General features: G+C 53.7%; 4 protein-coding genes across 6 annotated transcripts in view; 3 read left to right on the top strand and 1 right to left on the bottom strand.

The window, feature by feature from the left end:
* The first annotated feature begins 3,447 nt into the window (after positions 1-3,447).
* On the top strand, positions 3,448-19,612 carry MAT1A (methionine adenosyltransferase 1A). The gene is made up of 9 exons (XM_055325276.1): positions 3,448-3,759; positions 7,234-7,311; positions 8,089-8,211; positions 10,555-10,667; positions 10,929-11,072; positions 15,226-15,444; positions 16,446-16,628; positions 16,901-17,034; positions 17,756-19,612. The coding sequence occupies exons 1-9, from the start codon at positions 3,666-3,668 to the stop codon at positions 17,856-17,858; spliced, it is 1,191 nt and encodes a 396-aa protein (XP_055181251.1). The 5' UTR covers positions 3,448-3,665; the 3' UTR covers positions 17,859-19,612.
* Positions 19,613-37,522: 17,910 nt separating this feature from the next.
* LOC129509944 (pulmonary surfactant-associated protein A) lies at positions 37,523-39,923 on the top strand. The gene is made up of 4 exons (XM_055325861.1): positions 37,523-37,694; positions 37,975-38,094; positions 39,030-39,107; positions 39,547-39,923. The coding sequence occupies exons 1-4, from the start codon at positions 37,523-37,525 to the stop codon at positions 39,921-39,923; spliced, it is 747 nt and encodes a 248-aa protein (XP_055181836.1).
* A 6,645-nt stretch (positions 39,924-46,568) lies between these two features.
* On the top strand, positions 46,569-51,569 carry MBL2 (mannose binding lectin 2). 3 transcript variants are annotated; one of them, XM_055325499.1, is made up of 5 exons: positions 46,569-46,701; positions 48,107-48,282; positions 48,643-48,759; positions 49,544-49,618; positions 50,262-51,561. In XM_055325499.1, the coding sequence occupies exons 2-5, from the start codon at positions 48,117-48,119 to the stop codon at positions 50,633-50,635; spliced, it is 732 nt and encodes a 243-aa protein (XP_055181474.1). In that variant the 5' UTR covers positions 46,569-46,701; positions 48,107-48,116; the 3' UTR covers positions 50,636-51,561. The 3 variants fall into 3 exon arrangements, with proteins under 3 accessions (XP_055181474.1, XP_055181475.1, XP_055181473.1); XM_055325500.1 differs by having other exon boundaries at positions 46,660-46,813; positions 50,262-51,567; XM_055325498.1 differs by lacking the exon at positions 46,569-46,701 and adding an exon at positions 47,209-47,328 and having other exon boundaries at positions 50,262-51,569.
* Positions 51,570-63,358: 11,789 nt separating this feature from the next.
* SFTPD (surfactant protein D) overlaps positions 63,359-68,583 on the bottom strand; it is a 10,646-nt gene continuing 5,421 nt past the window's right edge. The window contains exons 2-7 of the mRNA XM_055325825.1: positions 67,956-68,072; positions 67,566-67,682; positions 67,145-67,261; positions 66,636-66,752; positions 66,026-66,109; positions 63,359-63,920 (exon numbers count right to left, since the gene is read on the bottom strand). Of these exons, the coding sequence (XP_055181800.1) occupies positions 63,544-63,920; positions 66,026-66,109; positions 66,636-66,752; positions 67,145-67,261; positions 67,566-67,682; positions 67,956-68,072 (929 nt within the window). The 3' untranslated portion in view covers positions 63,359-63,543. The remainder of the gene's footprint in view (positions 63,921-66,025; positions 66,110-66,635; positions 66,753-67,144; positions 67,262-67,565; positions 67,683-67,955; positions 68,073-68,583) is intronic.

Consider the following 68,583-nt stretch of genomic DNA (forward strand, 5'->3'; position numbering starts at 1 on the left):
CCCATGGCCTTACCATCTCCTGCTGCCTTTAAAATGCTGGAATTCCTCTGGGGTCCAGCTCAGGTTCTGCTTTCTCCTGTGAAATCTTTCCGCATCCCTTTCTTCCTTTCCAGAACAGCTGTCATATCTGGAGAGCTTATTGGGATTTTGTACTCAACCAAAGTCACATATTGTTGAAATGACCTAAAATCTTTAAAAAATGTATAACCTGAATCTATTTATCTTTCTTCCATAAATAAACTATTCATATTCTAGGATAATATCTGAGGGAAGAGTTTGTGCTTAAATTATTGAGGGCAAAAGCAGTAATCCTGTTGAAAATACTCCATGTGGTTACTCTGCCATTTAAGTTAAGGGAGTTAAGGTTTAGAAATGTTTGCACTTAAACAGCATTTATGAAGTGAATGTGCACTCGACTTCTGTATCCAGAGTTTGGGGTCGTCAAAACTGCCTCCTCTCTGTTGCCTGAGGCATAGCTGTCCGGCAGGGCAGTTGCAGGAGCTGGCCAAGGGCACTATCCAGCCAGGTGCTCACCACTAGGTCTCTGGGGTCAGGTGCCCTCAAAGCCCCTTCATGAAACTGGTCACTGTGGCTTACACATGCTGCTCATTGGAAACATAGCCTTTTGCTTGGTATTTTGCATTCATCTGGCATTTTAAACCAAAGCCAAGTTTCTTCAGAGGCTTGTCAGCAAAGCTTTAGAGTTGAATGTTGCTGCATGGCAGTGAAATCAACTGTGGGCCTTGGACACATCGAATTGGACTTAGGTAATCAGTGGGGCTGGGGGGACATTAGGACAATTCATGCGTAAAGCACAGTGTGTGCGTAAGGCAGAGTTTGTTTGTTTGTTTTTTCTTAAATTTTATTTATTTGAGAGAGAGAGATAGAGAATGAGCAGTGGGGAGGGGCAAAGAGAGAGAGACATGCAGATGCCCCGCTGAGCAGGAAGCCTGATGTGGGGCTCCATCCCAGGACACTGAGATCACGACCTGAGCCGAAGGCCGACACCCAACAGACTGAGCCACCCAGGCACCCCATAAGGCAGGTTTTAGTTTGAGTTTATGAAGGCAAATTAGAGATACAAAGTCCCTGTTGGTTCAGTTTTCTGAGTAATTACATCTTTGCCAAAGTCAGCCAGTCCTCTCCGAAGGGGGTACATGGAAGCCACTGTTTTAGCTCTCGGTGCAAATGCAGTTTCTTTTATCTAACTGGTTAACATTCGCTACCTGAGGGGAATCTTTTGACTCATTCAGCATTCCTACGGCCTTGCATTTTGTCTTTTTACATAAGAAAATTGTCTCTTATGTACACGGAAGGTGCTTAGGTAAAATTTTATTAAAGCCTTATTGTGCACCCCCGATGCTCCATCCTCATCCCACCTGAATGATCATGTCTGTTGCTCACAGTGATGCTGTGGGGTGGGCAATTGTTTAGCCTGCTTTACAGATGAGGAAGCAGGAGCCAAGCCATTAGGAAGCCTGCCCCAAGGTGGGTTCGCTCGGGGGAACCAGAGGGCCGCGCTCCCACGCGCTGTACTTCTGTGTGCCGCCGGTTGACATCTATCTACTGAAAGAATAAAAGGTGGCCTAGATTTAGTGGGGATGTCCTCTGAGACCCACACGTATGGGTACTGAGCTTGGAGCTTCCAGATCCTTCCCTCGCTCTGAATTTGTATCCAGACTGCAGAAGCCTCCTGCTTCTGTTTCTGAAAGCACCACTCCTCTGCCTAGGACATGGCCCTCCAACCCCGCACTTCCAGTCATTCTGGAATTCAGAGGGCAGTTAGGCAGCTCTGCTCTGACTTCTTGCCAGCTCTAGGACCTTGGTGAGCACCGGCTACTTGGGCTCCGTCCTGCTCTTGAAGCCGAGTTAGAACATAATGGCTCCAGTTCTAGCCACTAGCCTAACCTAGGTCTACAGTTCACATTAAACATTAGCTCGCATTGCCTCCGGGTTGGAAACCAGTGTACCCAGAAGAAATTTACAAAGAGACAGAGAGATGTTGAAATATTCTGTGTGCTGTGCGCGGACAAGGACAAGGCTATGTTGTCTAAAGTCCCTATTCGATCCTCATTTTTTTCCATCCCGTCCCAGTGGCCTTTTCCTCTCTGGCCCTTCAGTAACCTTATGCCTGAGCATTCCAGCTCCCTCTTTCTTAAATGCCTCTGATGAAATATGTATACGTAAAGTCTCTGACTTCATCCCCGAAGAGGTCGCTTTAAATGTGGTTTCATTCCCTGGAGGGATGGTGCCGCTGCTGATGACCAGTTGGCAAAACTCAAGATTCAGAGCACCAGAAAAAAATGTTTTTAGATGCTCATATACTGAGTCCAGAGGGGATTTGGTCAGCAGAATTGTTAACTTGGGCCACCGCATCCTACCTTTTGCTTCCCACAGTCGAGTATCTGGTGCACGCGCTTCTTCTGGATGCTTGTGTTCTATTGCTTTCTAGTGGGAACGGGTTTCTCCACCCCTTCTCACTGTCTGCGATCTCGGTTCCCTACCATTCCACTGCCTGCGGGTGCAGCTAGGTCAGAGAGTGGGAGAGAATGAAGAGAGAGAGGGATGCTGTCGTTTATTGTATGCATTGATTCAGGACGTAAGCCTGTTCACTTTTTTCTTGGTCAAAGCAAAAAAAAAAAAATACAGGAGTCACATGAGCAGGGTGTTGATCAAGCATACAGGACTGAAAAGGTAGATGTCTAATTTATCATATGGAAGCTTTGGGAAACGGGACTCTGATCATTTCCCTGTAATGAATCCGTCTCTCAAGAGACCTTTTGCCCCAAAAAGTGTTGTCTTCTGTAACCTGTCCAGATGCATTTTAGCATCTTGCTTGTCGATGTGACTGCCAGTGTCTTAGAGACTTTGACAGTTTAGGTGATTTCTATTAGCAGAAAAATATGGGCTGAATCGCTTTTCTTCTAAATGAATGTGTTGTGTAACATCCAGGCTGACTCAGAATACAGGTGCATGCTTTAGCTCTGAGAAGGGAGAAGAAGGGGAAGAGCCCAAGCCGACAAGGTGTGGGGGGCGGGGGGGAAGGGCAGCACCCACCAGCCCAGGCCACCTTGTGTGGCAGTCTGAGCCTAAACCCTCTCTCTGGGAAAGAGTTCCTTGCTGCCTGTTTGTATCCCTGAGTAACCACAGACCCCCGCCCTCCAACGTGGGATGTTAACCTTGGAGCAACATGGAGATTAGCTGCAGAGCTGAAGCAGAGTCCCAAAGGGAGCTTGAGTTCTGCAGAGTCTATGCAGCCCTCTTTACCATGCATTGACCAGAGGCGAGGGTTCGGGACGTCCGAGCCGAGGACTGGAATCCCTCAAGGTAGGAAGAACCCCCTCCCAGGAAATGGACTCCTCCAATTTTCTCACATGATTATTCAGGCACTTTCACTTTTCCATATATAGGAGTCACTCAGGAGCAAGCGGTGACCAGTCGGAGGGAGTGACACATCTGGACTTAGGCCCTCCCTCCTCACCATCCTCACCTTCCTCTCACGTGCTCGCAGGCGTTCGGCAGGAGGGAGCCCTGTGGCTCTGCCAAAGACGAGCCTGTTGGATTTCTAGAAATAAACAACAGCAACAACAAAGCCACAAAACAAACCTCAGCCAAAGTCACAGCATTGAAATTGTTCCCTTGAAGAGACTGAGAAGCGTGCAAAGATGAATGGCCCAGTGGATGGCTTGTGTGACCACTCTCTGAGCGAAGAAGGCGCGTTCATGTTCACGTCGGAGTCCGTCGGAGAGGGACACCCGGGTAAGTAGGTGACTGTGACCATGGATGGATGGCAGTCTGTGCCAGGGGAGTCAGTTTACGAGGGGCCTTGGAAACAGTCTGGGTTGGTTTCTATGCAGGACGTCTAGGGGCAGCCTACGCGGCACTTCTTTAATTCTATTAATTGGTAGTCTTGTAGAACAGTCACTGAATATGAAATGAGAAGTTGTCAGGTAAGGAGGCCGTGCGGGCTGGTGCTGCTGCCTGCCTCCAGCATCTCAGCACGATGAGGCTACAGCAGAGAACACACAGTGGGTTGACTGAACGTATTATACGTTGGACACATATCATCAGATAATCAACTTGATGTATATATATATATATTTTTTTTTTTGGAGGGGGAGATAAAGCTTTATTATCAATGAGTGACTTAAGTCAACAGAGAATGTTCCCTTGGACAAGCCCCAGTCACTAAGTTTTGCACGTAAGGCCTGTGTAGTCTAGGCATGAACAGCACATTCCAGTAGCCTCTGAGATAGCTCACCAGGTCCTGAGGACCTCAGGTATGTTACCCGAGACAAGTACAGGTGACCTCCTGGAGAAGAAGAACATCTGAGCAGGTTTTGGTGATGTGGGGACATGGGCGAGGCTCTCATGTGTGCCAGTGAGGACCATGATCAGAGCCTCAGGTCAGTGGATCTCAGACCTCGGGGAACATCCGCACCACCCAGCGGGCTTGCTAATGCAGAGTGCTGCGCCTCCCCCGGAGTCTCTGATTTAGCAGGTCCTGGGTGAGGCTCAAGGTTTGCATCTTTAATAGGCTTTCAGGAGATGCTGCTGCTGCTGTGGGAACCACACTCTGGGAAGCAGTGTCCTAGAAGAATCCTGGGGGCTAGACACACTGATTTATGTCTTTAAGCACTTCTTCAGAATTCATCTGAGTATTTGAAGTTTTGGCAACTTACCACCAAAGCTACCTTTTCTTCATCTTATTCATCCATGTACTTTCCTGCCTTGTAACTCAGCTTTCGACATCTCACACCACTCTTTCCATATGCTTTAACCAGTGGTTCTCAACAGGGGGATGTTTTGCTCCACTAAGGGCATTCCGTATTGTCGGAAAACATTTTTGGTTGTCACCATAACTCTGCCTGCCGTGAGGGGTTGGGGTGCTGCCACATTTAATGGACAGCAGCCAGGTGTGCTTCTAAACATCCTGAATGCACAAGACCCTCCCCCCACAACAAATAATTTTCCAGCCCCAAATGTCAATAGTATCGCTGTTGAGAAACCTTGGCTTAAATTGAGTTTTGTGTGTGACTTAGCTCATTTCAAAGCAAATAGCCTCTTTCACTGTGCACAACTTTATGTGGTCTCTAGGTTTACCACTCTCGTAACTTTGGACTCATTGCCATGTCTCACACATGAAGACTATACATGGGTTAGGAGAAAGATTTGCTCCACCTGGACGATGTGGCTGCTTGGGTGCACAGTGGCCAGCGGTCTCCTCGTACCCCTAGCAGTGTGCTCCATGGACGGAGAAGATAAATTCTAGCCAACCAGTTGGCTGTTTTGTCTGCTAAATGATAGCCTTTCAATTTGTCCGACTCTCCTTTCACTTGCCGCAGTCGATTAAGTGTTCATGTAAGTCAGCTTCCCCTAAGGCTTGGTGCTGTCTTGCTTACTATTCCAGTGCTGACTACATCTCCACCAGGAGAATTATATAGATGCTCTTTCGGCTTCTCAGAAAACCAGCTATTGGCTATCTTAAAGGTACTGAATGATATTGATAGAAATTCTGAAAGCCTAAAGACACAGTTCAGAAAGGGCCTCCTTAGGCATTTCTTTAGTCTGTGGAGCTATCTTAGCACTCTTGCTTGGCTCCAGCTTTATGCCTAATACCCCTTATCCCACCTTCCCATGTGGACTGGGGACATGTGACCCGCGTCCTTGAAACAAGCAGACTCATCCGTGGTCGGCCCTAGGAGTCCTGATGGGTAAGCCTAAAGTGGATATTTTAGCAGCAGACCTTCCTTGGTAGGAAGTGCAGAGGCAGTGGCCTCAGACAACCTAGCTTTACACTCAGGATCTGCCACTGGTGACGGGTTGAATAGAAAGCCTCAAGGTTTAGTAGCAGTTTCTGGAGGAGAGTTTAGAGAATTCCCCTTGAACGGCAGATTAATATTTTAAGTTACATTGATGTTTAGCATTTTAAATGATGCACTTATGAGAGCAGAACCACTTGGTTCTGGATCTGGAATCTTAATTTAAAAACTGAAAAACAAAAAACAGAAGGACACGAGGAAACTCTGGGAGGTGACAGATGTGTTTATTACCTTGTTTATTGTAACATAACAAAAGTGTATTCACGTGTTCAAACCCCCCAAATTGTTTGATTTTGTGCAGACTTTTTTTGTACACCAATTATACCTCAATAAAGCTGGGGGGAAAATGTATTAATCTGTTAAGAACAGGGTGCCTGGGTGGCTCAGCGGTTGAGCATCTGCTTTCCGCTCAGGGAGTGATCCTGGGGTCCTGGGATCGAATCCCACATCGGGCTCCCTGCAGGGAGCCTGCTTCTCCCTCTGCTTGTGTCTCTGCCTCTGTGTCTCTCATGAATAAATAGATAAAATCTTAAAAAAAAAAAAAAACCTGTTAAGAGCAAACCCCACGGGGATTTTGAACATTAAATGAGATGCAATATATGTAAATAGATGTCGCTTTTACTTCTGAGTCTGGGAACATTGACAGTTTGCACAACCCCAAGGCCAGAGTGGATTTTTCCATAGTGCCATGGCGGGGTCTGCAAACTCAACCTTAAGACAAGTAGTGGAACAATAAGATCGAAGCCCAGTTCCTGTTGAGCTGTTGTAAGTCCCACCTTGACAGAGGTCTAACCAAGCTCTTAGGACATCTAGCCTGCGGGAGGCGGTGTGACCATGGGGGTGACCTGAGAGCTGCTTAGGGAAGGATTCTATAGAACAGCAGTGGTGTGTGGAAGCTCTCTCTCTTCTAGAATTCCTACGGGTGGGGTGGTGGATCTGGGCCTGGCGCCGTATACACAGTCCATCACAGCAACGCATCTGTTTGCTCCATCTGATTTTCACATGTTGGCACCTCATCTTACCAATGTTATTAGCCAATTTAGGTTCTATTTCTAGGAGCTTTCTAGACTTTAGACTTAAAGGGACTATCTTGAGGAATGACAGACTTTTTAATAGGAGGATGTGTGTGTGTGTGTGTGTGTGTGTGTGTGTATGAATTGCTTTAGTCTCTTAGGACTTATTTTGGAATGTATCTCTTTCTTTAGGGAACTCTATGAGTTTATATAATAGAAATCACCCACAATTAGGCAGGGATGGGAAGAAATAAAAAAATTTTCAAAAAGCTCCTAATTTTTTGTATTAGAAAAGTATATTTGATATGTAAACCTACCAAAATATCTAATTATTTTACCATTTCAGCTGGCTATACCTAGTACTTCTGTGATTCATACATATATTCATTCTTGTCCAGATAAGATCTGCGACCAGATCAGTGATGCGGTGCTGGATGCCCACCTGAAGCAGGACCCCAATGCCAAGGTGGCCTGCGGTAAGAATCACCCGCTCCCTCCCTGCTTATGACCTCAGTGGACTGAGCTTGAGGCCTTTGCCTGTGCCAGGGCACTTGGCATGGCAGAGAGTCAGGGGCCCAGCGCCTGGAAGGCCCCCGAAGGTACCATCCGTGCCGCTCAACCAGGGCCTTGGCCAAGGTCACGGGGCAGGGGTGCCCCACGTGGAGACCAGCACCCCCGTCCTCGTTCAGTGCCACACAGACTGTTCCCTCCTTCTCCAGTGCCACCCCAGCCCCTGCGTTGGGCACTGTGGGGACCCGGGCCCTCTGAGGGTGGACCACACCTGGTGTCCTTGTGGATAGCCGGTGAGAAGGTTGGCCTGCCTCCATCTCAGGATCTCAGCCTGGCCTGGAGCCTTAGCATTAAGGGGCAGGAGAGGCATCCTGGATGCAGGTGTGCGTCGACCATACTCTTTAGGATAGCCCAACGCCTCACACGGATCCACGCGGCAGTCCAGTGGGACTATTGTCCCCAGGGAGCAGCTGGGGAAGCTGATTGAGAGGTGAAATAGGTGGTTCAAGAAGACACAAGCAGGGGCCCTCGCTGCAAAAGGGAGGTGTGACCCGTCCTGTCCGAAGTGTAGCTCCCCGGGCAGCATTCACGCGTACTCGGCACGACTGCTGGGCTTTAGTCTGTTTGTTAGCATTATTCTTTTATTTCTGGAACCCGGGCTTGGGAAGACTCTGGGTGGGAGGCCCAGGAGTGGGGCTCCCCCGCTCAGGCTCACGGCCGCTGACATCCCCCCTCCCTCGCAGAGACAGTGTGCAAGACGGGCATGGTGCTGCTCTGCGGAGAGATCACGTCCACGGCCACGGTGGACTATCAGCGGGTGGTCAGAGGCGCCATCAGGCACATTGGCTACGACGACTCTGCCAAGGGTGAGGCGGGGCCTCAGGCCGGAGCCCCCTGCAAGTGTGAACACCACCGGGGTGGGGGGGGGCATCGCTGGGCCCGCCTGGCTGGCTCAGGGGTGAAGTCTCCAGTGACAGCGTGGTGGCGCCCAGCTGAACTACCCGTGTCACCCTGGAGCAGGCAAAGGCTTGGGGGGAGAGACGCACCCGGGAAGGGTGTGTTCTCAGCTGGGGGATCTTGCTGCGCTTTGCAGTCGCTTTGCAGTCGCTCCTCTCTCGAGGCCTTTGGCTGTGCTTCCCCTGCAGATGAGGAAATCCAAGCACGGGAGTGTCACTAATTTGTGTAAGGTGACAGCCCGCTAGTGACTGCCGTGTGGACCCCTGTGCCTTCTGCTCCATGCGGCTTCTTGCTATAGACAGAGAAAAAGGTGACTCGGCCCAGAGCTGGTACTCTGGGCAGGTGAAGGAGCCGGGCAGTGCGGGAGCCCGCAGCCCAGGGAAGGGGCACAGGCACCGGCGGGACTGGGGAGGAGCCCCGCAGTTAGGTGGAGGCGACAGCTGGAGGGAACAGAGGGCCCCAAAGCCGGCCCGACGTCTACAGCCAGGCCCAGCCCAGAGCAGCATCGGAGGACAGCCTGCGGGAGCCAGATGCCATGGGCCTGGGTGTGCTGGCACCCTCTCCTGGCTCTGGGGTGCCGTGTGCTGCCGCTTGCGGGTCGGGGTCCCCGGAACGACGTGCTGCACATGTGAGTGACGGCCTGTCCCCGAGGCTCAGACACAGAGGCTCAGTGCCCCTGGCTTCTGAGCTGCCCGGAGTGCTCGCTTGAGCACATGAAAGTTTAGGGGGGCTCTTGGGAATCAGCGGGAGCAGAGCCAGCGAGCACGGGCTGACTTCCCAGGCGGCACAGCAGGGTGTTCCTAGAGGCCACACGCTGTCCCCAAGCGGCAGCCTCCCAACGTGCTACCGTGCTACCGTGCAGGGCCTTCGCCCCGCCGCACGAGGAGGAGCCCATTGCCTACCTACGGGTGGACCTCATTCAAAAGCAAGTCTTGTTCTGCATGAGGCAGAAGGCAGCCTTCCCAGGAGGCCACGTCTCCTAGAGAGAGAGCAGTGAGAGCCCAGCCCTGCTGCTGGCTGCCAAGGACTCCCCAGTTGTGCATTACGCCTTCTGCATCTCTCCTGATCACTCTACGAGGTGCAGTAGGAGGTGCCCAGCGGCAAGTCGGTGGCACGGGGTGCGGTGAGGGGAGGAGGGAGGGAAGGTCCAGGGATGTTTAACGAGCCGAGAGCTGGTGGGATTTGGGTGTGTGTGGGGATGGGGAGTTGGAGGAGGAGCATTCCACCTGGAGGTCCAGGTCTGCCCTGAAGGCTGCACCCCGGGGCTGGAGCAGTTCAGCTGGGAGGGGCTGCATGGAGCGGAGGGGCCTGGTCCTGCTTCATTTGGCAGCAGGTCCCACGGGAAGCAAGTACGGAACCAGTAGACTGGATCTGGGTTGGGTGGGTGGGTGGGTGGTTTTAGTCAGCTCCTGCTGCGGTAGGGAGTGCAGCCTGGCGAGAGAGTGCGGGTTGCTCAGCTTGTCACTAACACTTGTCCTTGCGGTGGGGCCGCTCTGGGTTGCAGCCCCTCATTCACGCAGCCCCCATGGCCGAGCCCAGCAGGGCCTGAGGACCTCCCGGGAGAGGAGTTTGCAGTATGGGCACTGAGCCCCTTGCAGGGCCTCCTTGGGCGGGGCTGCCGCCGGCCAGACCCCCATGGAGGGTTCCCAGCCTGTGGCACCTCACCTGGGGGGCGGGGGTGCAGCCTCCATCTCCAAGCCTGAACCTGGGGGATAGAGGCACAGCTTTTCCATTCTGCTCCAGGCCCTCGTGCATAGCCTGGGATCAGAGGACTCTGGGTCTGGGAGCCCCTCTGGACAGTTGCCGTGTGCTCTCTTAGCTCAATCTAATTCATACCCGCATGAGGCATACACCTGGGCTTCTGATCTGTAGGGCTGGAAGGTGATTTTCAACCCAGATCTTAGGAGGTGCCTAAGGGGGCAAGACCATGCATCATCCATCGCTCTTCAGCCAGAGCAGCTGTACCTCTTTATCTGATTTTTGTGTTGCAGTTCTGTGTAGGATATATATTTTTGATCTAGGCATAATTTAATATAGTAAAATGCACCATAGAGGATTTTCTTTGGCCAGAGTTCCAGATGATCCTATGGGAAGGATACATGGGCTTCCCCATCCCTGGGCCTCAGCTCTGAGCCCAGACAGACCGTAGCTGGTTAGAGACCACCCCCCCAGCTGAGCAGCCCACCAGGAAGCTTGCAGACCCCTCTGTCTGACAGGGGTCCCCAGTAAGGCCCACATTCCCTCCCGCCTAGGCTTTGACTTCAAGACCTGCAACGTGCTGGTGGCTTTGGAGCAGCAGTCCCCGGATATTGCTCAGTGTGTACATCTGGACAGAAACGAGGAGGATGTTGGGGCCGGAGACCAGGTAAGCAACGTGGAGCAGGGGTGCACGGTGTCGGAGGGTCAAGGTAGTGTTGTCTGTCTCCGCTGTGACTGGGAGCCCTGGGGAGGAACTAGCCGAGGAGCTGGGGAGCTGGGGAGCACCGGATCGGGCTCACGCCCACGCGGATGCTGCGTGCACCAAGCACCCGATCCGTGCCGGAGTGCCAACCGGGGTTGAGATTTGAAGAACGTTGTCCCGTCGTCTAGAGCGGGCCTTGCTCAGTCGGCCCTCTCCCCCGTCCAGGGTTTGATGTTTGGCTATGCCACCGATGAAACAGAAGAGTGCATGCCCCTCACTATTATCCTGGCTCACAAGCTCAACGCCCGAATGGCAGACCTCAGACGCTCAGGGGTCCTCCCCTGGCTGCGGCCTGACTCCAAAACTCAGGTGAGCCTCCTCCTCTCGCCTCCCGTGGAGCCCCAGACACACACGTCCGGCACCCACCGCCTCCAGGTCCTCTTGATCCCCCCTGTCATTATTAAGATCCAAATGCTCGGTCTGGGCACTCAGAGAATTGCTGGTCATGAAAGGAACTATTTGTGTGGAAACTTTGGGTCTCGATGTTTGCTCCCCCAGTTTTTTTATTTATGGGAAGTTTGTAATATACAGAAGATTGGAATCAAGAGTTCTAGAAATTTTTATTTTGTCTTTTTTGGCCCTCTTAGCGTATGTGCATTCGGCTCATGTGATTCCCTGGTTCCTGCCACGCAGCGCTTACTCGGTTTCAGGCTTTCGGCCACTGCCCTTCCACCTCCACAGGTCACCACACCTTGAGCATGCTGCTGTCTGCGCCTCGCTGGGGCCCTTTACCCTGGTTTCTCATAAAAAGGCTTTCCCTCTGCTGTTTGGGACTGTCTGTCCCCCACGGGCCCTGACCTCGCTGGTCCATGCAGTGGGGAAATCCTCACCCAAGTCCACATTTGAAGGTCAATGCTGATGCAAGTAATAGCACACATGGAGGCACCCTGTCCTCGCCCCCTCACTGCCCTCTTTGACCCTGGTGACCCTGGTGACCCCCACTGGCCCCTTTCCCGGGGCTCCCCCCCCCCACCAGTTCCTCTTCCACCTCCACAGGTCCTTGGCACTTCTTGCACACTCTCTCCCCCTCCACCCGTGCTCACGCCCCACTTCCACCTTGTCCCACTCGACGCCCAAAGCTTCCACCTGCTGGTGTCTGAATCAGCAGCTGTGTTTCTCATCCGCCCTGCAAACACATCATGTGCAGCCTCACCATCACCTCCTCCTCAGCTCAAGGGAGTGTGACAGCCCCCCCCCCACCAACCAGTGCCCCCTCTGTCTCCTCCTTGTCTTGCTCCAGAGCGTTCCCTAGAGAGCATCTCTTCTGCTCCAGCCCAGTTCCCAGCCCAGTTCCCAGGCCAGGACCAGGATCCACACCATGGCCTCCCAAGGGCTCTCCCTGCCTGGAAGCTCCACTTAACTCCCTTTGGACTTCTCACTTGCTCAGACTCCTCTACACCTTTCTGCTCCCTACAGGGGGAGGCGGGGGTGGGGTCAGGGACAAAACCCACCTTCAAATGCTTATTATTCCTGCATTCAAAGCCTTTTAGGATCTCCCGGTTTTACCTGCCTCTACCTCCCCTCCCCTAGTTGTTGCTTAATCTGGCCTATTGCACTCGGGTTCCCCTTGTTTCTTGGAGCTTAGCCCCTATACTTCCACCCTTCGCCTCACCCGGAATCTTCTCGGGTTCTCACCTCCCTCCCCCGGTCAGTGGCCAGCGGCGCTCCCACCTCCTGTGGTTTTCCCCAGTGACCACCACCTGACGGGGCCTCTCTGGCCCCCATCCCGTTACCCCAGCTGCACAGAGGTGGGTCCTCAGCCCAGGTGGGAGGCTGCACAGGGCAGAGGCTGAGCCCAGCTGAACATGGGGCAAGGAAGTGCCTTTGTGGTCTAAAGAAAACAAGCCCTTCCTGGTGCTCCCCCCGGGACCTCCCCCCCAAGGTGGGGAGTGGAATCGGCAGCCCTCCACAGGTGTTCTTGGAGGGTGTGGGCCAGGGGAGCTAACATACAAAGACCATGGTGGCAGCAAAAGAAAGGAGCACACGGATGCTGGCACGCCCGGCCCCGTCTGGTGCCAGAGTCGTGCTGTGATGGGAAGTGGGGTAGAGATTCGAGGAACAAAGAATCCTAGAACAGGAGTGGGAGGAGGTGGAGCCACAGGGCTTTTCCCTTTCCTCCTGCAACTGTGAGGCCCAGAGGCACCCCCGTGGGACTGGGTGAAAGGGGAAAGGCCTGCATCACCTCGCATGGTTGTTGAAGGCTTCCAAGTCCACAGCGGAGATTGTGGGGTGAGGATGTGCTCTTCTAGGGGTTCCCTTCATGCAGGGCTCCGTGGAAGCCACTTACTGTGACCTTGGATACCAAAGCCTGCCTGGCTCCCCCGCCGCCGGGGGGCTGAGCCCCTGGCCTCACAGAGCCCTGGGTACGGGGCCACCCAGGCCGTGCGAGCGCCCCTGCATGGCTGCCTCACGGTGAGCGGCCACGACCAGTCTCTAGGCCGGCCCCATAGCCTGTTTGAGAGGGACCTTCATCATCTAACCAGAGTGTTGACTGTGAACAGGATGAGTCTTTCCACCTGAACAAATTCTTGCTGCTGATACGGAGAATCGCGTGGCATACGGGTGGCTATTTTTGTACCTGGTCAGAGTGGTGTTTTCCACAGTGTATTTTTCCCTACATCTTGCTGACATGATGAGATAAGAGGCATACTTGGAACCCTCTGCTCCGCCACAGTTGTTTGCTTCCACGCGCCTGCTGCCCGGGGCCTATGCCCGGCCGAGGGGGACGTCCAGGGAGCGGCAGCGTGGGGAGCCCGGCCCAGCAGATCCTCGGGGCGCCAGCCTTCGCCTGTGGCCTGATGCTCACACAGCGGGTCCGGCCCCAGAGCCCCCCACAGGGCCTGCCCTCCTGGGAGCCCCCACCCTCCCACCCGGTCGCACCTGTGTGTACATAGCCCAGCATTTAATGTTGCTCTCGGTACACAGATGTCAGTGGGCACTTGCCCCTCGCACCAGGACCGGACATCACCTGGGCAGGGCTCTTTCTCCTCCTCCTCCTGGACTCCACCCTCTTGTTCTTTGAACCAGGCAGGACCTGGAGTAGGAGTTTGAAACAGGCCCAGTGTTTGGTGGATACCTGAGGGGCCTTGGGCACCGGTTGCCCTCCGTGCCTCTCAGGGCCCTGGGGTCGGGAGTAGTGCTGTGCCCGCCAGACAGCGCTGCAAGCAGGGACACGTGGCATAGCTGCACCTCCACAGGCCCCACACACCCCAGGCCCCCTCCCACGCTGCTCTGGTGGGTGCACACTGCCTCGGTGGCAACGGGGCCTGTGGCTCCCACGCGTAGCTCCGGGGCAGAGCCCAGCTCCATCGACATTGTGCTCCTGACCCAGGTACTTATGGTCGGAAACCACAGCTCTCCTACCTTTGAGACGGGGCTGGGGACAGCTTCTCGGGACTTTGGGCATGGCTTCTAGCACACGGCACTCTGCTTTCCCAGCCTCACCTGCCGTCCTCACCGTCCCCATCCCCCTCGCTCTGCAAGCCCGGGAGCACAGACTGTGGTCCTTTGTCACTGCTCAGATCTGGCCTCGACGTCGGGCTCTCGAGCTCACTGACGTGTCAGCGTAGCACAGGGTCTGTGCTGCTGTGGGAACGACACCCGATTTGGGATTGGGCAGCACGGGGAATTGGCTCTCCGGCTTTTCACTGACTGCTGTGTGACTTCAGACACGTTGCTCCGCTTCCTGTAGCCTGGTTCTCATTCTGTAAAGTGGAGATGAGAATGTCTCTCTCGCTGGGGTGGCTTAACTATGACTTGCTAATGCACAGGATGGGCACAGAATTGACCCCGTTGGGTAGAAGTGAGTAGGAGAACTGCCCCTGTGGCTGGACCTGCAAGGGTCCTGCAGGCGGGCTCCTTCCCTCCACTTGCTCTCCGCTTTTCAACTTCCCTTAGCTCAGACACCCGGAGGCTGGCCATCCAGAGCTTGCGGCTCCCTCAGTTTCATCCAGCCTGACCTGAGCCCCTCTCACCCTGTCCCTACAGCAGGCAAGTCTCCTGGCCCCATACGCTTCCAGAGCCCCTCCACCGAGGGGCTGGGGCAGGCAGCCTGGCCCACGGACACCTGTGCCCAGGCCGTGGAGGGTCAGGAGAGGGCTTTGGCTAAGGGGACATTCGCTGGCACTCAGAGCCCTCTGAGATAGAAGGGGAGGCATCTAGTTGGGTCACAGACAGAGAGGAAACTCTGTAACCCTGAGTCTCTAAGTGGCACTAATTGTGGTCATGGGTGGGAACAGCTTACGCCTCATACCCAGTCGTCCCATAGCACGGGGCAGTTGCTCCAAGATGAGAATCTGTCAGATTAACTTTCCTGGAGGCCTTTGGAGGACAGGAGGCCCCCTGCCCTCGTTTGGCTCCTGGGAGCCCTGCCTGCCTCCCAAGGGTCTGTGCCTGGCAGCGATGTGTCCTCAGCTCAGGGCAGGGCCTTACAGCGTCTCCTCCTGCCCCTGTGACCCAACAGGTGACAGTTCAGTACATACAGGACAATGGCGCAGTCATCCCCGTGCGCATCCACACCATCGTCATCTCCGTGCAGCACAATGAGGACATAAGCCTGGAGGACATGCGCAGGGCCCTGAAGGAGCAGGTGATCAAGGCCGTGGTGCCCGCCAAGTACCTGGACGAAGACACCATTTACCACCTGCAGCCCAGCGGGCGGTTTGTCATCGGAGGTCCCCAGGTGCGCCCTTGCCTCTGAGCAGAGTCCCGATTTGTCTCTATTACTCCCTGAGCAGGAAGGACGAGGTAGCTTGGTGTGGCCCAGCCGTGTGTGGCCCTGGCCCCAGCATGAGGTCAGCTGGCGCCCCGTGGGGCCGGCTGTGTGTGCGTCAGTGCACGAGGAATTTGGGACGCATCCCCAAGGACTCTCCCACCTTGTGCAGCCTGGCCCTCCCCCAGTCGTCGTAGCCCAAGCTGCTGCCTTGCCCTGCTGAGATGCCAACCCACCGCTACGGAAACTGGCCTTTCCCGGGCGGCACTATGGGGCCCTGGTCGCAGGTTACCTTCAACCCGTGTGAGGGCAGGTGTTTGGATGGGGACCCCCGCGGTCCCCAGTACCTCAGGAGAGAGGACATGGAAGTTGACTGAGCTCCCTCAAGAGGTGCTGACCTCTGCCTGGGGCGCCTCAGCTGGGGAGTCCCTGCAGTGGGTTCCGTGACCAAACGTAGGGCAGAAACACTGGACAAAACACTGTTCCTTGTAGGGCTTCTCAAAGCCCAGATGTGCTGCTAGTGGGAACCGTGGATCTCTAAGCAGCGGGATAGGGTACGTAGTCTTTCCCCGAAGCACTTAACCTGGAGCCCCTGCCCTTTAAACATCGTGATGCAGACGCGTGAGGAAATGGGCACCGTGGTGCCGGTTGGGCGCCACCAGCCGGGGCCGCAGCGCAGGGTGTGTCTGTCCCCGTGCAGTTCCCTCCCGCAGCTGGATGTCTCCAGCCTGACGGATTCCCCAAGACAAGAGACAGGGGTAGGAGGAGCTGGCCATGATTCCAGAGAGCTCCGGCTCATCGTTGGCACTTTCTGACGGGGCGCCGGCAGGTCACACCTGGCTTCTGTCACTGGTCAGAGACCGCGCTGGGGCTAGAGCCCAAGGCGCCCAGCTTTGGGGGGGACGGTCTCTGCCTCCCACCCGCCCTCTGGTTCTCATCCCCTCCCTCCCTTCCCTCGTGTCCCCCTGCAGGGCGATGCGGGCGTCACCGGCCGCAAGATCATCGTGGACACCTACGGTGGCTGGGGGGCGCACGGCGGCGGGGCCTTCTCCGGGAAGGACTACACCAAGGTGGACCGCTCGGCGGCATACGCTGCGCGCTGGGTGGCCAAGTCCCTGGTGAAGGCAGGACTCTGCCGGAGAGTGCTCGTGCAGGTGGGTGGGCCCCGCGCTGAGCACCCCACCTCTGCCCCAGCGAGGGCGCCCAGGCCACTTCTGCCCCGGAGCGTGCACCCTGAGAACCTGGGCGAGGGGGAGGTCTGCAAGGCAACAGGCTCATGCAGAGAACACTCCCTCTGAAGGTGGTGGGGGGTTGGAGGCAGACGAGTTGGCGAGCAGGTCGGGCGGGTGACGGTGGCTCCAGCTGCCCCTTCCCGAGGACGTCTGCACCCAGGCTTCTGTCCCCTGACCCTGGTCTCTCCTGGAAGGTTTCCTACGCCATCGGTGTGGCTGAGCCACTGTCCATTTCCATCTTCACCTACGGAACCTCTCAGAAGACAGAGAGAGAGCTGCTAGATGTGGTCAATAAGAACTTTGACCTCCGGCCAGGGGTCATTGTCAGGTAAGAGTGCCACCGCTGTCACTGCTGCCCGGCCCTTGCTCCTCCCTCACCCAGAGCCTCGGCTCCCCTGGAAGGGAAGCAGGGGGAAGGACTTTGAGCCTCCCCGAAGCAAGAGGGCCTGCGGCCCCTGGCCCAGCACGACACATACCCCAAATGCAGGATGTCTGCTTTTCGGGCTGAAGGAGGCTGTGTAAGGTTCCTACTGGCCCAGAGACCCCGACGCCAGTGAGGCCATCCTGGAGCAGGTCGGGGATCTTAGGAAAGTCACCAGAGGGCCGAATGCTGAGAATTGAGCCGGCTGGCCTGGCCCAGCTGCCCTTGCTTCTGATGCCGTATCCCCACTTTCTGGAGCTTGGCGATGCGGTTGGTGTGCTCCAGGCCGGTGGAGTGGACGGAGAGGAGAGGAGAGGAGAGGAGGAGGAGGAGAGGAGAGGAGAGAGGCCCAGGGAGGCCAGGGCTCAAGGTCTGGGGCCTGGGGGTGTGTGTCTGATCAGACTGTCTCCAAGCCTCTGAGCCTGTTTCCTTCGGGCCGGTGGTAGTTCCCGCAGAAGACATGGTGTGGCGTAGACAGCAAGTTGATGGGAGATCGCTCAGAGTAGTGACACTCCACGTGGACGAAGATCATCGCACACTGTTAATTATTCCTGTGCCCAAAATTCAGAAAAACTGTTCCTTTTCCCTTTTCCTTTTAAAATGACCCTTTCCTGTGCTGACTGTGCAGGGATTTGGATTTGAAGAAGCCCATCTATCAGAAGACGGCATGCTACGGCCATTTCGGAAGAAGCGAGTTCCCATGGGAAATTCCCAAGAAGCTTGTGTTCTAGAGCCGGTGGGAGTGGGGCCTGGCCTGCCCCTGAAGGCATCTGGGTGGCCTGGTTTGTCTCCTTCGGGGTCCCGGCTCCCAGCTCTCACACGTCCCAGACTCAGGGCCCCGACTGCCCTCCCAGGGAGTGCCTTCCCCCCATTACCCGGTCCTGGACCAAGCCACACCCCCAGGGTTAGCCCTGCGCTGTCATCACTGTGAAGGGCAGGAGGCTTGCTGGTGCTGGGGGGTCACACCTCAGGAGGGTAGTCACGGTGTTCCCCCTGCTTTTCCCTCTGACCAAGGCCATGTTAATTTAGTGGGAAAGCCACCCCTGTTGAGAGTAAACCCCCCTCACTCCCCCCAGCCCCCCCCATCAGTGATCCTGGGTAGTAGCCTCCCAGGCTAGGCATCTGGCCGAGGCAGAAACAGTTGCTGACATCTCCTAAGCGTCTACACATGTGCCAGGGACCCATGAGCTAATTACTGATGTCATTCCTCTTCACTGCAACACGATGAGGTAACACCTCGTGCCCACTTCTATGGGGGGAAACTGAGGCACAGACTGCCTAGATAACTTTCCCAAGGCCCCACAGCCACACACATCAGGACCTAGGAGCTCTGACTCAGGAACCCCGATTCGCCCCGCACCCCCCAGCTCTGTTCCCATCTCATGCCAGACACAGGCCTGAGCCATGACAAAGCAGATTTGCAGCAAAGCTGTGTGGCCTCTGCCCTGAAACCCTGTCATAGCTGTGACTAGGGGATTAACCCCTGGCTCTCGTGGTGAGCCGTGGACAGTGGTATGTGAAGTCGGGACAGAGAAGTAGCTTGCCCTAGCTCAAGTGGGCAGCCCTAGACAGGGGACCGGGAGCCTGTGTGCTTCAAGTCCTTGTCTCTCTTTGGCCTCGTTGTCTGAATGCTTTCAGAATGCGTGGGTGAGCCCTTCCGCCGCCCCTCCAGAGAGGCCAGTTGTGAGGCAGAGCTGAACCGCCCCCCACCCCGGGGTAGACAAGTTGGCTTGGATGTCCGGAGGAAATTCTGGCTTCACCAGATGGCTTCTGGGCCATGGTGCCCAACAGGCCCACGTGGCCCTCGGTGTGCTGGGGCCTTGGAAGCCACACGCTCACCTGCCCTCTGCTTCCCACCCCTGGCCAGCACCTCCTACCCCCACGTCCTCAGCCTGGGCCTCTGACAGGGGCACGTTGGCCTTCTCCCTAGCAGCCTGAGCCACAGGCTCCGGGAGGGGCCTCCATGGGCCCCACGAGAACACTGGAGACTGGGCTTCCTTCCTGGGTGTGTGGTGCCAGTTCTGGCTGGACAGACAGCCCAAGGAGCCTCATCTAGGGAGCAGACAGCCAGCACCTGGGCTCTAGGCCTGACCCGCTTTCCGTCCTGGAAAAGGCAGCTCCTCAGGGGAGAAGAAGGAGCCTGGAGCCTCCATCTCAACCTGGAGCTTGTGTCTGCTCTGGAGGCTCTGATGTGTCTGTGGGCTCCGGTCACCCAGCAGGTCTCAAGCTCCTTCCAGGAGAGGGAGACACAGGTTTGCAGGCGGTTAGTTCCTCTCACTCGGGGCGTGTTAGAAGTCAAAGTTCACAGCTGTGTACTTTCCCCACCCTCTAGAGAAGCAAGATCTTTTTTTTGGGGGGGGGGCGGGGATCGACACTGTTTATAAGAAACTAGAACCTTTATTTGTTAATAGTTCCTGCTAGGACAGGATAAATAAAGCCGAATAAACAGTCCTTCAGTGAACCAACTGAAGGAACAACTACTCTATGCTTCTTTAAAAGATTTTATTTATTCATGAGAAACCCAGAGAGAGAGGCAGAGACACAGGCAGAGGGAGAAGCAGGCTCCCTGTGGGGAGCCCAATGCGGGACTCAAACCCAGGACCCTGGGGTCACGACCTGAGCTGAAGGAGTCGCTCAACCCCTGAGCCCCCCAGGTGCCCCTCTGTGCTTAGCTTTTGTCTGCAAACCTCCAGACACCGCACCTCCGAGGAGCAGCCTCCAGCCCCCAGCGAGGGAAGTGTACCCCCTGCACCATGTTCCCCCACCCAGGGCCCCCTGTCCCGGCCTGGAGGGGCTTCTCCAGCATAGTTTAAGGTTTCCTCCTCCACCAGCGACCCCAGTCACCATATTTCCATATTTATTCCCCACCACACTCCCCGGGGTTTCCTGGGCAGAACCTGAGGCCCAGAGGGTGAGGGGTGTGATGAGGCACCCGGCTGGTGAGGGGGTCCCCTGACTCCTCATGCTCCGTCACCGTACACTAACCCCCCCACCCCGCCGCCGGGGCCTGGTCTGCCCTCCCTGCGAGTTATCTGCAATAAGATCATCGTGAGGGGGGCCCTCGGGTGGCTTTGTCCCATGGCCGAATCACTGAAGTCAAATGAAGGGAATGCGTGAGGGTCCGGTCAGAGCCAGACCTTTAAATGGGTTTAAATGGGCACGTCTCCCCCCCCCACACACACTGTGTGAGAATTAACAGGTAGCGTTTTTTATCAGAAGAGTGTGGGGGCCGAAGCCCCCTGAGAGGCAGTCCTGAGGGCTGGGGGAGCAGGGGTGGGACTTCCTGCACCGGTTCCCACAAGTAGGCCGCGGGGAGAGGGACCTGCTCCCCAGAAACGTCCAGGTCCAGGCCAGGAGGCTGTGCGACAGTGGGCGGGCCCGGGTGCGGGGAGGGCAGCAGGGCAGCCGAGTCCTCGGATCGGGGCCAGATGACGGGGAGAAAGCCAAAGGCCACAGTTCCGTCTGAGACAAAAATCTGTGACTTGAGCAGCCGCTACGTGGGCCGTGCAGTGACCTTCTCCTAGAACACAATCCACGTCTTGTAGGAACACAAGATGCCCGTGAAACATTGGCATGCTTCCTGCGAGGGAAGGCGCCGAAGGAATGGGCTTTCTGGGCATCGAAGGCCAAATGTTTAGCGAGCAAGAAGCCGCTTGAGAGCCGCGAAGCCCTCGCATGTCAGTGTTGTGGAAGTGGTGAAGGACACGGGGCAGGGTGGCCGGGGTAGGAGGAAAGCCAGGACCGCGTGAAATGGTACCGATGGGTAGATGATAGGAGGCCTCAGGAGTCCGGTGACCAGCGTGTGGAGGTGGGTGGTAGCTGGGAAAAGGAAGGCAAGTCACTAAGAAGATGTGCATTCGGCCCCATCGCCCACCCCACTCAGGAGGCATGTATTGGGGAGGATGAGGAGGAGGAAAGAGCTTGGTCTGAAAGGTGTCTCAGAGTTGGCAGAGGATGGAGGAGTAGGGAAACGAGAATGAGAAAGAATTGGCATCTCAGCAGTGGTTGGTTGGTTGGGGGTGAAAGTCTCGGAGAGGGAGATTTATTATTTTTATTTTAAAGATATTATTAGATAGAGGGCAGGAGTGGGGGTGGGAGGGGCAGAGGGAGAGGGAGCCACAGACTCTCCTTGGAGCAGGGAGCCCGATGACTCGGGGCCTGATCCCAGGACCCTGAGATCATGACCTGAGCCGAAGGCAGAAGCTTCACCCCCTGAGCCACCCAGGCACCCCTGGGGTGGGGACTTTTTTTAATTTTTTTGGGGGGGTGGGGACTTTAGAAGAAATTTTTGCCTGTGACAGTTTCCCAGAGTACGTGTGACAGCACAGTGTGAGCAGCAGTGTGACCAATAGTCAAGATATGGAAACAATGTAAGTGCCCATCAACAGACCAACGGGTAAAGAAGATGTGGTCCAGATAGACAACGGAACGTTACTCAGCCGTGAGGAAGGGCGGCCTACCCCAGCAACTTGCACGAACCTGGAGCGCGTTAGGCTAAAATAGGTAAGTCAAGCAGGGGCGCCCGGGCGGCTCGGTCAGTTAAGCATCCAAACTCTTGATTTCGGCTCAGGTCATGACTTCGGGGTCCCGAGATGAGCCCCACATCGCACTCCATGCTCAACGGGGAGTCTGCTTGAAATTCTCTCTCTGCCTCTCTCCCTGCTCATGCAGTCTTTCTCTCTCTCTCTCTCTCTAATAAAAAGATCTCTCAAAAAAAAAAAAAAGGTAAGTCAGGCAGAGAAAGACAATTGCTCTATGATATCACTTTATGTGGCATCTTAAAAAAAAAACAAACCTGTAGAAACAGAAGAGTGGTTACCAGGAACTGCGGGGCAGGGGAAACGGGGAGGTGTCGGTCCAATGGCACAAACTCCTGTTAAAAGGTGAGTTAAGTTCTAGGGGTCTATTGGGCAGCGCGGTGATTATACCTCGTGATACCGCGTCATGTCATCAGAAGTTGCTAAGAGACTAAATCTTAAATGTTCTTGCCACACTAATGGGAATGATCATTGTGGGATAAGCTAAGGCTACAGTGGAGACCATTCTGTGGTACTAGATGCGTCAAATCACGTCATACACCTTAAACTTACACAATGTTGCGTGTCTATACTATCCGAATAAAGCTGGAGGAAAAAAAAAAAAAAGCATTGTGACAGACCCATGGTCCCTGGGCTGTGAAGTCGTCTGTCTTCTTACCATGATACTTTCACAAGAGAGGTTTTGAAGAAGTTAAGGAAAAAGGACTGTGTGCTGGGTGCAGCTCACGGCAGCTCTTGGTGCAGAAAAATGTGGGTCGATAAACAATTTAGTGGGGAGCAGAAAACAACCCCAGGAAACGGGGGAGTTTGCAACCCCAACATCCTCATCCAGAAGAGTGTTGGGTGTCCCCGAAAATAAGGAGGTTGCATGAGAGCCATCTGACGCGGCTCTCACGGGACAGTAGGAAACTCAGAGGTTGTAAAAGGGAAATAACTCACTAAATCTCATTTCACAAAGACGACACTTCCATGCCGAGGGAGGAAACACAAAGGTCAAGAGATGCGACAAGTGAAAATGTAGCTGCAATTTCAATGTTCATGGAATCAGATCAATAAGAAGCAACAAGACCCCAGTAGTAAATGGACAAATTATAAGGACAGGAGTAAACAGATGTAATGAAAGAAATAGGAAAAACCACAAGAAATGAAAGCTGCTCATCTACATGTTTCAAGAAATAAAAAAAAAAGACTTTTTAAAAACCGCAATATTGTATTTTTGGCAAACAGATGGCTGAAAATCAAAATGTTCCTAAAATCCAGAGCTGGCAATGGTGAAAGGAAAGGGGCGTTCCCAAATACAGCGTGACTTTGGTTCTTTGTTATAAAAATATAAATGTCCTGTGTGCCTGGTTTGGGTCAGGGGTTGCGAATGCTTTGCAGGATAGGGTGGGCCAGGTGGTCTCGCCCGGGGCTGAGGAGGGCAGGACGGTGGGCTGGTGGGCGCTGAATCCAGGTGAGGGTGGGAAGGGGACTCTTGGGGAGAAAGCCCGGCTCTGTTCCTGGCCACCCAAAGAACAGGGCTCCCCTCCTTGCACCAAGGTTGTGGGGGCTACCTGTGGGGTGTTGCAGGAGGCCCCACAGGATGGCCCGGGACGCAGGGGCCCAGAGGAGTCCCGCTCTTCCCAAGCCGCGGCTGCAACTGCCGAGCCGGTCGGGGCAGCCTGAGAGGACTATGGAGCTGCAGAGGAACAAGCCAGTTGAGGCCACTTCTGAGGACCCCCCCCCATTCAGTAAAGGGCAGACCCTGTCCCAGGGCAGGACAGGAACCTTGAACCACGATTCCCCTCCGCTGCGCTGGAGGAAGCATCTGGCCTGTGACCCATCCAGCGGGGCCTGGTCCTGCGGCTCTAGGAGGACTCTCCCCAGGGCTGGGAGGATCCTGAGGCCTGGCCTCCCTTCCAGTTATGAACCGTGCTCATTCTCTAGTAGGGGGCAGCCCTGGGACCCTAGCTCTTCCTAGGCTTCCTAGGAGGAAGAGTAGGGGGCCCCAGCCTCTCCCTGAGTCCCCTGGCCCACCCATCCCCTCCACGGCTCCCAATTGCAACCACGCACCCGCCTCCCTCCTGACAGGTGGTTGATCCGGGTGGGGTGGAGGCCGATCTACAACTACGATGACCTAAGGCCAAGGGGGCTATTCTATTTTCATCCTTGAGCTGAGGGACCCCTAAGACAGCTGCAGAGGGCTGATCTCGGCCAGGGCTGTCCCCCCAGTACTTCCAGACTGGGCCCCGCCCCAGCGGCACTGTGTTCCCTCCACCTCCTCGCACCCAGCTCCGAGGGGCAGCTCTGAACCTCCTCCCAGAAAGCAAGGGAGGGAGGGACGGAGGGAGGGGAAACCTCACCTCCTCAGCTCTTGGACTTCAGCATCAAAACATTGAGTCACTGACTTCCGAGCTGTTTCGATTTGTGTTTGATCTCCTTTCCGTTTCTCTGCCTTCCTTGTGTTTCATGTCCCGTTCCTAACTTTCCAAGCCGCGTGTTGGTTCCAGCAGCTTCTAGATCCAAACTTTCCTCGATGAGTCGTAAAATCTCCACGTGGTTGGTTGTCCTTCAGCTGTGCCACTTGTTTCTAGTTCCAGCCACAGGCAACGGCAATCATCTCTGTTGTTTGCGCTTCTCAAGAAGTGTTGTGTTGAGGTTTCCACCGCAGTCCAAAAAGGGGAACTTGGCTTCCCTGGGCCTGCTGGTACAAACCCCCAATCACCGTGTAATCTCTCACCTGTGTTCAAATGTGCTTTTTTTAAAAAAATTGTCTATAAGATTTTATTTATTTATTTGAGAGAGCAAGCACGCATGCACGAGTGGGGTGAGCAGCAAAGGGAGACCATCTCATGCTGACGTCCCGCTCAGCGGGGAACCCAATGTGGGCTCCAAGCTACCACCACGGAGATCACACCCTGAGCTGAAACTAAGGGTCAGACGCTCCACCGACTGAGCCACCGGACGTCCCAAATGTGTTTTATGAATATTCTATATTTGTTTTAATTTAAAAAAAACCACTCTTTTTACATAAGTTTTGTAAGCTCAGATTTTTCTCAGCTCTTACTTTTTCTCTTATAAATAGATTCTGGACAGTATTTTAGTAAATAGTGGTTATTTAAATTATTATATTATCATTTCTAGGAAATACAAGGAGTTAAATTTAATGGATTGACATAATTTGATATTTCTTTTTTTTAAAAAAAAAAGAAGATTTTATTTATTTATTCATGAGAGACACAGAGAGAGAGGCAGAGACACAGGCAGAGGGAGATGCAGGCTCCCCATAGGGAGCCCGATGTGGGACTCGATCCTAGGACCCCAGGATCATGCGCTGAGCCAAAGGCAGATGCTCAACCGATGAGCCACCCAGGGGTCCTGCTAATTTGCTATTTCTTAAACAACATGCTATCATGTGAGGATAGTTCAGCCACCGGAGACATTAGACATCTCAGAATACTTTCCCTCTGCTGATGCTTGTGTCCCTGTGACAAGAGAACAGTGGAGGTCACGATCTCCATAAACAGTAGTTGATGACAGAATGCCTGGGTTCTGCTGATTGCACAGAGAGCATGTGTGCGGAGCAAGGGGCCCAGGGCCTCTCCTGGGGCTCCGGACCCAGCAGAGACACTGCCTTGTTACCAGGGCCCTGCCGGGGGTGAGCTGAGCTCAGCTCCTCGGGGCAACAAAGGTGAGTACAGGCTGGGCTTCTCAGCTCTGCTCTACCTCCAGGTAGAGAGGCATCTGGGCCACCAGGGCCCTCAAGAGTGAAGAGCCTGCCCCAGTGTCACCACCATCTGTATAGCACACGTGCCAAGGACCTTGGTGGCAGCCTGTGCCAAGCTCTGCAGCCTTGACACTGGGGGTTGGGTGTGAGTTGCTGTGCCCGGCAGCCCAGCTGAGCCAGGATCAAGCATGTCCAGGGCTGGATGTAAATTATGGCCAAAGAGCAAAACTGGAGTCTCTAAGTGATGCCGTAAGCAGTCCTGGGACCTGAGGCTGGGGCAAGTTCCGCCTTGCAGAGTAATAGCCCCGGCAGGGCCTGTCCAGGGCCTAATCCACTGCTGTGGGCATGGAGGGCAGAGCAAGCGTTGGAGAAACCATGCTTAAGATACTCTGGGGTCGGCTGGAAAAACAAATGAACCAGGTTCCAGAACTTCCAGGCTGTGCCGCCTCGGGTACGTTCCAGAACATCACTGAGCCTGCTTCCTCCTCTGTCGTAAGGGAGTGAAGACCCCTTAGGAGGAGGCCCCTCCTTCCAGTGAGTCTAGGGGAGACATTGGTAGACATTGAAGGCCTGGCTAGTCCCTGGTACCTGGCAGTGGCTCCGGAAAGAGCCGTGGTTGACGGGAGTCTCCTCCGGAGTCATAGCCTGAGCCAGCCTCTGTGGACAAGCAGAGATGGGACAATTAGCCCGCAGAACCCTGACAAAGGGAGGCACGCAGGGCAAATTCTCTGTACCCGTCAGGCTAGCATGTGGGAAAAGCGGGGGAAGCAGGGGAGGATTGCACGGATAGAGCCTGGGGCTCAGAGCAGTAAACGGTGTCCCCTGTTCTCCCGTGGCGCCTGGACTAAGTCGCCCCCTGTGAAGGTGGGGGGAAGAACGGAGGGGGCGATGGGTGACATTTGCCTGCGCGTCCCTCCCATGGGCTGCAGTTTTTCGTGCAGCCACCAGAGGACAGAGCCGGCTCACGATCCGTCCTCTGTGCTCTGGGGAGATGATGGGGCTCAGGGCTCCCCCTCCCTCACCTCCCTCCCTCCCTCCCTCCCCTCCTTCCCTCCTCCCCTCCCTCCCCTCCCTCACCTCCCTCACTGTGGTGGATCAAGACTGGATTCAGAGCCCCTGAGAGGTCAGGACGCCCCTCCCAACATTCCATCTCTAGAACCTGGTGGTCAGGTTGAGGCAAATGTTTGTGTATCAGCCCAACCAGATTTCTCAGGGCTTCGGTGCCCCTGTGCCCCCTCTTCTCGCAGGCAGTGCTCCCCATTTCTCCTTTCTTGGATTCCTTTTCTCAAGGGGGGAAGGATTGTGCACATGGGTGCTATCCCATGCAGGGCTTGCGACCAGAACAGCATCCGTCAGCCAGGACCTGTCTTTACACCCATCTTAAAGGTGCTCCGACCATAAAGGTCATGGCTCAGTCGTTTGAGCATCAACTCCTGGTTTCAGCTCAGGTCATAATCTCAGGATCCTGGGGGCAACCCCACATTGGGCTCCAAGCTCAGTGGGGAGTCTGCTCAAGATTCTCCTTCTGTCCCTCCTCCTCCTCCAAAATCAATCAATCCTACACCAGCCCATGGCCCCACATGGCGTAGACTCTCAGTCATGGGGTGCTGTAGCTCCCTGTTGAGGATTGACTTGACTGCCTTGGCCGCAGAGGGCGTGTAGGTGGCTGCTGGCTGCCAGTGCACCCCCATTGTTCCTGAGCAAGGCGGAAGCTCAGAAGTAGCCAGGTGGCATTCCTTTCTCTGGGGTTAGTAGCCGCCCTAGGGAATTGGCCATTTTACACCCACAGAAATACGTGCACACACACACACAAACGCACTTGGAGGTGACACACAGCCACACACTCCTGCACCGACACAGGCAGAGAAACACACGGACAAACACACGGTTGATATGATACCTGTGTATCATAACCCTAACGCCCCAGACTTGAAAGTCACACGGACCTCACAGACCTGTCCACAGGACACGTCCTAGGGACAGTGCTGCTGAGTTGCCTGGACAAGGCTTTTTGGTAGAAGCACATGTGGCCAGTGGCCAGTGTCCCAGCAGTGGTCGCCTGCCACAGTTGCAGTACTAAAGGCCGTCTCCCAAAAGTCCCTCCAGGCCTGGCTCCTGGCCTCGTGCAGCGTGGGATCCGTGGCCCTGTGTGTCCCCTCAGGTCTCAGGTAGGGGCATGGCCACGTGGCTTGGAGGCACAGTCCCAGCTCTCGCGGAGGCCAGAGCCCACGCTCAGTTTGCAGGGGCTGAGTTCCCCTGGCTCAGGCCACATAGGAAGCATACATTCAGCTTTTTATATTTCTATTCCTATTCTTATTTTTTTATATTAACAGCATTCCGCAGAGAGCCAAGGGGCGTCGAGTCAAGGTTGTTTGAGGTTAAGTGTTGATTTGAAGCTGGATCTGTGTTTGTGGCTCCCCCGGGCCAGTGACTTGCAGCCCAGACACCCACCCACAGGCCCCCTGGCAGGAGCAGGAAGGAGAGCAGTGGCGACACGCAGTGGCTGGTCCCAGATGACCCTGGTTAGGAACAACACAGATGCCAGGGAAGCCCCGCTCTACCCCCTTCCACCACCCCCACCCGCAGAGGGCAAGCCTTGGGCCAGTGTGTGGAGGCACAACCCCTGACACTTGGTATGCGTGGGGCAGATTTCCCCACACCCATCATCCTGCCAGGGCCTTGACCCGAATTTTCACCACGGGTTACCTCTTCAGCCCAGTGGGTAGAGAGTCTCGCCACGGCCACTTTGTAGACGAGAGTCTGAGACTCCGTGCAGCTTAGGGTTGGGCCAAGGGGCCCCTTCCGTCTGCAGAGCCTGCTCCTGCCCCTGTGCACTGCCACCTGAGTCCTTGTCCCTGTCCCGTGCGGCTGCCCTGCCCTTCCTGTGGGTTTTGCACCCAGGCTGGTACCAGGCAGGTGCTTGAGAAATACGGGTGGAAGCTTGAACAACGAAACAGATGAAGTCCATCAGGCCTAGGAGGTTGAGGTGGGCCTTATTTCAGAATGAGAGTGGTGGGAATGGTCAAGCCTTCTGGAAATCCAGTGTCTGCCCCTCACCTGACTGTTTCATCCAGTTCCTTGACTTGTGAGCACAGCAGAAAAAGAGGCGACCCTTCCTAGGAGCTGATCTCCCTCAAGGTAGGCCTTTGGGACATCGCCCTGAAGGCTTGGCCAGAGCAGCCAGGGAGAGATAACCACACGTCACTGCAGCCAGCGGGCTCGGGAGGGTGGCGGCAGCTGCAGGGGGCCTCTGACCCACCCCTGCACGCATCCCAGGGGGCAGCCAGGTGGGGCCGCTCGTCTCTGTCCTCAACGCTTTCTTTCTCTCTTCCTCTCAAGAGGGAAAAGGGGCTTTGCCGAGGTGGACTCAAGATGTAGACCCTGCTGGTGGCCAGAGGGAACCTGTGCCCGGGAGATGCCCTGCTTTGGGTCTCAGAGGCAGGGCCCCTCACCGTATGCTGGTGTTCCCAGGGATGAGGGAGAGTCAGCCAAGGGGACCAAGAGAGCACAGGGACTGGGCCCCGGGCAGAGGGTATGGGGAGTCTGTGTCCGGGAGTGTAGGGAAGACAGAGCTTTCTGGAAAGGGGGCCACGGCCCGACGTGCGGCGATGCTGACAGCCCATGATGGGAGGCCTGGGCACTGCCCACTGACGCATCACCGGGCGGTTGTTGGTGATCTGGGTAGGGGCAGAGTGATTTAAAATAAGCCTCTATCTGATTTTTCTCCTATCTGACGCAACAAGCTCAGTTCTCCTTCCGAAAATGATCCAAGGTCCCCTGCCCTGGCCAGTGCCCACCTCTCTGCCCTCATCCTGGGTTCTCCTCTTCACACGCCACACTCCAGCCACCCTGCTCTCCTTCTGTTTTCTGTTCTAGGACCTTGGCACGCACCATTCTTTTCACCAGGGACGCCCTTCTGCTCCATCCAAATGGTCGCCTGCCTCTGGTCCCACAGGTCCCCGATGAAATGTCACCTGTTCTGAGGGGACTCCTCTCCAGACTCCCTTCCTAAAGTGGGTCCTCTAGTGTTATTTTCTTCCCCAGGACATTTTAGCTTCTTCCTCAGGGGCCCACACAGCTGTGTCGTACACCTGCCCGCTCACCCTTCCCACAGCCCCCTTTCCTGAAACACCAGGCTTCCTTGCACCGGGCTCCTCACTCTTCCAAGTTGGTTTAACGTCACTTCTTGGAAAGATCTTAACCACCCTGACAAATTGAGCCCAGCCCCAGCTCTTGCTTGTTGACACTGTAGGGGTTTCCTTTCCAGCAGTTACACAGGCTGGAATTCCTATGGGGCAACATGAGCCTGTGTGTCCCCTGTCCTCTCCACTGGATCCCAAGGATGCCCCTTCTGCTCACAGGTTCTGTGTGCTGGGCCTGGCTCACAAGAGGGACACAGGTCATCTTTTAGAAGGAAAAAGTCAATCATCTGTCTCTCTCTTTCTCTCTGTCTCTCTCTCTCCAGCATGGGCAGCAGATCCCCTCTTGGGAGAATGATAAGGACTCTTCTTTGCCTGCCGGACCAGGACTCCCTGCCTAGCTCATATGCCCAGAGAGAATGTGGATTACATGCTTTCAACAGAGATCTTTTTGTCCTTAGCCACAGATATTTTTCTGTTTCTTTCCTTAGTAAAGGGCTCCTCTCTGTGCTCTTGTACATTGGTAGGTTCCTTACTGGGGGTTTCTATTTCTCTCACACCAGAGAGGACAAGAGATGGCAAAGTTGCATTCGATCAAATATTCCAGGAGAAGCTGATCTCAGAGGAGGAAGGTGTGGAAGATGGGGCAAGGGGAGGTGTCTGGGTTTTATTTATTTTTTAGGTGGTGTCTGGGTTTTAAAAGAGGTTCTTGACAACGGCCAGTTTGGAGCTGGGAGTGGGCCCTCCCCCAGATCATGCCAGGTTCTTTTAGAAAGGGAATAGCTGTCAGGAGAGAGAAAGGCTGGCCGCTCTAGCTACTCAATGACTGGACACCCCCCTTCCTTCCTCAGGATGTAGGTGGTGACTTCAAGATCTCCAAGCCAAGGGGCTATGAAGTTCAGTCTTGGTCAACGTGATGGATGCCCTGCCCCAGGCTGGGCCAAGGTAAGCCCGGTGGACCTATGCTGTCCAGGACCGTAGCCACCAGCCACATGTGTCCAATGAGTGCTTGAAATATGGCCCATCCAAACTGAGATGAGCTACAAGTGTAAAATACACACCAGATTTTATTTTATTTTTTTTATAAATTAATTTTTATTGGTGTTCAATTTACCAACATACAGAATAACACCCAGTGCTCATCCCGTCAAGTGTCCCCCTCCGTGCCCGTCACCCATTCACCCCCACCCTCCGCCCTCCTCCCCTTCCACCACCCCTAGTTCATTTCCCAGAGTTAGAAGTCTTTATGTTCTGTGTCCCTTTCTGATATCTCCCACACATTTCTTCTCCCTTCCCTTATATTCCCCTTCACTATTATTCATATTCCCCAAATGAATGAGAACATACACTGTTTGTCCTTCTCCGATTGACTTACTTCACTCAGCATAATACCCTCCAGTTCCATCCACGTTGAAGCAAATGGTGGGTATTTGTCGTTTCTAATGGCTGAGGAATATTCCATTGTATACATAAACCACATCTTCTTTATCCATTCATCTTTCGATGGGCACCGAGGCTCCTTCCACAGTTTGGCTATTGACACGCCAGATTTTAAATATCTAATAAGAAAAAAAAAAGAATGAAAAATAGGTAATGTATGATGATTATATAATGATTGTATGCTAAAATGATATTTGGAAAATTTTTTAAGGTTTTATTTATTCATGAGAGACACAGAGAGAAAGGCAGAGACACAGGCACAGGGAGAAGCAGGCTCCATGCAGGGAGCCCGACGTGGGACTCGATCCCAGGACTCTGGGGTCACGACCTGAGTCAAAGGCAGACGCACAACCACTGAGCCACCCAGGTGCCCATAACATTTTGAATGTAACAGGTTAAATAGTGTTTAACTTCACAATTTTTAAAATGTATTTTAATGGGGATGCTAGACAGTTTTAAATGGGCTTCATGGTTTGTATTTCATTTCTAACAGGGACTGTCTATGGTGTAGGCAGCCGGGGCGGCACTGTGGGCTCAGGGCCCCCCGTGGAGGGTGGGCGGGTGCCAGGAATGGGAGCAGCTCCCCTGGTGTGGTCAGGAAGCCCATGCCTGTGGCCTGGCTGCCCTCCAGGGGGCTGTGAGGGACTTCCTGCCCCATTCTTGAGCCACTTGATGCTGAAAGCTCCAGAGAACTTCCTCTTGTCTCAGACATCCAGGTGTTTTAGAAAATGAAACCTGGACTGTAGCCAATATTTGTCCCAAACGAGGGCCTGAGGGGGACACTGCTCCAACACCCCAGAACCCCGGGGACGAGCATTCCACATGTCTACAAAGAGAGGCTCTGGTCCCTTCGGAAATGTTTTCAGAGTCTAGGCCAAATGGGCCGGGGGGTGGGGGCGGGGGGGTGGCTGCAGTGCGCGACCAGGGAGATGCAGGGGCGCGCCAAAGGCCATCGCACACAGATGACCGGGACACAGCCCGGCTCCGGGCCAGGAAGAGCAAACCCCTCCCGACAGTTCTGCGTAGACGCGCCCATGGGCCGGGTGGCAGCGCGGGGCTGAGCCGGGAGGGGCCCGATGTGGGGAAGGCTGCAGCCCAACCTGCCCTGAGGAATACGGGTCGGGGTGGAATGGGGAATACCAACGATGGGAAAGGTGCCTTGGGTTCCAGAACAGACATGAGGCTGAATGAACGGGAAACCGGCAGATGGGTCTCTAACTGCCCCCCCCCCCCGCACGGGGCGCCAGCACAGCCCACCTGCGGCTTTGCTGGGGCGACGGGTGGAGGCAGATCCCTAACCTAGTAGCTGCGGCCCCGGCCCGGCCCTGCTGGCTGCCCGTCCACACCGCTGACCCAGCTCGGCCCGGCCTCCGCCTCGCAGCCCGGTGCAAACAGACCCCGGCCTGGAGTCTCGGCTCCGGGCTCCAAAGCGGTCTGGAGCGGCCGTCCTAGGGAAGGGACGGCTGGACCCGGAGCAGCCCCTGCCCGTAGTGGCCATCCCCACTCTGATGGACGCTTGTCCCGGGCAGGCTGCTCGAGGCACTGCAGCCGCACCTGGTGCCCCCACGCTGTCCTGTCCTCCTTACCCTGCTTCCCTCGGTTGGCCCAGGGCAACCTCACCAGCGCCCAGGAGAAGACTCCGCAGTGGGGGCGCAGGCCAGCAACCGAGCCATCAACATAAGCGAACCCTGAGCATTCCCGCTTCCGGCTGCCGGGGTCCCCTGCCAGCCTCCGGGAGAGCGGGGTTTGTGAAATACCAGCCTCGTCTATGCCCTACGCTCACTCATGCTCCGGAGCCCCTGCTTACCAGCCACATGGCGCTCGGGGAGACCCTTCATCCCAAATGTGAGCCAAAGATCAAGTTTAATGATGTGGTCCCAAATTACACATCATTACACGACAGGAGGCCAAAGGAGGTCTCTCCTTCCCTACCAGAAACCTCTGCTTGTCCGCGCCTCTCTCTACAGGTAAGGCTGCCAGATAAGATACAGGGTGCCCGGTTACATGGAAACTTCAAATAAACATGAAAAAAATTTTAGTACAAGCATGTCCCCAATATTACATGTGACACATTGCTATTTAAAATGTTATTTGTTCCCTGTACATTTTTAGGATTATAAATGGGTCTAGCCGCTCTGGGAAACAGTATGGGGTTTCCTCGAAAACTTAGAACTACCGTATGATCCAGCCATCCCACTTCTGGGATGAAATTTCCTTTGGAAATGGAAACAGCTTCTCCGAGATATATCTGCACTCGCCCGGTGATTGCAGCATTATTTACAAGAGTCAAGACATGGAAACAACCTAAGCATCAATGTAGAAATGCACAAAGAAGGTGTGGTTTATGCATACAATGGAATATCATCCACCTGCAAGGAAAAAGGAAATCCTGCCACTTGCGACAACAGAGCTATAAGGCGTGATATCACCTATATGTGAAATCTAAAAAAAAACAAAACAAATTCATAGACACAGCATAGAGTAATGACCACCAGCGCCTGGGAGATGGAGGAAATGGGGAGATACTGGTCAAACCGTACAAACTTCCAATTATAAGACAGATAAGTTCTGGGGATCTGATGTATGGGATGGTGAGCATCTAGTTAATGATGTTGCATTATGTTCTTGAAGATTGCTTAGAAAGTAGATCTTAAATGTTCTCACCACAAAAAAGAAGTGGCAAATATATGAGGTGACGGAGACGTTAGCTGGAGCTCCGGGGGCAATCATTTCACGATATGGGAGTGTCTCAACACCTAAACTCACACCAATGTCGTATGTTGATTATATTTTGATAAAGGTTAAAAAAAAAAGGAAATTGCCTAAAACATGATGTGCTTCTCTGGAGGCTAGAAGGCACATGAGATAGTATGGGAAATGCTCAGGGCGGAGCGAAAGGCTGTGTTGATACAGTGTTGTGAATTTTTAAATAGATTGGCATTTTTAGGTGATAGAAAAAGCTTTAGGGTAGCCCGGGTGGCTCAGCAGTTTAGCACCGCCGTCAGCCAGGGCCTGATCCTGGGGACCCGGGATCGAGTCCCACATCAGGCTCCCTGCATGGAGCCTGCTTCTCCCTCTTCCTGTGTCTCTGCCTCTCTCTTTCTCCTCTCTGTATATTCTCACGAATAAATAAATAAAATCTTTTAAAAAAATAAAAAAATAAAAAGCTTTATTTACCATGCAATTCTTCTTTTAATCAAATGACATTTGTTGGTGAGGCACTAATGTAGTGCATGTGTGGGTGCGCACGCGTGTGTAATGTCTCCGGGGACAGCCTGAATTCTCCTTCAGCTGTTGGGCTGCCTGCCCCGCAGATTCCTGAGATTACACCTTAAACTATAGTTAACTAGTAAATTAGCTTCTCTATCTCTTGGTAGCCCGCCGAATAAGCAGGCTGCTTCGACTGTGGGCATATTATGGCCGAGGGTTTAACACAGATAAAAGGAGGGGCACCTGGGTGGCTCAGTGGTTGAGCGTCTGCCTTTGGCTCAGGTCATGACCCCGGGGTCCTGGGATTGAGTCCCATGCCGGGCTCCTTGCATGGAGCCTGCTTCTCCCTCTGCCTGTGTCTCTGCCTCTCTCTCTCTGTTAGCAGAGCACACAGAGGGAAGCAGAGACACAACCAGAGGGAAAAGCAAGCTCCCCACAAGGACCCCGATGCGGGACTCGATCCTGGATCCCAGGATCAGGACCTGAGGTGAAGGCAGATGCTCAACCGCTGAGCCATCCAGGCGTCCCTAAACATAAATTTTAAAACTGCCTGCAGTTTTTCTGTAAGTTCGATATGGCTACAGAATAATAATTTAAAAAAGAAAATCAAGGCTCAAAGACTTAAATAACCTGACCAAGTCCACGTGGATAACAGGTGGCTACTCCAAATTGCAGCTTGGAGGTATCCAAGCCCCAGATCTCCAACCTCAACCTCACCCACGTGGCCCTGGAAGTCCCAGCTGCCTCCCCTGAGGCCCTGCAAAGTCCACCCAAGAGGACCCCTCTTCCTGCTCCTTCACCTGCAGAACAGTCCTCCCTCACCCAAGCCATGTTGAGGGCCTCTTGATGGAACTGGTCCCCCACCAGCCCCAGCTCCCCTCTCCCACCCAGCCAGCACCCACCCTGAGGTGGTGGCAGGCAGCAGCAAGGCTCCAAATGGACCCTGGCCGGCTCCCCGCTCCTAGGAGTGGGGTTCTCTTAGCTGAACCCCCACACTCCAAAAAGTTCTCTCAGTCTCCCCGAGGATCTCAAGATTTTTCAGACCACTCATAGGTCAACATGGTGTTTTTTCCTGCCTTAGTTCCCCGTTGTTACCATCCCTATGGAGAGAGTCCCCCCTAGTCAGGGGGCTTGAGCAGGGACTCTCATCAGTCAGGGCTTTATGTGCTTCTCCATCATTTAAAGGAGTCAGCCCTGCAGGTTACAGACCTCACCCATAGCCCAGATGAGAAACTGCTGCTGTCCTGTGACCTTCCAGGCGCGGCCCTGCCTCCTCTGGCTCAGCCAGAGCAAAGTGGGGCGTGCAAAGGTTCACCTGAGACTCTGAACCATGTGCTCATCAATGTAGCCGTGGGCTCCGGAAGCGGGGGCCAGGAGGCCGGGGAGGGCGGTAGGCAGCTCAGTGGTGAGACAAGCCCCATGACCCATGGCTCGTCCTAGCTCCACCTGGCCACCTTCGGCTTAATCCATGGCTTCTGCATGGCCTAGAAGCAAAGGGCACCCCCTCCCAGAGCTGAAGAGGCTCTGGAGCTGGAACAGCCCCAGGAAGGGGTCACATGGAAACCTCCCTGTAAGGTGCTGATCTGTCCCTTTGCTCCCCCGGGAAGAGGGTGCAGCCCCGCTATATTCACTCCTGCAGGTGGGCATGTGGGGGCAGGTGGCGGTGGTCCCGTGCAGGAGTCAGCAGCCGGGCCCAGGCCCAGGCCGTGTGCATCCGCCGGTGCCTGGGCATGTGCGCTCACCCTTCACGGCCGGGGAAGCTGGCAGGGGGAGCGAGCCCCCCCGCCACCCCGTGAGGTGTCTCCCTGCTTACGGGCCTGGTGTTGCTTTCTAGCAATGAAATGCCAGGACACCTGCACCCCGATGTTTCTAGCAGCAATGTCCACAATAGCCGAACTGTGGAAGGAGCCTCGGTGTCCATCAAAAAATGATGGATAGAGAAGCTGTGGTCTATGTATACAGTGGAATATTCCTCAGCCATTAGAAATGACAAATACCCACCATTAGCTTCCATGTGGATGGACCTGGAGGGTATGATGCTGAGTGAAATAAGTCAATCGGAGAAGGACAAACATTATATGGTCTCATTCATTTGGGGAATATAAAAAATAGTGAAAGGGAACAAAGGGGAAAGGAGAAAAAATGAGTGGGAAATATCAGAAAGGGAGACAGAACATGAGAGACTCCTAACTCTGGGAAATGAGCAAGGGGGAGCAGAAGGGGAGGTGGGCAGGGGGGTGGGGGTGATGGGCACTGATGGGGGCACTCGACGGGATGAGCACTGGGTGTTATGCTATATGTTGGCAAATTGAACACCAGTAAAAAATAAATTTATTTTAAAAAAAAAAAAAGGAGCCCTAAGTGCCCCTCCAGCCTGAGTGCCCTGTGAGGGAATGTCACTGTGTAAATAAGACGGCTGCTTCCTGACTGGCCCTTCTGTGAACAGAGGCCCTCGTGACAGGGGCCTCTCTGGGGTGGAGAGGGACCCGGGAGCCTGCAGCCGCATAAATGGTGCTGCCGGCCTCTCCCCTCCGGCCTGAAGGCAGAGATCCACAAGGGCTCTGTTGTCTGGGTGAGTTTACCCCATCCCTGCGGTCTTGCCCAGTTGACGGGTTGCAGGCCGTGAGAGGCAGCCCAGTGGTCACGAGCCTAAAAGGGCCAGACCGGGAAGGAGGGGGCCTCCCCATGGACCACTGGGAGTTGTTCCCAGAAGCATAACTATGGACGCAGGAAGGCGGGCTTGCAGACGTCCTCAAGCCCTGCCATGCTCCTCGGCCAGGCCCACCCTCCCTGGGGACTCTGCAGAGCCTGCCAGTGAGGAAGAGGATGGCCTGCCAAGGGGAAGGGGACACCCCAGCGGTGGGGAGGGGACAGGACACCCCATTGCTGGCCCTGGTCATCTCTTATTTTTCCTCAAGAGCATGGTCCCTTAGACCCTGCAAGTGAGGGTAGCTGAGGGTAGAAGGACAGAGGGAGGGAGTGACCCCATCCCTCCTCCCAACAGCCTGGGAAGGACAGGTCAGGGTTGTCTCCAGGGCACAGAAGTCAAGACAGGAGACGTGAGTTCCCACTGTCACACCATGAGGTGTGAACAGAGACTGCATCAGAAGCCAGGCCCTCTGACCAGCCCAGGTACACGCCACCTCCAGCCCCAGAGGTGGGGCGTGAGACCACAGATGATGCCAGGGGTTTCTGAGGATGGGTTGGGTCTTCCCCAAAGTCCTGTCCATACCTGCCCTGACCCTTAGGCTCGGCCGTGTGCCTAAATCTTGGCAAAGCACAGCAAGGGGGAAACTTTGCAGATGCTTCAGATGAGCCAGTGGTGCTTTCTTCCTGCAGGAGGAGTCACTGGGACGGAAGCCATGTTGCTGCGCTGTTTGGCCCTCGCCCTCACCTTGCTGATGGTTCCTGGCATCGAGAACAATACAAAGGACGTCTGTGTTGGAAACCCTGGCATCCCTGGCACTCCTGGGTCCCATGGCTTGCCAGGCAGAGATGGGAGAGATGGAGTCAAAGGAGACCCTGGGCCTCCAGGTACTGGGTGAGACCCTACCCTCAGCTGATAGAGTGACCTGTTTCCAAGAGGCCCACCTGTCCAGGGCTCTGGGCTGGGTCCCACGGTCAGCGGGATGGCGGGGTATGGTGGGAGGTGTCTGAGGGCCTTAGACTGGAGCAGCCCTGAGGAGTTTACCCTCAAAGTGCCCATGGGGTGACAGGTGAGTCGCTTCCACTGATAAGGGAGGTCCCTTCACATCAGCCCCAGCCCAGCTGTGGGTGATAAATACCACACACCCATGTCCCCTTCTCCCTGCAGGCCCCATGGGCCCCCCTGGAGGAATACCAGGCCACCCTGGGCCTAATGGGATGACCGGAGCCCCTGGTGTTGCTGGAGAGCGTGGAGAAAAGGGAGAGCCTGGCGAGAGGGGCCCCCCAGGTGAGCAGGACGGGGCAAGCCTGTGGTGCCAACACAGGCCCTGCATCCGCGTGGCCAGTTACGTGAGGGATGACGGGGGTCAGACAGCACCGTGGAGGTCCCCAAAGGGCGTAGCGCTCACCTAAGTAAGAGCAGACGAGGCCGAGGGGAGGAGTCAGAGATGCCCAGGTGCAGGCCATGGCGAGGACTGATGGGTGTTGGACATGCTCCACACATCACGACTGCTGGTGGCACACGCAGGGCATCAGGTGTGCCTCAGGGACAGTGCTGGGAGGCAGGGAAGGCCCTTCCACGGGCTGAGGCCTGGGGGCACTCTGAAAGGAGCATGGGGTTAGGTGGGGTCTAGGCAGGTGATGTGAACGGGACCCCCCCCACGCAGACGGGAACACCAAAGCTCGTTGCGGTGGCCAAGGTCCTCCAGGAGGGTGCAGAGAGAAGCGCGTGCTCTACCCCTCAGTCACAGCAGCCTCCTACATCAGTGTTTGAACCCAGGCTTCCTGGACAACTGCCCACTCCTGACCGAGCTGCTGGCTGGCCATGGGGGGGGGCGGGTGAGGTTGAGGGAGGATGATGGGTCAGGACCAAGGGTAGAGACCATGGTGCAGGCCTGTTGTGCAAAGCAGGTAGGTGATTCCCTGGCTCAGCCAGGCCAGAGAGAGAAGACAGGTGGAGGGGGCCTTGCCTCCAAACCAGAAAAACCCACAGGAGCGGGCAGAGCCACCGAAGGACAGGGCAGGAAAGAAGAGGGGGAGACCCGGCAGGTGCAGGGTGGACAAGGGTGTAGGCAGTGTGGAGACACACTCCAGGGCCTGAGCAGTGGGCATGCAGAGGTAAAGGCAGGATGCCAGGCTTGCCGCTGTCATCGGGCCTGCTTGGCAGCAAGTGGGGATCTTGGTTGGCTTGCCCCTTATCTGGGGGCGGGGATCTCTTGACAGGACTACCAGCTTCTTTAGATGAGGAGCTCCAAACCACACTCCACGACCTCAGACATCAAATCCTGCAGACCATGGGAGGTAAGGGGTTCTCCAGGGCCGTCTAGCACAGAGGGCCTCCCATAAGTCCCCCCATTCCCAGCATCAGGCTCCGGAATCCAGAACCTTGGCAAACAGGCAGGGATGTGCAAGTCTTGGGGGAAAAGAATGATCCTTCCCTTTCCTGATGCCTTCGCGTGGCCCAGAGCAGAGGTAGACACAGATCGGCTACATCAGCGGAGCGTAAGCTCTCGGCTCTATCTTGCTTTCTATTGAGTCTCAGGAAATTGGAGTTTCTGGCACATGATAGAGAGTCACTAAGTAATAGTTAAATGCATGAACGAAGGAAGAAGATGATGAGAGCATGGAGGGGAATTTCGGGAGGCCCGGGTGGGCAGGGGAGGCGAGGCAGCAGAGAGGGCACGAAGACAGGGACTCTGAGCCAGAGCGGCAGGGGCCTGACTGGGTTCCTGTGCTGCAGTCCTCAGCTTGCACGAGTCCCTGCTGGTGGTGGGAAGGAAGGTCTTCTCCAGCAATGGGCAGTCCATTAATTTCAACGACATTCAAGAGTTATGTGCCGGGGCGGGCGGCCAAATTGCTGCCCCAATGAGCCCAGAAGAGAATGAAGCCGTTGCAAGCATTGTGAAGAAGTATAATACTTACGCCTACTTGGGCCTGGTGGAGAGCCCCGACTCTGGAGACTTCCAGTACATGGATGGGGCCCCTGTGAATTACACCAACTGGTACCCCGGGGAGCCCAGGGGTCGGGGCAAAGAGCAGTGTGTGGAGATGTACACAGATGGGCAGTGGAATAACAAAAACTGCCTGCAGTACCGACTGGCCATCTGTGAGTTTTGAGCAGGCCTCTAAGGCCACAGGAGAGATAGGGCCCTGCCTTGCCTTTCAGCCTCCATCCTGCCGATGCCCCCCCGCCCCCAACCGATCTCTGAGATGCTATAGCTCCGTTCCAGCAAAATGGATCTGTGGCTGGCTATCAGAGCGGGAGGCATGCTTAGCCACCCCACTCCCTGGACAGGCCCTGAGTCCTCAGCCACATCAGACATCGGGAATCATGCTGACACTCCCCCTGAGCCCCCTCCCAACACTGCACACCCAGGGCCACCCCTAACTTCGCCCTTTGGCAAGAGTCGGAGATTTCCTTCTTCCTCTTCCTGCCCAGTTCCTTCTTTTCTAGATGGTGGCAGTGAGGCCCTGGGTTGGAACTCCATCCCCCCACCCACACCCCAGATCACACAGGTGCCTGCTTCCTGACCCCCTCTACTCTCACTCAGCAGGCCACCCCAGGCCCAGCCTCATCAAGATTTGGCAGTTCTGGTCAAGTATGATAGAACAGGTGGGCCTAGGGAATTCCAGATGTGTGGCGCTACGGAGGCATGGGGCATCATGTGACCTCCCTCTGAGGGCACCTCTGGTCGGTGTCTCCATGAGGTCAGAGGGCCGGCTGGTGCCGCAGCATGGTGGAGGCCGGCCTATCCTAGTCATTGGCACGTACCATCCACTGCCTTGAGTCTCGGGTTGCCTCTCATCTCCTGACCTAAAAGAAGCCAGTCTACACCCTAGGGAAGATCTCACCCCCGACCTCAGACATAATCCAAGTAATTTCCTGCTGATGGACATGTCCCCACACAAATCCGGATCTCAGTGAGGTGTTCACATCGCTCACCCCACCACTAGCTGTTTACTGAGCACGTAAGTGCCCCAATTCTATGTACGCAGAACCTTGCCAACACTCCTAATACATTTTATGGAATATGAGTCATCTTTACACAATGCCATGGGCCCAGCCTGATTTTCCCCATTTTTATGTGAGGACACAAACTTAGAGAAATTAAATGTTTTGAATTTTATTCCTTGGAGCAAGTGGCAGAGGCTGTGTTCAAACCTATCTACCTGGACCTGAAGCTTATGCTCATAACCACCTCACTCACCTCTGACTGGACAGAGATGATTTAAGTGTAATAAATCATGACTGCGTTAACGTGAGTTTTCATTGCTTTGGTTTCAAGAAACAACACATTTCTTTATTTCTATAAATCAAATTAACACTGGCTCCCCACTTACCCGAAAAATGGAAAATTTGATCTCAAGGCAGCCCGCTTTCCACCCCAAGTTGTAGGAACGTATGGCAAGCTACAGAAAACATCTGGAAGAATGTATGGACATCTGTGTTGATGGCTGGCTTCAAGATCACTCCCAATCTAACTCCACATGGTTCATCTGTGGGTGGGAATACAATGCCTTCCATTTTCCACGTAGCCACCTGAGTTTTCCGTGGCCCAAAGGTGATAGCATTCAGGGCCCAGTCCCAGCCTCTGTGAGCCACCTCAGTCTCCTGTCCACGTGGAAGGGGACCATGTCCCCATGCCCCAGGGATGTGTGGGGATCAGACCATGGCTCTACTTGCTTGAGGGGGCAAGGGACACGTATGTGTCCCTCCTCCAGGAAGGTCTCCCCTCTTTTCCCATCTTTACACTTTCAAATGCCCTCCCTCACTGCATGCACTTCTTTTCTTGGGCAAAAGGAAGTTCTGGATCAAACCCCACAAATCCAGGTGGGAGTGAGCAGAAACATTTCTCACCTTTCTCAACTTTAAGCTTCAATCTGGTCACCCTGCCACGTGTGCTTAGGGCCCAGCCAACAAATTACTGAGTCTTCCCCCAAATTCAAAAAAAGCAAAAGTGGGCAGAGTCTTTTCATTGTTTTATAGGTGAGCAACCTAAGCCTCTGACAATTGATGTCTTCTCATTTCTTATTTGCTTTATTTTTTATTTGATTTATGGTTTATTTACTATGGTTACTGTATTATTTGCATCACTTGAAACTAATCATTCCTGGTTTGTAAGGAAACCATTTATTTTTGTTGATCTTATCTACAACCGTCTTTTGGGATTCTCATTTTTCCCTTAATATTTCTATTATAATTGATTCTCTCATATTTTGTAAATACTATCTATGATTATATTTACAAATCACAGAAATTGTCCTATTCCCTTTAATATTTATTTCTTATATGCCATTCTTATCTCATTATACAGCAGGCTGAGAGGCCCTATATTTTGTTGAAGACCCTCAATAATAAATATCTTTTTGGGGCACAAAGTGTATAATGGGAGCCATTGAAAAGGGTTTCTCCAAAAAAAAAAGAAAAAGAAAAGGGTTTCTCCATTGACTATTTCACCATTGAAAATGTTGCTCGTAAAAAAAATAAAGAAAAAAAGAAAATATTGCTAGTTTCTGATAGATACCTTTCTGTTTTTTTGAAAGATACCTTTTATCAAGGTAAAGAAAGTCTTTTTCCCAGTTTGCCGAGATTCATTTTAATTGTAAATGGGTATTGAATCGTGATTTTCTTTTTAACATTTTCTTTAGTCTGTTAACATCTAAAGGGTGCCGAGCATGGGTTAAGTCACTTCCCACAGTGATGTACTGGCATCTAGAGCTCACAGGTGAGAATAAGAGGGTCTAGGTGCCTCATCATGTAAGGCTGGAGAGATGTCTCAGGAACCAAATCGTGGAACCTGGATGGAGAGGGCTGTTCATGGTGGGTGGCCTAGTAATTCTTTCTCCTTTGGTTGGTATCAGGAGGACTAAAGAGGGCAAAGGAGGCTGACCCACCTTGGGTGACGTGTGCACTTCCATAGTGGAAATGATCCTTTCCATGAGGATGGGGAGGGGACTGTCCAATATCTTCCTAATCTCAGCAAGCACAGATGCCCAAATCTCTTTGCCTTTCCCAATTAAGTCACTAAGGCAGGAATGAGGCATAATTTCCTGTTCTAAAGTTCTAAAGTCCTGAACCAGCAGAGGGCCTCATCTTGTTGGGGAGGGAGAGGGCACGGGGAGGTGGCGATGAGGGGAGGGGGAGGGCGGAGAACCGAGCTGTGAGCAGGAATGTTCCAGGGCCATGTGGATTGCCATCACCTGGATGGAGCTTCCAAGGGGCTATATGGGTGTCCATGTCATGGAAGCTGGCCAGGTTCAAACCCTGCTCATGAGCAGGTTGCTCCTTGGAACACAGGGACTTGAAGACCAAGAATGGAAATGTCCATTCTCCCGATGTTGAGGGTAGGGAACATGCAGCTGGAGCCTCTCACAGAGTCCTGTAATCAGTCATACAAAAGGACCCAACAAGCAATCAGGGCGGGACAACAAGCGGCAGTGTCCCCACTGACATGAGGTTCCTCCTGCAAGCAGGTAATGCCCATTGTTCTCTCTATCCCCCTTCACACACAAACATGCAAAGAAACAAGAGAGAAGACCACTGCCCACCCTTTACTTCCAGAAACCCCACCAACGGCCAGGGTGATCAGAGACGAAATGAAGATCAGATCCCAATGACAAAACTCGTGGACAATAGTCATTTGTTTGGACCATGTTTTAAATCAGCCTTAGAAGGTTTACAATGCAGGGGTCTGGGGAAAAAAAATGTATGAAACACTGTGAGCCCATGTATTCGTTTTGAGAACAGGGAGAGCATCAAGCTTCCAGATTGTACATATTCACTTTAAGACTCTTCATCAAACTTGTTACATGTTATATTAGTGAGTGACATGGATTTATTTTTTGATATTGAACCATCCTTTCATTCCTGGAATCGATCCTCCTTGGTCTAGCGGCTGATGCTCTCATCACACTTACCATATGCCAGGTACTACGCGTACTAACTCATGTAATCTCATTGACCCTATTATGTAGATGCTATTTTTGTTGCCAGTTTACAAATAAGAATAGTGAGGCCACATAGAGGTTAGAGTGATTTGTCAAAGCCCATGCTCATGCAGGGACGGGGCTATGAATACACTAAGTCAGATTCCAGAGGCTGTGCTACTGACCACGGATACGTGGCTGAACTTTAATACCTACCTTCGACCTCTGGCTTTCAGGTGGCTTTGTGTCTGCTCCACATTGTTTAATTGTTCTGATATTAGCAGTAGTGGAGATATGTTCTTCCCATGATTGGAAAATCCAAAAAGAGGCTGGGTTAAACCTGTAAGCACATATAAAGCTTCTGCTCCTTTTGTGTCTGCTCATGGTCACACGGTCAAGCCACCAGGGGGAGGAATGCATGCAGAGTACCCCCCACATCTCTAGGAGCAGGCTCTGTGAAGTACCATGGGGAAGGGCATGGATTTTTTTTTTTTAAGATTTTATTTATTTATTTGTGAGAGACACAGAGAGAGAGAGGCAGAGACACAGGCAGAGGGAGAAGCAGGCTCCCTGCGAGGAGCCTGATGCAGGACTCGATCCCAGGACCCTGGGGTCACTCCCTGAGCCGAAGGCAGACACTCAGCCGCTGAGCCCCCCAGGTGCCCCGGGCATGGATATTTTATTCTACGATATGGAGAAGTAAAATCTCAGAAGCAATGATCCAAACTTCTATGGTCAGATTTGCCAAGTTTATTTATTTTGTTTTTGCAGGGTTTTTAAATATTTTATTAGTAGCTTTATAGTTATGTCCTTATTTGCCTCATTAATTTCATTATTTTAATGTCTATTCTTTCTTTGCTTCTTTCTTTCTTATACTGGCTTTTAAAAAATAGCAATTTCTCTGTTACAGAGAGTCAGCGGTCCTGGGAGGACTCTACTGAGGCTGGCTGTATTAGCGTCCACGCTGCTTATTTCCTACTGTGTTTGGTCATTTTTACAAAATTTTACAAGGGGAACTCAAACTTAGCTGATCTTTATCTGAGGAAATCCTGAGGCACCTATGGTGGACACGCTTGAAAACTATTTTTCATCTTGGCATAAGCAGCAAAATTCAATAATATCTGTCTTAGCAAATAATAATAATAGCAGGCATTAAAACTCAGATCTAGGCGAGGACAGGCTGAAGAATTTGCATCTTCAAGGGAATATCTCTCCCCCAGCAGAGTCAAGTCTTTCTCATTGTCCCTTTGCTCATCTCGCCGGCCTCCTGCAGTTTTGTCTCCCCTGCTCCCCAAGCCACTTTCTCTCTAGTCTGGAGGATAGAGGGTCCTGGCTTATATAATCCTCTGTTTCAAATTCCCATCTTTCTGGGACATCTGCCCATTTGCTGCGTGGGTCGGATGTTCTTTGTCCTCTGGGCCTGGGGCCCTTCAAAGTTGTGTCAATGGCACCAGGAAACCCAGTCCTGAGAGGGGTCTTCTGGCCAGGGGGCCCAAGGAATCTGGAAGGGCTACCGGACGGTGCAGAGTGACCCTGAGTACACAGAGATGATGACCCTTGAGACACCAGAACACCAATCCCAAGGCAGGTGGAAGGGAAGTGGCCCCACCCCGACTCCCCACCAGGGTAAAAGCAAACTTCTCGACGCTGTTTGGTAAGACTAAGTGTTTCAAAGGGTGAGTGCAAATTTTGGAGGAGGGCAGGAATCAAAGGTCAGGTCAGGGGCTTGAAAAATGCCACTTGATCAGGTTCTGGAGATAAGAGGCGGACGCTGCTGGAAACCAGGTGTGGAGGCCCCGTGGACTTGGTCTGCTAGCTGCTCCAGACACCCTTGAACCGGTCTCTGCTCCTGCTCTCTGCTTGTCCCCCCACCCTCGCTCTCTCGGGGGACCCCTCCTGCGTGCCCAGCCCTGGCGTGCATCGTGGAGGCAAGCCTAGCAAACACGGCTCCTGCCCTAGAAAAGTAGCTGGGAACGCGGGCACCGATGCCCGCTTGGGCTGGAGCGACATCAGGGTAGCTGCCCCGATGCAGAAGAGCTCATTCATTCTCTAATTGTTTGCCCAGCCGGGTGACTGCTTCCAGGCACCCTCTGGGTGCGGCCAGAACAGCTGAGAGCAAGATCCCCGACCTGGAGGCGTGCTTGTCCTAAAGGAGGGCGGTGGGCAACGAATGTGCAACTAAAGAAACAGGGCGGTTTTGCCGGGAGGTCACTTTGAGGGAGAATGACTGACGGAGTGGCCACTGAAAACTAAATGGTAGAGGAAAGCCCTTGCCCCCAAGAGAGTAAGCTGTGATGGGAATGACAGCAATGACGCAAAGATGAGGGAAGTGTCCCCGGCTGGAGCAGCTGTGGTGCAAGTGTACACGCCCAGCTTTGAACTTGCATCACCTACAAACACTTCCTCCCCTGTGCCTCGTCCTGGGACATCTGTGCCTCATCCAAAGAGGATATCTGATAAATGTCAGCATTTAATCCCTGCTCCCTCCCCCCCTAACCATAAACCAAACACAAGTGGAGGGGTGAACTAGTGAGAGCCACCGACACAGGGGTGAGGCTGTATGCAGTGGCGTGTGCCGACGGGTGTGTGCTCATGCATGAGCGTGTGTTCGGTAGCATGTCTAATCGTGTATCTTCTAGAAATAAATATCTGGAGGGAACTATTGCCTAGACTGCGACTCTGGAGGATCAGAGGGGCAGAGCTGTGGGGAGGGATGTGTGGGAGGGAACAGCAGAAGGAGGACTTTTAGGGTGTTTAAGTAACCAGCTGCCCAGCGCTGGGCCAGGGACCCCGGCCGCAGCGTTGGACAGCCGCCCAGCGTACAGCCATTCTAGGGACAGTTGTTTATTAATCTGGGGTTGAAGGCCAGTCCAGCACTGTTCCCAGTCACCAGGTTAATTAGGCCTGACATCCCTGGGCTGGAAGACCTGCTTCCCTGCCATAGCCTCCGTGCTTTGAGGAGGCCCTAGTAAGTCATTTCTGGGGGACGGAGGCAAAGGCCCAGGCCAGGGGTCCAGCGGGGATTTTGGTGGGGTGGTTGGGCCTGCTCAGGGCCTGTCTCCGTCTGACCTGGGGCATTTGTATCCTTCCAGGGTCCGCTTGGCCCTTCTGCAAACTAAAGGGTGGTCTTTTCAGCCAAAGGGAAAAATGGAAGTGGGCCATATATGCCAGCAGCATGTTTAAGCCCTGAGCTTGGCTTCTAGGATGATTAGGGGAAGTTAGGAAAAAGGAAGGAAGGAAGGAAGGAAGGAAGGAAGGAAGGAAGGAAGGAAGGAAGGAAGGAAGGAAAAGAAAGGTGAAGAAGTATGTGATCGAGAAAGTTCTCCAACTTGACTTCCCACTGTGTCCTGGGGGAAGGGAAGGGTTAAGGTAGCTGACAGGCCAGGGAAGGCAAGGCCAGATGCAGTGGGCAGGGAGCAAGGGCCAAGGACGCTGGGATTAGAGGCCAGAGAGGCCCATGGGGGCTGGGCTGCCCAGCTCCTGGAAAGGAGGCCAGCTTGAGCAAAAGCTGGATGGGACGCAGAGCCAGGGAGACATCTGGGCAGCATTCAGAGGATCCTGCCAGGAGAAGGAACAAGAGCGGACAGCCGGACAGGTCCAGCGTGAACAGAAATTTCGGGAGCCCGGGTGCTGGCTGGCAAAAATGACCTTTCCGCAGAAAATCTCAAGCCAAGGGAAGGAGAAATCCATCTCATCCAGCCAGGATCAAGTGCCCTCGGGGGCACTCCGGGTCCTGAGCCCCACTCCCACCCCCACTCCCACCCCCAGCAAGGGCCTGTCACACAGTAGAGACTTCCTACAAGATGATTGACAAGCTGCCTGGGAAACAGCTGAGGCTGATCCTGAGGGCAGATGGAGACTGGAATGAGGGCTTTTTGGTGAAATGAGAGAATGGATGCCATAACCCAGGATCGACCATGAAATGAGTCTTGTGGGGCCTCGGGCTACCTGCTAGAGTTCAGTCTAACTTTAGGGTCCGTAGGAAGCAGAAGAGGGAAACTGAGGCACCCTGGGACCTCGGGAAGGGAGTCAAGAAGGAGAAGCCATGGCTCTCACAGGCAGTCAGGGCCCAGGGGAGGGCCAGCTGCGATCGCCAGGCCAGGCGGGGGGGTGAGGGGAGCACGGGCCCTGGCCTGTCTCTCCTGCGTCAGCGGCTCTGTTGGAGTCCCTCTGTTTTCGCATCCCTAAAGCACCTCTGCTACTTTTCATGTGTCTGCGTCCCCAGTAGCTCGGGAGTGACGCCAAGCCAAGAGTCACGATGGCCCCTGCTGGGTCTGCTGCCCGACAACAGGGCCCAGCACGCACAGGAGGTGGTGAAGGCCGATGAGGCAAGAGGGGACACAATGATTTTCCTTGACTTTCTCCACTCGAAGGTTCAGGACCATGTTCTTGTCTTCGTCACTTCCTGTCCTTCTTCTGTGTATGATGACAGTGGCCAGCGCAGATAAAGAAGCCTTGGGCGAGGCCCAGAGGACATGCCCGGTGGTGACCTGTGCCCTCCCGGGCAGAGATGGGCGAGATGGACTCAAGGGAGAAAAGGGCGAACCAGGTACGGGACAGGCTGCTCTGACTTCTGAAATGTCTACGTGGGTAGCGATTCACTCAGAATTGTCCCTGCGATAGGCCATCCTCTCCAAAACAAAGATGCTTCCCTGGTCCTCAGGACCCCACATCTCCACGCAGGAACCCAGGAGGGGCGGTTGCCTGCCGAGAGTGGATGCCCCGCCAGTTCAGGGAACTGGCCCTTGGAACAGGCTGTCCTTTGGAACACAGGATGACTTTTTTTTGGGGGGGGGGGGTCACCACTGGTTCACTGAAGGTTTTCAGGCTCAGTGTAAATTGAATGGAACTTCTGGAGAAAGAGAATGAGCCACAGCCCCTGGATCACTTTTCCTTCCTCTTACAACAGGGCAAGGGCTCAGAGGGTTGCAGGGCCCTCCAGGGAAAGTGGGACCTCTGGGAAACACAGGGGCTCCCGGGCCTCCAGGACTAAAGGGCCACAAAGGAGACCGTGGAGACAGTTCAGGTAAGGAGCTCATCCCAGTGCAGCGTGGGCCCAGGGGACTCGCGGGCCGGTGCCTGCTGCCGACCCAGGACACTCGTCCCCTGAGCGTGTCGCTGGAGTGCAGACTTCCAAACCCTGCCATCCCCTCCCCAGGCCTCTGTGGGAGACAGGCCCTGGCTTCTTCCTCAGCGGACACGGTCTGCGTGGGGCTCCAGGCTGGCGGGGAACAGCGGTGTCCTCTCTCCGGCGCCGGGTTTCTGTCTATTGTCAAAAGAAAGGCGTGAAAATATTCGGTTTCCTAGGCTCCCTGAGCCATGGGCAACCCCAGGACAACGTAGTTCAGAGTCAAATGAAGTACATTGACCTCTTGTTAATATCTGCCAGCTGGCCCATCAAAATCATAAAAATATTAAAAAGTTGGTCTGGAATAAGAAATGAGAGAGAACGATTAAGAATGATGTTCGAGAAGGAGAATAAACAGTTGGGCTTTTTCTTACAAAGGATTATATAATCTTGCAACATTTAAGCAGGATGTGAACAGAAGGACCCAGAGCTATAATGTATGAGTTATTTATCATCATTGTGATTATTATTAGTTCAGAACAAATAGTTTACAAGAGCCGCTAGGTGTATCTCAGAAGCAGGAGTCCCGAGGTTTTCTTCCTTTTGCTGCTTCTCTGTTTCTTCTTTTTCCACAATAATCATACTCTTCAGCAAGCTTTATCCCTCCCTTCTGGCAAAATACTGTCCTCTCCAATTGAGAGTCTTCTTCTCATTAAACGCCCTTCTCCCTCTCACTTTGCAGTTGCTGAGACCAGGCTGGCTAGCCTAGAGAGGGAGATAAGGAGCCTGAAATCAGAACTGGGCCACATCAAAAACTGTAAGTTTGTTTTCTGCCCTGAATGTGGCCTTGGCTCTCACCTTCCTCTTGCGGGCTTCAGGTTTCAGGGAGGGTGAACACAAGCTAAGGTTTAGGGACACTTACTGTACCCCGTGGCCTGGGCGAGGTCAGCATTCCCTCATTCCATCCTTTCACCGGCCCCATCTGTGGGGACGATACCCAGGTTATTTAGGTGAGAAGAAACAGGTCCAGGAAGTATAGATAATTCATTCGCTGTCACACATCTAGGAAGTAGCAGAGGAAGATTCCACCCGAAAGTCGCCACTTGCAGCATCTTGGCTCTTTCTGCAGCAACCCCTGCCTCGGATGGCTATCCATCCATGCCTGGTGCCCAAGCCTGGCAGGGCGGCCTGAGCATGCTTCCCTGTGCCCCCCTTGCGCCGGGACCGTCTGTAAAAGACGTTTGTGTCGAGGGTGGGATCACCCAGAAGGGTGTGAACTTTCTGCCAGAGTCCCGCCCTCTGGCTGAGGAAGGAGGTCTTCCTTACTAGGATCTGACCTGCTGGTTGAGCATGGGGCTCTTTTTCAAGAGGTCTGGGGACTCCTGGGGGCGGGCTTTCTTGCCTACTGTCCTGGGCTGAGTCCAAGCCCAGTCAACCTCTCCCACTCATTGCGATTTCAGTGCAAACCTTCTCCTTGGGCAAAAAGACTGGAAAGAAGCTCTATGTGAGCAATGGCGAAAAGATGTCTTTTTCCAAAGTGAAGGCTCTGTGTGCCGAGCTCCAGGCCACTGTGGCCACCCCTAAGAGTGCCGAGGAGAACAAAGCCATCCAAGATGTGGCCAAGGAAGAGGCCTTCCTGGGCATCACGGACAAGGTGACCGAAGGCCAGTTCATGTATGTGACCGGAGGGAACCTGGTCTACAGCAATTGGAGGAAGAATGAGCCAAACAACCATGGCTCAGGGGAGGACTGTGTGATCCTCCTCCAGGATGGGTTCTGGAATGACATCTCCTGCGAGTCCTCCTTCCTGGCCGTCTGTGAACTCCCAGCCTGATGAGGCAGCTTCCTCAGCCCCCTCCCAGCCTTCCTGCTGTGCTCTCTGCTGCCCTGAAAGAGAATTCATGGCCCCCTTTCCCGGCCCTCCTGGTGTTGGCTCATTCCTTCAGGGGGGTGGGAGGAAAAGTGTTTGTGGGGTGAGGAAGCGAGAAGAGGCTGACAGTGGTCCAGTTGGTAGCACAGAGCACTGCACCGGGTCCGAGGTGGCCATTGAGAGGGCTGGGTGAAACCCCTTTGTCTTTAGTGAGTACACCATGGCCCACCGGGGACCAGTGGGGACCCCATCTGTGTCAGAGCAGTAGACTTCAGCCTCCAGGAGGTGCAGGTGCTTGCCCCTCTGGATGCCAAACATTTCTACCCTCTGTGCCTTCCCATGGCTAACCAAGCCCTGTCGATGACAAGGGTACTGCTCCTAGTTGTTCACGAGCCACACCACGGAACCTGGCACCACCAGACCATGACACCCAGCAGTCTCCCATGTAGGTCACAGGGGTTAGCCCCAGAAGTCCCCTTATCCTGCCCAAGTGGCTGTGGCCTCCCTGTTACCACTAGGGTGATCCCGAGGACAAAGGGCAGCCTTTCCCTCCTACAGACTTTTGGGTACTGGGTGGATATGGTGACGAAGGCCAGCATCACGGGAGGCTGTGTCCCTCTCTCAATCCCTCCATGCTCAACATCCCCTTCCTCCTGTGACATCCTCATCCCAGCCTCGGTTGACAGGTCCATTATGATAGAGACAAGAGGTAAAACTCCCCAAAGGTGAGTTCACACCCTGTCAACTGATGCAGCATCACTCAAACTCTGGATGTCACCCAGTCAAATGATGCAGCACCACCCAGTTAGCAGATAAGACCCCCCCCCCCCCGAGCAGGGTTCTGTTGTTGCCACCTTGGCCAGCAACCCTGCTCAGGACCAGGGATGGTTCCCTGCCACCCCAGCGCAGGTGGAGCTGAGATTTATATAGGGCCCATGCAGCCAAGCGGGAGAGGAAGGTGAATCCCAGCTTCGATGGTACTGCCATTCGCAAAATGAGATTAGGAAATATTCCATGAATGGAACGCGGGCTGCTTTCACCTAATGAAATACTTGTGTGGAAATCCATTTTCTCTGCATCTGAATTACCAGAGAGAACCCCTTGTACTTAGCAAGGGTTTGGTGAGTATCTGTCGAATGGGTAAGGTGAAGAATCTCCAAATAGATGAGTGGTGGGACGCGGAGGGGTGACTAGAGGGTGAAGTTCTGTCCCTGGCGAGCTCCTGCTGCAGGACTCGTGCTGGAGGTGTGGGCACGGGCAGCGACACGGTGGCAGGACCTGCATCCTTGGCCTCTAACACACCCAGACTGTCCCATCGCTGAATTATCCATGAGGCCCACCCCTGGGCACGTGCCTGGGCGCCGCGAGACAAGTGCTATAGTGACGCAGAGCAGAAGAGCTCTCTGTTTTCACTCCCAATCCCACTGCTTACCCAGGGCTCGGGAAAGTGCTTACAGCTTAGGGGCACTCATGGAGCCATAGGTATTGCAGCTGGGAAAAGGGAAGACCAGACGCTTTTTAGAAGGAAAGAAGATACATGTATGACAACCCCGGGCAAGAGATTTTTCTATCAATAAGCATGAAAGGTGCACCTGAATTTTCTCCTGGCCGAGACAAAAATGAGAAAACAGATGCCCACCAGGTATTTCCTCCTGATTTATGTGAGAGGGAGGGGTCACGTCTACCCCTGATTTATACTGGGTACAAAGGAGAGTATCTCTAGCTGGAAAGCAGTAGAAGGTACAACCGTGCATTGCACGTGGGCTCATTCCCCAGGATGCACAGATTGGCTCCTAAGCCAGGGAAACACAGGGAAAAAATCTACAGGACAAGCTCAGGTTCTTCCATTGTCCTTTCAGGATTCCTCTTGGCTTCTTCCCTGATCTAGAACTCAACCATCTTTCCAGGGCTCCTCTCTCTAAAGGAATCCCCTTGCTGCCGTTCTTCCCTCAGTCTAGACCTGGGCCCCCACCCGCCCTCCCCATACCGTGCGTATCAGCAAGCAGTGGGGCGCCGGCAGGCTGGCTCCAGAGGAGGGGGAGCTGATCTACAGATACAGGATCTCACGAGAGTCCCAAGATACAACTTGCACTTCCTCCAGCCTTCCCAGGACCTGGGACAAGAGGGAAATTATGGATTCGCGGTGACTCGAATCTCAGTGAGTCTCTCTCAGTCCCCTAGGGCCGAGGGCCTGCAGTTCCCTTTGCTCTGGGGCAGGCAGTGACTGGTATCTCCTGCACAAAGGATGTAACGAAGCGAGGCGCTCCAGGGACAGACTTTTAGGGGCTCCAGGGAGCACATCCTCGTGAGCCCTGTTGTTTGGTCTGATGCAGCGGGAGTCTCAGCCATAGCATTTCCCAGGTTGGCTTTTGGGACCAGGGAACTGGGAGACCTATCCAAGCGGCAGTTGTCCTTTGCTGCCTCTTGCAAACAGTAAGAACCTAAAGGTCAGGCCTCAGAGTGTTCCTGGAAAGGAGGCTGGTGTCCAAACCTCTGGAGAGTCCTGGCTCTGAGGTCACACCCAGGGGAAGAACAAGGCCTAGGTCTCCGTGTGCTGTTGCGACTGCAGGAGAGGTGCCTTGGCGGGTGGGAAGCTCAGGATTTGCAAGACAGAGCCTGCGGTTTGAGGTTAGTTCCCTGACAACGCGCTGAGGGGTCTGTTGGCTCTCTGGGCCTCAATCTCCCTATCTGTAAATTGGTCTGTCGCGGCTTCTTCCCTTTGAGTGTTGTCTGAAGCAAAGGTGACGTAGGGATTCAGCTCCGCAGCACTGATTTCACAAGCAAAGCTGCAGGATCAGAGAAACGTTGTCAAGTTTTGGTTCCGTGTCAATCACTTTTGTCCAGAAAAAGGACACAAATCATGTCCTGAACACTTAGCACCTATTTCTCAAGTCCTTAGAAAGCCAGTATGAGTGAGTTAGAATGGCAACTGGTCCTTGTTCTCAAAATGGGAACTTTGAATCTAATTTACATCTGCAGGTCAACGGTGTCTGGTGGAAGCATAGACGTGGCCAATGTAATTGCACTTTGCTTCCTGGGCCTGCAGGAAAACAACCACCAAAGCTCACAACGTGCAAGGCCTGGGCTTCAGCCTGAGTTTGGCTCCTGCAATTTCAGGGCCTTGTTCCTGCAGGACGATCTTTCTTTGGAGTCCCACAGCTCTGCTGGTCTCCATCCAGCCGTGCCCCAAGCCAGCGGAAGGGGGACTCGGGGTACCAGCTGAAGGCCTGGCTTTGGCATTTCTCAAAGCCCCTTCCTGCCTGGAACCAGCCCGCCTCCCTTCTCTGCGGCTGTCAGAGATCCCCCAGCGGCAAGGGTCAGTCAGACCACGTGGCGTGCAGAGAGCCTCTGACCTGGAATGTTGTTTGCTCATGACTGTGAACTGATCCGGGGTTCGGAACTTGCCAGGAATCAGGGACTTCCTTCTCATTAACCAGGAAGGGTTGACTGTCACTGTGGGCCTTGACATTGGAGAGGTTGGGAAGTGGATTGTGCAAAAGCGATGCTGCCCCTGGGACCCTGAGTGGCTGATGGAGTGCTGGAGAGATGGGAGGAGCTCGGGGTTCGGAGTCTGGGAAGGAGTGCTCGCCACCCGGGCAGCAACCTGTGACGGGAGGAGACAGTGTCTCCAGCTGTGGACCAGAGGTTTGTCCAGGCAAACACAGGTGTCATGCTCTAAAGAATTGGGAAATAAATAAATAAATAAATAAATAAATAAATAAATAAATAAATAAATATAAAAATAAAAATAAAAATAAAAAAGAAGTGGGTGCAAGCAGCCATTGATTAGCTAAACCAGCGCCTTGGGCTAGGCTGGCCACTGCCACCCAGGGGTCCGGCGTGTTCTGTCCTGGGACGCAGAGTGTTTGTGCCATGTTGTGCAGCCCTTCAGAGTAGTGACCAGGAGAACTGCCTGGGATGCTTGACCAAATCATAGGATCTCAGCTCCACCCTGGATGCGGTGAATCAAACCTTCAGGAATCTGTCATTTTCTGGAGATCCCAAGCAAGCCACGTGAAACCACTGGCCCTAGAAATATGGTCGCTTATGGGGCTTTCTGCCTGCATCTCACCTTTGCAGGGAGGCCTAGAGCCAGGAAGCCAGGACTTCTCCATTCCTTCCTTGCAGGCCCTTCATGAGGTGGTGATGGGGGAAGGGGGGCACTTAACTCCACACTGTCAGAGACCAGATAATGTCCTTCTGTGATCAATGCCCCACTGGTGAAAAGCAACTGCTGACCCAAATCCTTCCCTATGCATTTCCAGAGCCCGACCTTCCAGGGTGTGACTTCAGGGAGTGGGTCTGGGCCTGGAACGGCTCTGAGGAGCCTCAGAGAAGGTGAGGCGCTGGGCAGGTGAGGCTCTGTGTACATGGAATTGTGTGTACATGGATTGGGGGGTATTTATACTTATTTTTGTGCCTGTGTGAATGTCTGTATGGAAACCAACAGACTCAGTGTTCGAAAGCCCCGGCATCCTGCCATGAGGGAGCTGGGCCTGCCCCCGAGCCTGTGTCCAGGTCTCTCTCTGCGTGCCCCTCACTAAGGAGCATCAGCTTGGGGTGGTTCCAAGGGTTCTAAGTGAGGTGTGTGGGTGTTCAGACATGGACAAAGGGGTCCATGAGTGGCCCTGGGCTGTGCTCAAGAGAGATTGTCTGGGTGCTAATGTGATCCTGCTCCCCGGCCAGGATTTGGATGATTTGTCACCATTATGCCCCACCTCCCTGCAAAGTCCTTACCCGACGACTGAACCTAAGTTTGCCTCAACCCCAGGCACCATCACAACACTTCGTTTTATTTTCTTGTTAGCAATTCTAGTCACCTGAAATCATCTCAACCATTTACTTGTTCAAGCTATAGCTGTGAAGTGGGCGCCTGGGTGACGCAGTTGGCTAAGCGTCTGCCTTTGGCTCAGGTCATGATCCTAGGACCAACGATCCCACGATCGAGTCCCATCTTGGGCTCCCTGGTCAGTGGGGAGTCTGCTTCTCCCTCTGCCCTTCCCTCCTGCTTGTGATCTCTCTCTCAAATAAATAAATCAAATCTTTTTATTTATTTATTCATGAGAGACACAGAGAGAGGCAGAGACACAGGCAGAGGGAGAAGCAGTATCTCCGCAAAGAGCCTGATGCGGGACTTGATCCAGGACTCCAGGATCACTCCTTGAGCCAAAGGCAGACGCTCAACCTCTGAGCCACCCAGGTGCCCCAAATAAAATCTTTTTTTTTTTTAAGTTATATCTGTGAAGCAAAACCATTAAGACTCTGGATTCAAACCCTGGCACTACCACCTTGGAGCTGTGTGACCCTGGGCAAGTCACACACATTCTGAGTCTGAGTTCCCTTCTGGTAAAACTAGGATACTAACTGTGGCTCACGGGGTTGTTCGGAGGGATAAACGTACTGACACAAGTAAGGCACACAGGGAGGCCCTGGCCTGCAGTCACTGCCATGCAAACGTTCATTCCTGCTGCGGTTGTGACTGTCACAACACTGGACCATTCCCGCTCGCCGTCCCAGGGCCCGGGAAAGGGCTGGAAAGTACGTACGGTCGGTGGCTGTTGAATGAACAAGTGAATAACTGAATCTCAACCCTGCCCCAAAACGTGTGACCCGACCTCCTGCCCTGGAACTGGACTCCAGAGAGAAGCAGCCAGACTTGGTTTGAAACATGGCTCTGGGCCCACAGCCTATGGCTGCCTGCTGCCCTCTGCTGTCTGTCCTTAAGAGATTCCTGGGGAGCAAAGAGTGGAGGGCGGCGTGGGGTATAGGTTAGGCCCCTTAGACAAAGGAGCCCTTTGTCTGCAACTTGAGGCCTCCTCCGTCTGCCCTTCTGCTAGGCCTTTCCTAAGGGCCTCTACCCTTTCTGGCCAGATCCCGACGCACACTCCCTCCGGGTGACCAGGGTCCAGCAAGCCCTCGCACTGGTGAGATTCTCTGCTCCTTGTCCCTCCGTCTATCCCATTCCCAGACCTGCCAGGGAGTTCTTCAGGGCAGGACCCGCGTGCCACCCCCTCCTTGTCTACCCACCTCAGATGGCTGCGTCCAGGGAAATTTCAGGGACGGGACTGCATGGCTCACCCTTTTGAGCCTGGGTTTGTGGGCCTCTCACCAGCTCCCCGTGGACTTTCTGGGTACCCCCTCGAGTCCAATCAGAATCAAGCCCTGGGGTTTTTATTCCCTGTCCCCCGGCCCAGCATCAGCAAGGAGGTTCACCTGGGATTTTGGTGGTGACACCCCACCCCCCATCCTCAGGACTGAGGATTCAGGCTGAGGACCTGTACCTCAGGAGACTTGAGAGACTGCCCGGGGACCCTTGGGCACCAGAGAGGGCCCAGCACACGGGCCAATGGGGATGCCCCGCGGGTCTCAAAGGGAGAAGGCAGTGCTGGCCTGCCGCCGGCCAGTCCGTGTGGTAGTTCGTCCTCCTAAAGCTGGAAGCCCGGCTCGTGGGAGCACAGAGCCTTGCAGAGGTCCCCGAAACCCTGGGGGCCTCCTCCGTGCTGCGCTCCCTGGGGTCCCGCAGAGCTGGGCCCTCCTATGGCAAGAGGGGAAGCACCCCCCTCCTCCCCTATGTCTGGGGGGCACAAAACCCTTCAAGCACGTCCTACTCAGCCCGATGAGACCCTGAAAGCCCTTGGACCCTGCTGTTACTACCCAGGGATCTGGACGGTGTGTGGAAAGGCCTGACTGTCCGCCCCTGCCCGGTGCTCCAGACAGGTCCAGCTGCCTGTTCGCAGAAGAACCTACGGCCTCTGGGCAGCGCGGGGGGCTCAGCCCGCCTTCGGCCCAGGGCCTGATCCAGGAGACCGGGATCGAGTCCCACGTCGGGCTCCCTGCGTGGAGCCTGCTTCTCCCTCTGCCTGTGTCTCTGTCTCTGTCTCTCTCTCTCTGTCTCTCATGAATAAATAAATAAAATCTTTAAAAAAGATTTTTTTTAAAAAAGGTCAATTGTATGGTGCGTGCTTTTTTTTTCTTATTTAAATTTATCAAGATGTATTTTTCTCATTCAGCTTTAAGATATCTGGTTTCTCCGTTAATTTCTCATTTCTATCATTTTTATTGATTTTGTATTTCATTAGTTTCACTTATTTGTTTTGTCCTTCCTTTGCTTTTTGCTGTTTGAAAATTTTGTTTTAGAAAGATGAATATTTGGTTTGATTATTTTCAGTTCACACTTTAAAATTTTTTTTGTAATAATGAAAGTAAAGTATATATCCCTTGAATATAACTCTCGTCCATAGATTTTGGGACACTTGCTGTTGTTAGATTTAGCTTTTTTTATTTTTATTTTCTTTTTTAAGATTTTGTTTATTTATTCATGAGAGACACAGAGAGAGAGAGAGAGAGGCAGAGACACAGGCAGAGGGAGAAGCAGGCTCCATGCAGGGAGCCCGACGTGGGACTCGATTCCAGGTCTCCAGGATCATGCCCTGGACCAAAGGCAGGTGCTAAACCACTAAGCCACCCGCACTGCCCTAGTTTTTTTTTAAATTACTACTAAGACTTTGCTTTTTGTGTGTGTGTTTCAATACTATTAGACATCAGTATTCCTTCTTTTAAGAATTTTTTTCTTCTTATTCTTATCCCATTTTTCCTACTTATTCATCAGTTTCTTATTGTTTTTTCTCTTATGTACTTTGCAAATAAATCAACACTTTAATTTTCATTATATCTTGGGTTTTGCTTTTTGGCAGAGAAGTTTTATGTATTTTTTTTTGTGTTGGTCTGATTTATCAATATTATTGTTTTGGGTTTTCTTCTCTGATACCACTCTTAGATAGCTCTTTTCCTCTCCAAGACTATAGAAATCATGGCTTACATTTTCTTTTGATTTTGATTTGTATATGTAAGTAAAAGAATCTGATTTTATTTTTCCTCTAAATGTTTAACCATTTACCTCAGCATTAGTAACTGAGCAATCATCATCTTTCTACTATTTTGATACTCTATTTTCATCATGCAAGGTTGATATATATGTATATACATATATATCCTTGGACCTGTGTTTGGGCTTGGTGGGTTTTTACAATGCTGTCTCTATTTCAGTGTCACTAATACACTAAGTAGGTTAGCTTTATAAAACCTTTTAATGGGGGGATCCCTGGGTGGCGCAGCGGTTTGGCGCCTGCCTTTGGCCCAGGGCGCGATCCTAGAGACCCGGGATCGAATCCCACGTCGGGCTCCTGGTGCATGGAGCCTGCTTCTCCCTCTGCCTATGTCTCTGCCTCTCTCTCTTTTTCTCTCTGTGACTATCATAAATAAATAAAAATTAAAAAAAAAACTTTTAATGGGCACCTGGGTGGTTCAATCAGTTAAGCATCTGCCTTCAGCTCAGGTCATGATCCCAGGGTCCCAGGATTGAGCCCTACATTGGGCTCCCTGCTCAGTGGAGAGCCTGTGTCTCCCTCTTCCTCTGCCCTCTCCCTACTCGTGCTCTTTATCTCATGCTTTCTCTCTCTCAAATAAATAAAATCCTTAAAAAAACTTTTTAATGTAAGATGACCAAATCCTTTCTCATTATTTTTCTATTTTTATTTTTTTAAGATTTTATTTATTGAGAGAGAGACAGAGTACATGCACATGTGAGTGGGGGAAGGGAGGGACAGAGACAGGGACAAACAGACTCCATATTGAGTGCAGAGCTGGATGTGGGCCTTGATCCCATGACCCTGAGATCATGACCTCAGCCACCCAAGCATCCCCATTCTCATTATTTTTAAATTTTTCTCACTGTTCTAGGATGAGGACAGCTTAGGAACAACTCTTTCCTAAGAGCTTGGGAATCACTTGATGAGATTCTCATAGGACTTGGGATGGAGTCTTTGCTGAACTCACTTCCCTCTGGGTGGGTGGGCAGGGATGGGTAGGCATCTGGGCGGCCAAGTAGGAGGCTGGCTCAAAACCCAGCCCCAGTTTTTCCTTCCCATTCTTGCCTTGCCCCTGCAGCCCTCTGGTCACAGAGTGCCTGTGCTCGGCCCCAGGCTGCCACCTGACCTTTCGGGCCTGGCCTAGGCTCAGCCACTCACACCTGAAATGCAGTGTTCAGGGAACTCCTAAAAGGTCAGAAAGCCTGGTGGTGAAAACACAGTGCAATTTCCTCAGATCAAAGGGCCTGGAAGTATCTTGAAAACACTTTATTTATCCCAACACACAGACTTGCAAGTGGGAATTAAGGATTTCATTCACTCAACTCCTTCATGTATTTACTCCATTCATTCTGTCGAGGTACTAAAAAATATGCAAAGTACCATTTTCCCCAGGCAGGGCCCTCATGAGTCGCTCTGTCCCTCAAAGTTGTCTGAGCCAGGGAGTTGGAGAGACTACACTGGTTAAGAAATGGAAGGCACTGAAGGCAAGGCCAGGCAGCTACTCTTCAAGGTGTCATGGAGAAGGATGGGCTACAGGTGCAGCAATAACAACCCCCAAGTCTCACTTGGAGCCCAAGTGGGTCCATGTGATCCCCTTGAGTCCACAAGGGCGGTTGTTCTCCTTGAATTTGCTCAGGCTTCCAGGATGCCAGATTGTACCGTAACTTTATAGCCACCAATGCTTCTGCAATCATAGTGACAGCAGAGTAGAGGGCATTTGAGGAACGTGCACCAGTCCTCATCTGCGTCTACCCAGAGGTGACACATGTCCCAGGCCTGCCTTCGTAAGACCTCTCTTGTTGAAATATTGGTGGGAAACAGTAGAATCAACAAAATACCTGCTATTAGCCCTCCAGAGGCCTCTATCACAGGTGATTCTCCTTAACAATAGTGAGAGTCTGAGCAGCCTGGCGACTGCACAAGGAGACAACTCCCTGTTCTCCTGGCTAAGGGCTTTAGAGCCACCCGCTCCTTCTGGATCCTTATGGAGGATCTCGATTGCCCATTGCTGTAACACATTCCACAGCTTATCTCTAATGTTATGGATGTGCGGGGCTGCAGCATCTAGGAGAGCATAGCCAGCTATTTTCATCTCTGAATCCAGTGCCTGGACAAACACTTGACATATAAATTCATATTTTACTGCTCCTGATAGATACTTGCTTTCTCTGCTCTTGTAGATAAGACATAGGTAGCTTGAAAAATCAAGCACACTGTTAACTTTGGGTTATGGACATCCAGAAGGTAAGAGTGATGGAGAATGCCCTGACGTAAGCAACTCCACTTTTTTATAAAGCAATTCCATTTTATGTCAAGGGAATTCAGAACAAAGCTAGGATCCTGAAAAAGCAAACATCAGAGGGCTCCCCACTGGCTGTTCATCATGGGATGTGGGCTGGTTTGGTGATGGGAGGGTTGAGAACCAGGGGATGACTTGAGAATCCTCTATGAAACTGAACAGGGGTTTGCCTATGAAACGGCTGTGGTTGTCCCCGTCCAGACATGGAAGGATCCCAGCCTGCTCGCACGAGGTCACCTGGCACGTGAGAGTCATGACATGTCCCGAGAATGTAAGAATCACACAGCCCTGGATTCAGTTGGCACCTAGGCTACGAAACCAGGACCATGGTTACTATAGTTGGGATAGAGCCAATAATGTTTAAGATTCATGTTGATTTTTGCCTGTGATATAAGTGCAAAGGAGGCCTCTTCCGTGTTCTTGGTGCCAAAGAACAAACCAGGCCACTGTGGCCCCACAGTGCAGATAGATCCTCTTCTTAGGGTTTGGGTATCTGCATCCCCAGCCTTCAACACTATAGATTTCTTTCCTTCCTACTGAGTTCTGCACTCTTTCTGCACTAAGAAATAGGCTTAGGACTTAAGCGTAGCAATGCGTAGAGCGTCTGCCCAAACTACCATGACCTTACATGGATCCCAGTGGCCATATTGTCCTGTGTGGTCCCAACCTCCAAGTTTAGGTGATTGAACCAGAGGCAGGCATCTGAAAGAGATTTATTTTTATAGGATTTTTGAATTGCTTATCAAGCAAGAGTTTCTAATCTCTGTGTGGCAATCTCTGTGACACATGTTTCCCCATGCTGGGCTGTCAAGGGCCTGGGAAGAAGAGGAAGCTGATGTGGAAGGAGGAAGAGGCAAGGATCCGGGGGGTGGGGTGCAGAAGCCAGGGAGACAGCACGATGCTGCCTGTGGTCTCCCCGTCCTCCTTGGGCCAATTCAGGACTCTCTGTTCTTAGAAGAAATGTTCGTATTTTGCTTAAAGCTAGATTCAGTTGTTTTTCTTACTTGCAATTTTTTTTTAAAGGTCTTTCTAATCTCCCTCAATGAGTGGGTCCAGGTGTGGCCTCTGTGCTGGAGAGTTGTTTACTCTTAGTGTGGAACTGACTTACATTCAGAAGCTGCCAGGAATTGGGGATTTCTTTAGTGACAGGAGAAAGATCTTGGCAGAGAGCCTGAGCTGCATGCTGATGGGAGATGAAGCTTTTGTTTTCAGGCATGTTGTTCTATGTATGAGATGTGGCTGTAGGATGTTGAGCAGAGGATCTGGGGAACCCATTGAGGAAGGGCCAGAAAGGGCAGATCTCATGGTCTCTGGGAACAAAGGAGAGAGTGGTTGGCTTTCTATCCAGGGATGACATTTTTTGCCCTCTCCTGTGAGTTTATGCTTCATCCAGGTGTCATTCCAATCCCTTAAGCATGGGTGTCATTTACATTTTTTGTAGTACTTATCATGATGAGCACAGGAGAATGTATGGAAGTGCTGAATTACTATCTTACACACTTGAAACCAATATAACACTGTATGTTAACTAACTAGAATTAAAATTAAAAAGTTTTAGAAAGAAAATACAAAAAAAATTTTTTTTGCAATAGTGTGTCAATAAAATTGACTAAATTGATACAGAGGCCTTTGGCCTACAAACTTACAGGCCAAAAGTGTAAGCTTTGAGGTCAAATGACTTTTGTCATGACTGAGCTGTAGCGCTGGCATTGCCTGTGGCCTCGCCACCCCCTGCTTGCTCTGTGTCCTGGTTTCCATAACTGTAAAATGAGGAGCTAGACTACAGTTGTCATAATATAGTAATTTGACTAGATTCCCTCTGGGGCAGAGTGGAGAAGGAACGTTTCTGGAACTGTGAGGCCAGACAGCAGGTGGGGATAAATGTGAGCATGGTCAGACTCCCTCCATGTCTGAGATTTCAGATCGATCTAGGGCTGTGGGGATGGAACTCCCTTCTGTAAACCAAGAGACAGTTGAATGATACAGGGAGAGAGAGAGAGAGAGATCCTGGGTCCTGCAAGGATGAGGCCCAGGCTCCCCGCATAAGGCCGTGCAGTCAGGGGAGGCAGATGCTCGCTGCCAGGTCATCTCACTGTTATCTGCTGCTTCCTGGGCTCCAGCCTGGAAGCAGGAGGCTGCCACTGAGGCCTAAGCGCCCCAGGGCTACAGCTCGCATTGGCTGGAGGAGCCTGGGGTTTAGGGAGGTCCCCCAAACAGGGCCATGCATGTGGAAGCTGTCAGGAGAAGGAATCCGAAGCCTTGGACAGAATGAGTTCCACCTAGAGCGAGAGTCAGGCCAGGAGAGAACAGAGGGGGAGCAGAGGCCCCCGTCTCTGTTCAGTGGTCAAGGGGGGGAGGCGGGAGGAGCGAAAGAGGCTGAGGAGGCTGAGAGGACAGGAAGCAAGAGGCCGCCCTGGAAGCTCAGAGGAGGAGGAGTGGAGGCCAGGGTGCCGCCAGCTGGCCAAACCTGGCTGACAGCTGGAGGAGGAGAGGAGAGCCACTGGATTTTGCCACCGGGAGGTCTTGGGGAGCCAACTTTATTCCTTGCAACTGGGAAAGCAGCGGGCCCTTCTTCCTCTGGCAGGTGTCCCACGCGTGACGCCGGTGGCCGGGAGCGGCGTGCAGGGCCAGCCTCCTGGCCTCCCCGACGGCCGGGCGCGTGCAGGTGTGGGCCGCTCAGGCCAGGCCCCCCGCACCCCCCGGGCTCAGAACTCGCAGACCACCAGGCGCTGCTCCCCGCAGACCTTGTCATTCCACTTGCCGTTGGTAAAGATCTCCACGCAGTCCTCCGAGCCGCCGTTGTTGTTGGGCTCCCCCGGCGCCCAGTTGGTGTAGACCAGAGGCTCCCCTGAGGGGTAGGTGAACGTGCCCTCCTTCCTGGCGTCGGTCATGCTCAGGAAAGCAGCCTTGTTCTGCGCGGCGACCAGCTGCCGCAGGGCCTCGTTCTCGGCGGCCGAGCGCGGGGAGGCCACCTGTCCCCCCGCCTGCGTACACAGCTGCTGTGCCTCTTGGAAACTCTTTTCCACGCCCGCCGTCTTGAAGATCTTCTTCCCGATACCCCGGCCGTCGGGGAAGAGGTCCACTAAGAGAGGAGGGGAGGCAGGTGGGGCGTGGCGGCAACGGGCCCGGCTCAGGGCCTCCCAGGCCTCTGCGCCCCAGCGGAGCCTCCACCCCAGGCCTCCCCCGGGAGGGTCAGAGCCCCTGTAGGACGACAGCGAGGCGCTTGGTTCCCAGGCAGCCCTGACACGCAGTGCACCCCGGGCGGGGTCCTGTGGCCTGCAGCTACAGCGGAGGACACTGGAGCTCAGGGAGGCTGAGTAAGAGGCCCAGGGTCACCGGCCCATCACATGCAGGGTTAGGGTTAACCCTTGTTTGCTGGGACACCAGAGCTGGACACACCCCTTCTGCTTCACCCCACTTTGTATGCTGGGGCCAAGGGGGATTGGGAGGACTTTGGCCAGGGACATGACAGCGTGGCAGCTGGAGCAGTTTCTGAGAGTGTGAAAAACAGACCTTGCGTCTGAGCTGGTGGGGGAAGGGGATGCCTGAGAGTCCCAGGGTGCTAATCCCTGCGCTCACTGAAGCCCCACACTGGCTCCTTGGTGCCCACGTGGGCCCTGCCCCCAGCCAGTCAGCCTCCCCGGGGTGCTGGGTCCCAGGAGGATGAAGGCACCCAACAGGTGGCAGGGGGTCGAGGGCATCAGTTCTGGGAGAGCCCCATTTGGGAATCGGAAGCCAGGTGTCCCACTCCGGCCTGACAATGGCTTCTGGGGGGGCAGGGGGAAGTTACTTCCATTTTAGGGTTTCTGATTCTTCGATTCTAAAGCGGGGGCCCACTTCACAGAAGCATCACCCTTGTGACATATCAAGTACGTCTTCTCAGTTCATGCCATTCCCATCCCTTTGGCTTGGGACTCAGGCGTGGAAATCTTCAGGGCTCCCTCGAGGGCTGTGCCCTGGCCTCCCCGGGCTGCAAGGGCTCAGGCTGCTCCCTGACCCACTGCCCTTCTCTGAGTAGCTTCCACACAGGCTCAGGATGGCTCTCAGAGCACCCTGGACAGGACCAGGGCAAGGGTCTGTGAGCCATTACTGGGTTTTATGTTCCCGGCACTCGAACCCTGTGAATGTCCATGGCAGCACCAACCACCCAGATGCACATGTACACACCTGCTCGTGCTCACGTATGTCATGGTGCGGGGTCAGTGATGCCTAGGGCCGGTGTCCACACACGTGGCCGGTGCCCAGGCACATGTTCCCCTTGGTTTGCAGCAGAGTGAACACGCACAAATACGTTTGTGGAGGGAGGAAGACTACCCAATACCTAAAACTCTCATCCTTGAGACTTTGGTACTTAAGGGCCAGCCCTGCGTCCTACTCAGTCGGGCCCCCTTACCCCTTCAGAAAACTCCTTTTGTTTTTTGGATCAGGGAGGTTGGATGAATGATGTAGACTCGGGGAGAGCAGAGGAGGAGGAGGGGCAGCCAAGGACTGAGAGGGGTTCCTAAAGGCACAGGGCACTCAGGGGTGTGCTCCTGGGGACCCCTGACTCTGCAGCATTCCAGGGTCTAAGAATCTCTGCTCAAAATACCCAAGGACCAGAATCAAGGGCATGTCCAGGGTGAGGTGCTTCATGGCCACACAGCAAGGCCAGGCCCCCACCAGCCTTGAGTCCCAAGGGCAGGATCCCAGCCCCAGCTCTCGGGACAGCGTCTGGCTTCTCTGCTGCCTTGGGCTGTGAAGCAACATCTCTGGGCACTCACACCCCGGGTCCCACAGATGTAAGAAACGCCTCCTGGGTTGGGGTCCAAGGGTAGGCAGGGATGAGGGTCTGCTGAACTGCACAGGGCTCAGGGCATTGACCGGGTCCCAGGTGGCTATGATGTTGGGGGGCATCCCGGACCTGGATAACCTCCACCATACTTCCATCACCCCACTGAACTGGTGATATGGGCACATCCTCCTATTTGTCTCTTGTATCTACTTCCAGATCCTGGAGTATGTGGCTGCACTGCTCTGTCCCAGCCCTATTCTCAGCCCCAGACCCTGCCCCAGAGCCAGGCCCGGCCCTAAATATGGTCACAACCCATGCCAGTTCTAGACCCAAGCCCAGCCAATGCCAAACCAAGGCCCAGACCCAGTCGAGGGCCTAGCCCTGGTGCCTGGCTTTGTTCAGGTCCAGGAACTTACCTTTCCTATACTGAGACAAGGCATTCTGGAGGTTTTGTACCTGTTGCTGTAAGGCCTCCACCTGCTGCCTCAGAGCAGTGATGTCTGCAGAAGAGAGAGGCCGAGGGAAGGTAAGCCCAGCATAGCCTGGGATCAGCTCAGAGCCTAGGCCTCAGGGAAGGGTGCCCAGGTGCAGGTGCAAACCGGGGGTGGGGCAAGGAGCCGGGATGGGTCCTTAGAAGCCCATCTGCTGACACAGCTGATCCCTGTTGGCCCCAGATTTCCTGTGGCTTCTGCTATGAACACACTGGTGAGTAGGTCCCTGTGCCTCATGGACACTAAACCCCATGACACTTCCCATCCACTGGGGTATTTGATACTCAAAGCTATCCTTTGCATTGGGAAGGGGAATATGCTTTCCCTAGTTGATCAAGAAAAAGCCGCCTGGGGTTCTAGCCTCACTCCTAATTCTCCGGTCTGCCTGCCAGCTAGCTTTCCTGCTTTCCGCCCACTTCCCATGCCTAATGGGGCTGAAGTCCAAGAAGATAGGCTGTCCTGATAGAAAGAGTGCCACCTCCCTCCCCCTGCCCCCACCCGTGGGAGCTCCCAAATCTGACAGATACCAACTTACCCGGAAGCCCACTCTCTCCCTTTGCTCCTCTGTCCCCAGGAGCACCTCTGTCCCCCTTCAGTCCAGGGGACCCTTTGGCACCTGGAGGTCCCGGCGGGCCCATGGCTCCAGCAGGTCCTGGGATCACAGAAGAGCTGGTTGAGCTCTGAACACGTTTTCCAGCATGTTTACCCTTCCCGTATCTGAATTGTCCAACTGGCCTACAGCACCCCTTCCCCTATAGACTGCTCCCACAACCCAGCCAGGCACCCTCTCCACACACTGCCCTAGCACCCAACGACCAAACTCCAGCACCCATACTGTCGCTATTGCTCACAAGTCACTCTCCCTGGATGCAGATGGCTCCCAGGGCCCAGCAGTCACCCTCCTTGAACATAGACTCTCCCCACCTCACAGTAACACCAGCTCTGACACGATAAGTGGCGGTGGTGGAGGGGTGGCCATCCACAGACAGTGTCAGGGGGACACAAGAGCACCGGAGCCCAGGCCTCACTCCCTCCATCACTCACCTGCTTCCCCAGCAACTCCAGGGGCTCCACGCTCACCAGGGGCACCTGTCTCTCCTTTAACACCTGTGGGGCCTGTCATCCCTGCAGACCCCTGCTTGCCAGGCATACCCACTTCTCCTAAAGAAGGAACAAATTGGGACAAGTGCTACTGAGAGTGTGTTCAGTAGTGGAGGTTTCACCCACTGCTCCAGGGGGACAGAGACCTGGGGAGAAGGTGCTCCTTACTGGGGTTCCTCCATGGAGGTGAACAGGAAAACACCATCCATGTGGGAATGTGGGGGGAAGGAGCCACGATGTGGCCTACCCAGGGCTGACAGTCTGGGCTTTTCCTGCTACTCTGAGCTTGCCTTAGGTCACCTCCTGGACTGTCAATATATTCCTCCCTTCTCCCTCCCAGACCAGCCACATAGCAACCACCTACCTTTGGGCCCAGCTTCTCCTTGTGGACCTGGTGGGCCTTGAGGTCCTGCATCCCCTTGCTTCCCAGCTGGGCCCTCTCTGCCAGCTGGACCAGGCATACCTCGAGGTCCTGGAGGTCCTGGGGAAAAGGACCGGCCTAGTCAGTGACTCTAAATTGTATTGGAAGTGGAAGTACATGAGAAGATGAGAGGAATGATAGAAGTCAGAGAGGCAGCAGCATTATAGAAGATGATGCCAACAGTAGTTCTAGTACTCCCTGAAATAACCCAGAGCCACCTTCAGAACAGCCTTCTGCCTTCTTCTTGGGATGGGATCTGCGCACATCTATCAGCAGAGCCCAGTGGCAGCAGCACCACCTGCAGGCATCTGCATCCCGTGCCCAGCTGCTCACCGGATGGTCCAGAGTCTCCCTTCAGTCCAGGCTCTCCAGCAGAGCCATTGTCTCCTTTGGGCCCAACTGGGCCAGCTGGTCCAGGCATCCCTGCTCTCCCCACTGCTCCTGGCGAACCTGTAGTGGCAGAAGAGATGGGTATTAATCTGACCTTAGTCCCAGGAGGTGCCAGCTGCCTGTACAGTCAGGCTCCTTGCATGCCTTCAAGGTTCTACAGGGTGTGGACATACATCTCCATACTCCTTGGTCCAATGGTAGTCCAGGAAATGGGTGTCCACATCTCCTTTTTACAGGTGAGAAAATTGGCTGGCCACAGTTGGCTGTGGATTCAAGCCAAGACTTATCTGACTTGGCTTGTCCATAGTATTTATAGCAGGCAATTTGTCAGCATTTTTAACAGGCAATCTATCAGCATTTACTGTTGATCATGGACCTCTTCTCCCCTCCCCAGAACTAAAGTTCACATAAAAAAATGACACCTGGCACTAATCATCAGGGAAATGTAAATCAAAACTGCAATATCACCTCACACCTGTTAGAATGGTTATTATAAAAAAAAGACAAGAGATAACAAACGTTGGCCAAGATATGGAGACAAGGGAACCCTTGTGCACTGTTAGTAGGAATG

The sequence above is a fragment of the Nyctereutes procyonoides genome, unplaced genomic scaffold (genome assembly GCF_905146905.1).
Source record: "Nyctereutes procyonoides isolate TBG_1078 unplaced genomic scaffold, NYPRO_anot_genome, whole genome shotgun sequence".
Taxonomy (NCBI): domain Eukaryota; kingdom Metazoa; phylum Chordata; class Mammalia; order Carnivora; family Canidae; genus Nyctereutes; species Nyctereutes procyonoides.

Bases quoted from the DNA above. Each gene is read 5' to 3' on its own strand.
- MAT1A (XM_055325276.1), top strand. From the start codon at position 3,666: ATGAATGGCCCAGTGGATGGCTTGTGTGACCACTCTCTGAGCGAAGAA. The intron at 11,073-15,225 runs GTGAGCCTCCTC...GTGACCCAACAG, and splicing joins GGCCTGACTCCAAAACTCAG to GTGACAGTTCAGTACATACA. The intron at 15,445-16,445 runs GTGCGCCCTTGC...GTCCCCCTGCAG, and splicing joins TTGTCATCGGAGGTCCCCAG to GGCGATGCGGGCGTCACCGG.
- LOC129509944 (XM_055325861.1), top strand. From the start codon at position 37,523: ATGTTGCTGCGCTGTTTGGCCCTCGCCCTCACCTTGCTGATGGTTCCT. The intron at 37,695-37,974 runs GTACTGGGTGAG...TTCTCCCTGCAG, and splicing joins AGGAGACCCTGGGCCTCCAG to GCCCCATGGGCCCCCCTGGA. The intron at 38,095-39,029 runs GTGAGCAGGACG...ATCTCTTGACAG, and splicing joins TGGCGAGAGGGGCCCCCCAG to GACTACCAGCTTCTTTAGAT.
- MBL2 (XM_055325498.1), top strand. From the start codon at position 47,246: ATGGGACGCAGAGCCAGGGAGACATCTGGGCAGCATTCAGAGGATCCT. The intron at 48,283-48,642 runs GTACGGGACAGG...CTCTTACAACAG, and splicing joins GGGAGAAAAGGGCGAACCAG to GGCAAGGGCTCAGAGGGTTG. The intron at 49,619-50,261 runs GTAAGTTTGTTT...TTGCGATTTCAG, and splicing joins ACTGGGCCACATCAAAAACT to TGCAAACCTTCTCCTTGGGC.